Source organism: Heloderma suspectum, chromosome 2 (genome assembly GCF_057233095.1).
Source record: "Heloderma suspectum isolate Gila_16-S chromosome 2, 16-S_ref, whole genome shotgun sequence".
Classification (NCBI taxonomy): domain Eukaryota; kingdom Metazoa; phylum Chordata; class Lepidosauria; order Squamata; family Helodermatidae; genus Heloderma; species Heloderma suspectum.
Genome location: NC_139459.1, coordinates 360,752,203 through 360,824,291, shown reverse-complemented (window position 1 = coordinate 360,824,291; position 72,089 = coordinate 360,752,203). Strand labels below are relative to the sequence as shown.

General features: G+C 48.9%; 1 pseudogene; it reads right to left on the bottom strand.

Annotated features, from left to right (window-relative positions):
• Positions 1–13,792: 13,792 nt before the first annotated feature.
• Positions 13,793–47,388, bottom strand: LOC146355641 (NADH dehydrogenase [ubiquinone] 1 alpha subcomplex subunit 13 pseudogene; annotated as a pseudogene).
• Between the last annotated feature and the right edge of the window lie 24,701 nt (positions 47,389–72,089).

The window sequence follows — 72,089 nt, the reverse complement described above, 5'->3', positions numbered from 1 at the left end:
ACAACAACAACGATGTGATAGTCTACATAAAGATTTACGTAGCCTATCATGGCTGGGTTTAAAAACAACAACAACAACAACAACCATGTACGCAAATGGCGGCGACTACGGCCGCCGCCATATGCATTCCTTATTTTTGGCCATCTTAGTCTACGTAAATATGTACGTAGACCAGAGCTTTCCAAATGGTGTGTCGCGACACAATAGTGTGTCGCCGGCAGTGTGTAGGTGTGTCGCGCGAATATTGTGCGGAAGGACACTGCGGAGCTCCCTTACTCACGTTTGCTTTGCTTGGTCCCTCCCCCGGAACTTCCTAAACCAGCTAATGTTAAAGCAGCTTAGCTGCTAAGGCTTAGGTGCTTTAACGTTAGCTGCTTTAGGATCACGTGGCGTCTTGACGCAGGATGCACATGATTGGCGGTGTTGGAGCGGTACGGTGAGGAGTCTGGTAATGCTGGCTGCACGAGGAGTGTGGAGAATTTGAAGTTAGCAGAGCAATTAGTTGAGCAATTTGCAATCAGCTCAGGCGAGAGGCTTCCCCACGTCCACGGTGCGGCTGCAGGGCAGCGGGGGAGAACAACGGCCCGCTGGACGCCACCTGAACAGGGAGGGCTGCGCCGGGCAGGTGAGAAGCTTCGAGCCTGCGCTCCCCAGAAAGGTAGAGTCGCGGGGCGAAGAGAGGGGAAGGGAGGCACTGCCCTGGAAGCAGAGCTCGGCCGACACTGGCGCGAAGAAGTGGCAGCGGCCAACAGCCCTGAGTGGTTTCGGGTGTGCCCTTCACGGACTTCTGCACCGTGCTGCCGTGCGGCCAGGCCAAAGTAACATACAGGTGGAAACGCCACCTGGGACTGCACCAAGCGTGCTGTCCTCCATCTTGGCCAGTCAGAATGGAGCTCAGTTGATTTCTGCCATTTATTTTTATTTTTACTCTGCTGTAATTGTGGATTAACCACCCACTGGCAGTGTACCACTGGAGAGTGCTGGAACTGGACTCTGGACATAGGCATTGCAATATTTCCAGCAGTATAGCCTTGTAGTCTATAAAGAAGCAGTCTGCATCATTCTATAAAGAGAATGAAGACATCAGAGAAAGCTCAAAAGGCAAGTTACTTGTTTGCTCAAATAATTGCCAAAAACAAGGACCCACACGCTATTGACGAAACCACCATAAAGGAATCTTGCTGTGCTATTGTTCGAACAATGTTTGGGCCTGGATTTGAGATAGAAGTTAATAAAATCCCTTTGGCAGATAACACAATCGGAAGACGTATTCAAGACATGTCTGATGACATTAAGCAGCAAATGAAGGATATTTTTCAAGACAATAATATGGTCTTTACATTGCAATTAGATGAAGCCAGAGATGTCAGTGGGTTAGCACAATTACTGGTTTTTATACGCTTCATTCATACTGACAGAATTATTGAGCAATTCTTGTGTTGTCTAGAACTTCCAATGAGAACTAGAGGTGAAGATATATTTAAAACTTTTGATTGCTTCATGAAGGAAAATAATTTGCAATGGTTAAATTGTGTAGGAATATGCACAGATGGCACACCCTCAATGGTTGGTTCAACAAAAGGTTTTATAGCTTTAACAAAGAAAGAGAATGAAAATATTATAATTACTCATTTCTTTTTACATCACGAAGCACTAGTCACGCAAACCACTGGAAATGTATTAAGAAAAGTTTTGGACAAAGTGGTTCAAATGGTCAATTACATTAAAAGTAGACCTCTTCAATCAAGATTATTTGCTCATATTTGTGAAGACATGGCGGCAAAGTTTAAAAAGCTTCTTCTACACACAGAAGTTCGTTGGCTCTCAAGAGGTCGAGTGCTCTGTCGTGTATATGAATTGAGGGAAATTATGCTTAAACTTTTTGAGGAAAATCAGCAAAACGAATTCTGCGATCTAATTCAAAGGAAACTTTGGTGCACAAAATTGGCATATCTTGCTGACATATTTGAACATTGGAATAAAATAAACACCAGTATGCAAGGAAAAGGAGAAAATATCTTAACAGCGGTAGATAAAATCTGTGCTATGAGAGACAAAATAGCAATTTGGAAAAGGAAAGTGAAAGAAGGAAATTTTGAAATGTTTTCCAAAACTGCTGAGTGCAGGCTAAAATGTGTTATCAGCTCGCTAATTGTTGACCATTTAACATTGCTTGGAGAGAAAGTTCATCCTTACTTCCCAAATGTTGAAATCCAAGACTATGATTGGATCAGAAATCCATTTCTTTCAACTGCAATGAGGAATTTTTCACTTATTGAAGAAGAATTGTTGTTGTTGTTGTTCAGTCGCTCAGTCGTGTCTGACTCTTCGTGACCCCATGGACCATAGCATGCCAGGCCTTCCTGTCCTGCGCTCTCTCCCGGAGCGTGCTCAAGTTCATATTCATTGCATTGGTGATGCTATCTAGCCATCTCATCCTCTGCCGTCCCCTTCCCCTTTTGCCTTCAGTCTTTCCCAGCATCAGGGTCTTTTCCAGAGAGTTTTCTCCGCATTAGGTGGCCAAAATATTTCAGCTTCAGCTTCAGTATCTGTCCTTCCAATGAGCACTCAGGGTTGATTTCCTTTAGGATGGACTGATTGGACCTCCTTGCAGTCCAGGGGACTCGTAAGAGTCTTCTCCAGCACCACAGTTGGAAAGCATCAATTCTTTGGCGTTCAGCCTTCCTTATAGTCCAGCTCTCGCAGCCATACATTACTACTGGGAAAACCATAGCTTTGATTAGACGGACCTTTGTTGGCCTGATTATTGTCTTCCAAAGCAGTTACTCTATTCCCAGCTTATGAATGGAAAACGGAATATTGGTGGACAGCAAATGAGATTTAAAGATGTTCTTAAAGCTAATCTAAAAAAATGTAACATAAGCATTGAAAACTGGGAAGCTCTAAGACATGAGTACTCCAACTGGAGGTCAGCCTATGTTAAAGGTGCTATAGACTTTGAAGAAGCACGAGTACAGAGCGAAAGGGAGAAACGAGCTCAGCGGAAGGCATGTCAAGCAAACCCTCACTGTGACCGCCTTCCAGCTGGAAACCTATGTCCTCGCTGTGGGAGGCTGTGTAGATCCAGAATCGGCCTCTATAGCCACCTGCAGACCCACTGCTAGAGATTAATGTGTTGATTGACCTATCTTCTATGAATGTCTAATCCTTTTAAAGAGTTATCCATATAGACTCTATCTTTGGAAGACAATCTTATTCGGTCACGAGTGATCGCCATGATGATGATGAGTAACCTATGGCTGCGAGAGCTGGACCATAAGGAAGGGTGAGCGACGGAAGATAGACACTTTTGAACTGTGATGTTGGAGGAAAATCCTGAGAGTGCCTTGGACCGCTAGAAGATCAAACCAGTCCATACTCCAGGAAATAAAGCCAGACTGCTCCATTGAGGGAATGGTATTAAAGGCAAAACTGAAGTACTTTGACCACATCATGAGAAGACAGAATGCCCTGCAGAAGATGCTGATGCTAGGGAAAGTGGAAGGCAAAAGGAAGAGGGGCCGACCAAGGGCAAGATGGATGGATGCTATTCTGGAGGTGTCGGACTCGACCTTGGAGGAGCTGGGGGTGGTGAGGGCCGACAGGAAACTCTGGCATGGGCTGGTCCAGGAAGTCACGAAGAGTCGGATGCAACTGACCAAATAAACAACAAACAGTTAAAAGTAAGCCAGTCAAAATGTATTAGTTGCTCAGAAAGGAAGTCTCAAGCTGTTAAATTTTATTTATCTATCTATCTATCTATCTATCTATCTATCTATTTATTTCTTGCACTTATACCCTGCCTTTTTTCCTCTTGCAAGGAACCCAAGGCGGCTTACATTATCCTCCTCCTCTCCAATTTATCCTCACAACAACAACCCTGTGAGGTGGGTTGGGCTGAGAGCATGTGACTGGCCCAAAGTCACCCAGTGAGCTCCCATGGCCAAGTGGGCCCTAGAACCTGGATCTCCCAGCTCCTAGTCCAACAGTCTTGCCACTACACCACACTGGCTCTCACAAAATGGACTTTTAGGGATGTAAGAAAGTCACTTACCTTTCGCGGATTATGTTGATGGTGTGGGGGGAGGCATTCCATCCCTCCCCACAGAATCCTCACCAGGGGGGGAGGCGATCCATTCCTCCTTCCCGGAATCCTCCATTGCTGGCTGTGCTCCGCAGCTGCTCTGCGGAGCAGCCGGCCAGGCCCAGCCAGGCCAGAGCCGTACGGAGCCGGATTTCCGGCCACGGAGGGCCCTGGGGGGGGGAACCGTGTACGCAAATGGCGGCAGTGATGGCCGCCGACTTTTGCATTCCTTATTTTTGCCCTTAATCTACGTAAATATTTATGTAGACTGTGATGGCGAAAATAAAGGGGAATGCAAATAATGTAGCGGGCGCTATTTGCGTCCCTTTTTGATTCGCCGTTTTAGCCTACGTAAAGATTTACGTAGGCTAAAATGGTGAATCAAAAAGGGATGCAAATAGCGCTCACTATGCTATTTGCGTTCCTCTTTATTTTCACCATCACAGTCTACGTAAATATTTATGTAGATTAAGACGGCAAAAAGAAGGAACGCAAATGGCGGCGGCGGTAGCCACTGCCAATTGCGTATGCAGGTTTGTTTGTTTTTAGACCCACCCAGCCATGATAGGCTACGTAAAGATTTATGTAGCCTATCACGTCATTTTCTTTTCTTTTTTTTTACAAGAGTGGAAATGGCAGCGGCGGTGGCAGCAGCCGGTCGGAAGACCAGCCGCCCCAGCCGCCACCGCAGCTGCCGTCGGAGTTGCGGCCGCCCGGAAGATCCGCCCAACATAAGTCTCATACCGGGGGGGATACGTGGTGGGGCGGTGGGGTGGCAGGCCATTCCTCCACAGTGTTCGGGGGGCTGAATGCACTGGCATTCGGCCTCACTGAGATCCGTGGCAGAATTCTCTGACATCCCTACTTTATATACAGTACTGCACACATTACTACCATGCCTAGACATCAAATGCTTACTGGTAACAGCAACCAGTAGGTGAACCATGAGTCCCAGCATACGTCGTGCCACCGCACCAATTCTACCCCTCCAGCCTAGAGAAGAAGCTTTGTGGCCCAGCCAGGATGATTCCACCCCCGCCTCAAGAAGCTTGCGTATGCATGCAGCCCCTCGGCTTTGGGAGTCAACAAAGCTCTGGCCAGCCTTGCATCCATCAACATCTGAAACCAGCCCAGGCATGGGAGGCAGACTGCGCCTTTTGCCCTGCGTCCTGCAACCAACCTCGACAGGTTTGATATCGGCAACTGTGTTAAGGGTTGTGAGCACTGTGACGCCTTCCTTTTCGAGTGTGAATTGTCAACTCTTTGCTGCCATGGCAGAAAGTTTTCACTACGACCACCCTTGGTTCCCATTTTCATCTGCAACATTGTCACCAATGGCTCCATTCTGGGCAAGAAATTCCTGAAGGACGTTCGCAAGGACAGCAGTACTCTAGGCTTTGCTTCCTGGCATGCACCCCTCAAGATTGCACAGCCACAAGCTCCCAATCCATTTATGTTCAGAGTGCAAGGGTCACTTTGCCGTCCAATGAGCACTGTGCAGTCAGATGCACCTCCAAGCTATGGTGAGCTGTACATCCTTGACACCGATGAGGCCACTATGGCTCAACAGCACACTGGGCTGCACCTTGCTGGAGCCACTCACTAACCTGCTACTCAATGTTTACCCATGCGCTACTGAGAACTGGCAGGTCAGTGAAGTCCTTGAGCATGAGAACTCTGCTGCATTTGCTATACCTATGGACGTATCATTGTGCTTCCATCACGATGGCAGAATGATGAAGTTTCTTGCTCAGTCTGTAAGATCTAATGTTCCCTGTGTCTCTGAAATTGCTTCTGTGTTCTTAGCTTGGATGGCTTTCCTCTGGCTGATGGTTGTCAGCCTACACCTCTCTTCTGCCATGGACAACACTATGTTGTCATGAGTCACATGCACTCATTGGTAAACCTTAAGAATCAAATGACTGATGGACCAGAACAAGGATGTTACAGGGGCATCCCTGGAGTCGACCCCAAGAACTTCCTTTAAGGAAGTTTTGAAAAGTTCAAAGATGTAACACTTGGAATGTTTCAAATAATAAAGTTAGTTACCTTAAACTTATCTTTACATTTCATTTTTCTCTGCTAACTGGGGTCATACCTAACCAATTTGTTGAATAGAATTTAGTTCTTCCCAAACAAGATGATGCACAGTTCTGATGAGCTCAGTGGAAGTACTAATAGGGGGAGATCCTTCCATTGTATGGCAACCACCATTCGTTCTTTGATCACTGGTAATCCTGGCTGGGAAACTCCCCCAAGTAGTGTGCACCTTCATGCGAATAAGGAATGGGGAAGATCTGGCCCTCCTGATGTTCTCGGTCTGCAACACCCATCATTTTTCCCCATGGGCTAGGCTAGTTTGGGCTGTTGAATGTGCAGTCCAGTGCAGTCCACTGCTATCTGGAGGGCCACACATTCCCAAACACTGGTATACATCCTTAGAGATTTTCATCTTGGCTCTTTTGTGTGAGTTTTTAGCATACAGGCCAGGGCAGGTTCACCTTTCCCCCTGGACAACCAGAAGATGGAGCTGCCTGTGTGACTTCTCACAAACATGTTTTTCTCCATTTCTGCAGTTCGCCTCGAGGCACTCTTAGAGTCCATGAAGTTGCAGCTGTGAAGCTTCCCCTGATCATTATCAAAAACATAGTGATCTATTCTAAGTCTTGCCAAAGCTCAAGAGATGTTTTGCCTTTTGTTTTCCTTGGAGACCAATGATGTCAACATCAGAATGAAAGGCAGCGCCAGGAACCCTCTTGCACTCACTGTGCCTGAAAAGCTTGGTGCATAAAACATCTCCTGTGCTCCCGAGAGCCTGGGCTCAGATTTCGGACAGGCTGAGAAGACCATGCCTGAGGTGTAGTTTAGTACACCACCTCCCACTGCTGCCTTTGGCTCAGAATTGGATGTAGTTGTAAAGACACTGCAGCCTCGATCTCACAAGACTTTTCTCACTTCATCTGATTAGCTGGCTGTGGAGGTGGAAGGAACAGTCACAAAGGAAGAACTGCAAGAGGCAGGCAGACCCAGAATGATATCATTGCTGCTGCTGCTGTTGCTCCTGCTTTCTTATGCGGCCGGTCAACTGCAGGAGACAGACTGCTTGACCACTCTGAACAAAGAGCAAGAATTAGGATATTATTATTACCGGCCAGGAGACTACCTCATCAGCGGAGTCCTGTCTTCATGGTATTTCTTATGCAACAAACCATACGTTTTCTCTGAGTCCCCTTTAACCAGGGTTGTCACGTAAGTGATGCTGATGATGTAATGCTTCCATACCCGCACTCCGGTTGTCCCCATTTAGGGGAGACTGTCCATCTTTTCTGGTATCTCTGGTCATCCCTGATAAATTGCTCTCCTGACTTTTGCCACTCTGTCCTTTTTGAAGAAGAATTTGAAGCTTCATTAAAGTGAAAGCATCATTTAGTTCCGTACGCTCATGTATGACTAGATCCATGGGGTTCCCTTGCATTGTTTCAGCCAAAAGAACCAGCAGCCTCTTTGATAGTAAATGTTGTGCTAAGAAACAGGCTGGAGCTGGGGAGGTTCTTTCTTGGGAGTGGTCCAAATGCAAATGTCCGCACAGAGGTTCCCTGTCTGGAATAATTACAGGGCCATAGTTCTAAGGCTGAGCATCTTTCTTCCTCATCCACCACAGTACGTGACTGTAAATCCTACTGCACTCTGTGGGATTTACTTCTGAGGAAGCCACATGTGTGTGTGTGTGTGTGTGTGTTTATGTAATGGGCATTAGACCCATTCAAGGTAAAACACAAGAGATAATATCAGGACACAGGGAAACAATTTCTTCAGTTTAGCTCGTACAATCAGCTGAGTGCTCATACACATGATGATTAGAAAATAATTAGCCACCTCTTTGTTGAGATAGCTGACTTTTCCCAGGACAGTGAATGACCAATCTTTCCTCAGAATGCCCTGGGAAGTTAGTCAGCAGAGCATACAGCATATGGCCTCTCAAATCAGAATAAAAATTACAATGAAAGAGTCCTTGGGTCAGAGTTGCAGGGACTCCTGCCTTACACAGACACGATCTGTTTTGCAATGGAGTTTCCCAAAACCTCCCCTGAAATGCTTCTGCTGGTCAAAGATTATATCTTGCAAGAAAGAATGCTTCATGGTCCTGTTTATTCTGTTTAAGAGACATCAAAGAAGAGGGCGAAGTACCAGAAGTAGGCAGCATCACATGGGGTCACTGGGGGAACACATTCTGCTGGGCAGGAGAGTAGTTCCTGCCACTCAGTATCATCAATTCTCTGAATCAAGACTGCAGAAGCCTGTGGTTGCTCCTGCGTTAGAAGAGATTCAAGCCAAACACCAGTTTAGTCATTTTGTGTTCTGTGCATAGATTCCCTATAATGGAGAAAAGGCTTCTGGGATGGTAATGAACCAGAGCCATTGGTTATCTTTTTGGTGATCTGTTCATTTAGGTTATTAGAAATAGAAGAATTAAGAATCTGTATAATGTGTCTCCAAATTTTGTCCATCTATATCCGTGTATATCAAATATACGGTGGCAGATCATCGGCACCGAGCTACGCCTCTTGGATTATTAATATGTAGATCTCTTCTTCTTCCCCCACTCCTCCCGCTGAATATAACGTGGCTTAAGACTATTAACATCCTTCGTGCTATTAAGGACTAGTTAATATCCCAGACTGGCTGAGTGGCTGGTGTGGAAATTCTTTTCTATTTGAATGCCGTCTTAAAATGGGGTAAAAACCTTGAAATGCCTTATAGCTTTCTGAGGCATTGTATATTCTACACCTTCTTCCTTCCTAAGAGGACAAACTGTTTTCCAAGAGACACTGTACAAACAGGAGAAATGATCCTCCCAAGTAGCCCATGTAACTCTTGTGGGAAAAAAATCCAGACAAAATCTGTCAAACTGCAGGAGCTCGCCTATCAAAATTAAACCTCCAAGAAAAAAGCTATTTCTGACCAGTTCTACTTCAAAATTGCCACAGGCCATCCTCAAATACACTTCTCCTCCACTACGAAGATTCAGACTGGTCTGTTGAGGCATTTTCTCAACATAAGGAATAGAATCTACTCCCCCACCCCCAACCTCTGCTTATAAGAGAATACGATACCCCAGTTTTCTCCTCCACAACTGGAGTGGCACAGGCGAAAAGGCACTTGTCTTACTAGCCACCCACTTTGCTTCCTTTGGCAGGGGCTTCTGAAGTCAGACTGCTAAAGCTGATCTCAGGGTCTGGGCAAGGGTAGATGGGAGGATACGATCCTTCAGGTAGCAAGGGGGGGTGTCGGGGGGGCAGATTGAGCATTCGGGGGCACCAAGCTGAGCTGAGGGGCTGTGTTTTTTGAATATCCTGTCTGCAGTGAGCTAAGATGGCAAAAGCAAGTGTCTGTAACCCTCCTTTTAAGGTTCTAAAGGTTGTGTGACTACCGACTGGAAAAATGGTGATCCTTCCAGAAGCGTTAAAGAGTGCTTCGTTTTCAGTTTCCACTTTGATGTTATTTCCAGTGAGTAAAAGTGAGTGGGACACAGCTTTTCTTTGAGGCGACGTTCCCAAGCACTTAACACTTCAAATACTGTATACACTATAAGGTCTATGTAGGTAATAATAAAAACATTGTTATTTTTATTCATACATACTGAAACAGCATGGATAAGAGGGCACAGTTAATCTATGACATCCCCTCCCCATATTACTCACTTTTAAGTCTCTATGGGTGATATTCAGTAACAAAAGCTTGCAAAGCTAAAAGAGAAGTGATTTAAAGATCATTTTGGGGAAAGGAGAGAGTGAAGCTGAACTCAAACCAGAAGTGAAATCCCTTGAAACACATACAAATATAAAGGCAGGAAGAAGGAGACCCATGGACCCGTGCATGCCCATGCCCACACGGGTGCACACAGAAGACCTGAAATTAGCATTTCTTCAAAGCATTTACTTACTTTTAAATATGCCAGCCTACTTTACCATCATTTGATTGGTCAGTACATACCCACTACATGTCCCTCCAGACATTTTTCATAGGGATGTCCGAGAATTACACCACGAATCTTGGGGAGGCTGAATGCCAGTGCATTCGGCCCCCCAAAATCAGTGGCAAAATGGTCTGCCACCCCCCTGCCCCCAGGGGACGGGACATACCTTTGGTGAACCTCCCTGGCGGCAGCGGCTCCGGCCACGTTTCGGCGGCTACGCGGCGGCGGCTGCGGCCGCCGGTCTACCGACCGGCAGCTGCCGCCGCCATTTCCAGTAAAAAAAAAGCAAAAATACGTGATAGGCTACGTAAAGATTTATGTAGCCTGTCACGGCTAGATTTTAAAAAAATACCATGATAGGCTATGCAAATGTTTACGTAGCCTATCACGGCTGAGTGAAAAACAAAAACAAAAAACCGCGCGTATGCAAAAACCCATGGGCGCCGCCCGTTCCTTATTTTGGCATGTGTAGTCTACGTAAATATTTACGTAGACTACGGCGAAAATAAGGGGAACGCAAATAGCGTAGCATCTAGCACTGCCATTTTGATCTCCCTCTCAAACAGCAGAAAACATGGCACAATGCAGAAAACAAAATGAAAACAAGGCCTACAATGGTGGCTAATGACTTGCATACATGTTAAAAAGGGTTATTTTTTAAAAAAAAAAATATTCCACCATCCCCAACACAGGAGGAATTGGAAATCATCAATGTTTTAGACTTTAAAAAAAGTTTTTTTTTTCTTCACAAACTCTGATCCAAACAAGGTCACTGAAACATACTCCCCAAGTCACTTTGGACAGAGAGACTTTCTGGACTTTTTTTTTTAAATGGCTGTGGCCATATTGATTTCCCTCTCAAACTCCAGAAAATATGGCATGATGCAGAAAAGAAAATGAAAACAAGGCCTACAATGGCTGCAGGTTTTCTCCCCTTCCTCCTCAACATCCAAAATCAAAAAGTGACAGGAGATCCTATTGACTTGCATACAAATTAAAAGGATTATTTTTAAAAAAAAACTTCTCCACCATCCCCACTACATGAGGAATAGGAAAGCATCAATGTTTTATACTTAAAACAAACAAAAAAAAGTTTGGTTTTTTCTCCACAAACTCAGATTAGGAGTGCACGAAAGCCACTTACCTGGTCTCGCAGCTTGTTCGCGGTGGGGGGGGCGCTTCGCTGCTCTCCCCCCGAAGTTCAGGCGGGGGGGAGGCTTCCCATCTCGCCCGGCCGAAATTCAGGCCGGGGGGGAAGCTTCCCGTCTCACCCGGCCGAAATTCAGGCCGGGGAGGAGGCGCCTTGCCTTGCCTGGCCGCGAAATAAAAAGTTAAAAAAAACAACAACACACCCCCGTGATAGGCTACGTGACGATTAACGTAGCCTATCACGGCTAGATCTGCAAAGTCAGCCGTGATAGGCTATGTAAATCATCATGTAGCCTATCACGGGTGACTTTAAAAAAAAAAAATAAGCGCGTACACAAATGGCGGCCCCCATAGGGAGCCGCCATTCACATTCCTTATTTGGTCACTGTAGTCTACGTAATCTTTACGTAGACTACAGCAACCAAATAAGGAACGTGAATGGCGGCTCCCTATGGGGGCCGCCATTAGCCGTACGAGCTTTTTTTTTTTAAGTCACCCGTGATAGGCTACGTGACGATTTACGTAGCCTATCACAGCTGACTTTGCAAATCTAGCCGTGATAGGCTACGTTAATCGTCACGTAGCCTATCACGGGGGCGTTTTGTTTTTTTTTTACTTTTATTGGAATGGCAGCGGCGGCAGCCGGTCGAAAGACCGGCTGCCGCCCCCGCCCCTGACGAAGACCTGCCGAACCGCCGCCGGGACCCGTCTCCGGGAGGGACATTCGGGAAAGGTAAGTCAAGTCCCGGGGGGGGCGGGGGGCAGGGGGAGGCGGAGAATTTCTCCCCCATACTTCTTTGGGGGGCCGAACACGTTGGCGCTCGGCCCCCCGAAGTTTTGGGGAGAAATTCTCCGCCATCCCTAACTCAGATACAAAAAAGGTTGTTGGTACAAACTCTCAAAGTCGCTCTGGACAGAGAGAGGGGTTTGTTTGTTTGCTTGCTTGCTTTTTCTCTTTATCCTGTTGTTTCCCCATAGTTCACCAATAGACCTGGAAAATTCATAGCATCTAAACACAACACTTTTTCTGGCACCTGTAATTTTCAAAAACATTGGTGAAACCATTCTGAATGTTACCCCACCCCTATTAGGAGTCTACATGACAGAATGATTGTTTTTACTGATAAGCCTTAACAAAAGAGACGTGTGTGTGTGTGTGTGTGTGTGTGAGAGAGAGAGAGAGAGAGAGAGAGAGAGAGATTACCTATCTAAGTATAGTCAGACAGACACTTATGTCCTTGATCCTTGCCATCTGCCAACATCCCCGCTCAAGGAATGTGGTACAAATATCTCCATCTTTCCTTTCATCAGGTAAATGGATATTGAATTCCCTTGCAACACAGGTATGTTTGCTGTTCCCTATGAATGTCCAAAGCATTATGTGATGATTGGCTCTACTGGGATTGAAAAAGCATGAAAAAGAATTTGAGGGTATAAAAGAAAGAGACTGAGATTTGTTTTTGTTCAATGGAGAATGACAGCACAAGGCATTGCATTTAATTTTTGTTTATTTTTTGCAGTTTCCACACTACAAGGCACTGGCACATCCTGTATTTCATGTCTGCCATTCACGAGATCAACCGGAACCCCAGGCTCTTACCCAACATCACCCTGGGCTACAACATCTTCAAGTCCTTCTTCGACGGAAGTGCCACCTCCTACGCCATGCTGCAGCTCCTTGCTGGGGGTGAAAGCAACATGCCACATTACAGCTGCGGGAGGAAGAATCACCTGCTGGCCGTCCTTGAAGGGGCTGAATCGGACCTCTCCCTCCACATTTCCTCCATGTCGAGCATCTACAAAATCCCACAGGTGTGAATGGGGAGCGGACAGGAGGCCAGGTGCATAGAAAGGGGAGCTGAGCACTGCTTGGGCTCAGCTCTCGCTGTTCAGTCCCTGTGCCTCCTGGGAATAATGGTTCTCTGGAGCGCGTGTTGGAGGTGAGTCATGGCAGTGGTGGAGCTCTGGGATGGGAGGCCAGGCATCCCTGGGGGCAGGGATGGCAGGAGACCACGGAAGCTGTACTAGACATAGCCTATCACGGCAAAAAAACAGGAATGCAAAGGGCGGCCACCATAGCCACCAACATTTGCATCCGCAGGCTCTGCATGCCTGCGAATGCACCTGGCTGGCAGCTCTGCCGAGTCACCGCAGAGCAAAGCCAGCCGTCTTAGGATTTCCGTACCTCCCTCCCACTGGGTATCATCTTTGAAAAGGTAAGTGACTTTCGTACATCCCTACCGACAACGGCCGAGCTCCTGATTTCTGAACTATCGCCAGCTTTCAGAGGAGCCTTGAGGGCAGCCCCACATAGAGTGCATGGCAGTAATCCAGTCTTCAGGTTATTAGCACCTGTACCATGGTGAACAAGCTACCACATCCAGGAGAGGCCGTAGCTGGCGAACCAGCTGAAGTTGGCAAAAGACACTCCAAGCTGCATAGGCCACGTGGGCCTGCAGGGACGATGGATGTAGGACTCCCCCCAGATTACAAACCTTTTTTTTTTCATTTCATTTCATTTCATTTCTATACCGCCCAATAGCCGAAGCTCTCTGGGCGGTTCACACAAACCCTGCTGCCGCTCACACGTAAAACTGGCAGCCAAATTTAGCGTTGTCGAGCACTCTCTGCGGGTGCAGGTAAAAGAGCTCGTCGAGCGTGGGGGGCACCCAGCGTGTGCTGTGGAACAGAGACTCACCTACCTTCCAGCTGGGGATGTCCTTCATGATCTTGGCCTCCTCGTCGAGATTTTGACTCAAGATGCGTAGCATCCTGCAGTCATCCTCAGCCATAAGAAGGGGAAAGATGGCCACTCGCGTCTCCAGGTCCTCGATGTTCAGGCGCCGCCTCTCTCGGTTCCATGTCACAAGGGAATAATAGCCATAGACGAGGGTCCCAATTCCAATGGCGAACAGGCTATAGCCCGACAGCCCCCGCTGGGGCAAGTTCCTCTTGTAGTCAATGGGCCCGTATCCGCCCGGCGGCGGCAAACCTGATCTTTGAAGGGGAGTGCAGCCCCATCCAGAAGAGGCAATGGCCCTATCTCCTGGACTTGGGAACCAGTTACCCAAAGGGCTTCCGTCCTCTTCCAAATCCCCTCATGACTACTTCTAGTGAATTCATACAGATGTTGAGTAGGGATGGACAAAAGTCCCTTACCTGTCCTCGAAGCTTGCTTCGCGGTGGGGGGGAGGTGCTTCGCTTCTCCCCCCGAAGTTCATGCGAGGGGGGGGCGGTGCCCTGCCTCGCCTGGCCAAAATTCAGGCTGGGAGGGAGGCGACCCATCCCTCGCCGGCGAAATTCAGGCTGGGTAGAAGCGCCCCGTCTACCTGGCCGCGAAAAAAAATAAAAAAATAAAACCACCCCCGTGATAGGCTACATGACGATCAACATAGCTTATCACAGCTGACTTTGGAGATCTAGCCATGATAGGCTACATTAATCATTACGTAGCCTATCACGGGGTTTTGTTTTTTTTTAAATTTCCTTGTAATGGCAGCAGCGGCAGCCGGTCGAAAGACCGGCTGCCGCCCCCGCCCCTGACGACGACCCGAGGAACCGCCGCCAGGACCCACCGCCAGGAGGGACATTCGTGAAAGGTAAGTCCCATCCCGGGGGGGTGGCGGAGAATTTCACCGCCGATTTCGGGGGGCCGAATGCGTTGGCACTCGGCCCCCCGAAGTTTCGGGGAGAAATTCTCCCCCATCCCTAATGTTGAGCAATATTGGGGACAAGATGGTGCCCTGTGGAACCCTGTAACTCAACTGTCAAGGGGTCAAGAAATGGACACCCAACATTATTCCCTCAAATCAGCCCCATCGTTTGATTGAAACCATTGTAAGCCACTTCTTCCACTGCCCTTCCCACAGCCTCGATCCAGCAGGAAACCATGGTCCATGGTACCCAAAGCCAATGAGAGATGGAGCAGAATTAGCAGAGTGGCATTCCCCCATTCCTCTCTTGATATAGATCATCCTGCAGAGCAACCAAGGCTGATTCGGTTCTGTAACCAGGTCGAAACCCAAAGTGGGTTTCTTTGGTTCTCATGTGGCCCCTTGATTGCTTTAATTCTTGAATAGGGCTCCTGTGTGCTCCCCAAACAGAATCTAGAACATAGTTGGGGGCGAGGGTAAATCTATCCTTTTCACTTCCCTGACACAAGGCAGCGAGCAGGTCTAACCTCCATTGACTGGTTCCTGAAATGTATCACTCTACAGTGTTTTGAATGCGTGTACAGGACCTCAGTGTTCCTCTTGGGCTGCACCACAAATGGAGCTTGAGATATTTCTGCACTCCCTATCCACATATTCTGCCTCATACTGACAGGCATTGGTTTAGATACTATTTATTTATTCATTCATTCATTCATTCATTCATTCATTTCATTTATATCCTGCCTTTTTTCCTCTTTATGGAAGCCAATGCGGGGCACATAATCATCCTTCTATTTTAGCCAAAATTATTTGACCTTCATCCAGAAAACAAACTGATACTAAACTACCATCTCTGACTTTACTTTGCTCCCTAGATGAGTTATGGCACTGCTACTCCTGTTTCTAATGACAGAAGTCAGTTCCCTTTTGTCTACCGCATGGCCCTGAAGGAAGAAACCCAGTACCCGGGGATCATCCAGCTGCTCCTGTTCTTCCAATGGACATGGGTCGGTCTCTTTGCTCCAGACACTGAGAATGGGGAGAGGTTCCTAGGTGCCTTGACACCCCTGATGATCAGAAGTGGAATTTGTGTCACTTTCTCCAAAAGACTACGACGACATTTCTTAAATTACATATTGCAGATCGACCTTTCTTTCTTGGGGAAAGAAGTGAAGGTAATTGTTTACTATGCGGACTCCCACTATGGCTGCTTTCTGTTGACGTTTATACAAAGAACACTCGAAAAGAACCCAACTGGGGCAAAACTCTGGATCACGCCAACTTTTCAGGACATTAACATCAACTTGTCTCTTCCACCTTCTAACTTCCATTTCCTCCACGGTTCTTTGTCCTTCATAATGAAGAGTACAATTATGACAAAATATGATTACTATGAGCCATTCTCCTCTTCTCTGGAACTGTTTTGGGATGAAACTTTTAAGTGTTTCAGTTCAATGCATGTTTTGTCCATGAAAATTTGGACAGGTTGCAGAGAGAAAGAGAAACAGGCAACGCTGCCCCAGGAGGAGATTGAGAGAGCCCTGTCTCAGGACAGCTACGTAACTTATAGCAGCATCCAAGCTGTGCCCCTTGCCTTACATGCTGCATATTCAAGCGGATGTTGATGGTGGGTGATGGAGAAAGGCGGGAACGTCAAAGGCTGCAGCCCTGGCAGGTATTCCCTTTTCCTTTGGCAACATCTCCATAAAGACTCATGATAAGATGACCAAACGTGGGTTAGAGCAGATAATTGTTCCCTCTGCATGGCAGTGCAGGCAGGCAGTAGACCCTGTTTTCTGCCACCGTTACATGCTCAAGTAGCTTCCCTCCTCCAAAAATCCCTTACAAACGAAGCCCCAGGCCCATCGAGAAGCAGTTGTTGTTGTTTTCTGAAGCACCATCAGGATACAATCTCTTGACTTTGCAGTCAACTTAATGTTTTTGTTGTAGAAGACCCATTGGGATCGATTTCTCTGGTCGCGGTCTTATGAAGTGCACAGGGAGTTTGCAGCAATGTGCCCCCTCTTACATGTCCTCCGAATATAAGCTAGCTGTGGAGGATGGGGTATGACCAGGTGGGTGCAGCCTGTAGTAAATAGGGATGTCACAAGCACCCACCTTCATCTGGGAGGCCAGCAGACTCCCCCCACCCAGCCCCTTTGACCCTGCTCACCGAGCCATGTGGCGCTGACAGAAGGGGTGTACAAAACACCTCTTACCTGGCTCTGCTGGGTTCCACAGGTGGGGGGAGGCGATCTGTTTCTCCCCACAGAATCCTCGATGGGGGCGAGGTGATCCATTCCTTCCCCTGGAATCCTGCCCAGTTGGCTCCACTCTGCGGCCAGGCTGTGAAGCCACCAGCCAGGCCAACCCACAGCAGGGCCTCCAGCCACTGCCAGGTTGGTGCAGACGCAAATGGCTTCCTGCATAGGGGATGCCATTTGCGTTCCTACACAAGCCCGTGATAGGCTACGTAAATATTTATGTAGCCTATCACAGCTAAAGCAGGGGCGCAAATGGTGTAGGGGAAGACATTTGCATCCCTGCTTTAGCCGTGATAGGCTACGTAAATATATATGTTCCCTATCACGGGCTGGCATAGGGACGCAAATGGCAGCTGCTACGACAGCCTCCATTTGCGGCCGCAGCAGCCCGGGAGCCATCGGAGCCATCGCCGGAGCCAGAGCTGCAGCCAGGAAGGCTCTGTTTCACGGGGCTTTCGTGGGGTGGAGGGGTGGGGGGCTCCGTTCCACCATGGATTCTAGGAGGCCAAAGTCACTGGAATTCGCCCCCCCTGGGATCCATGGTGGAATTCTCTAACATCCCTAGCTGACAGAGCTGGGTGCTGAGCAGCTGGGAACGGCCCCGAGTTCTCACCACACGCACCCCAACCATTCTCACTCTCTCCTCTTTGCAAGGGGGAGATGGCATGTGTGGCTGGGGTATATACAGCACTGAGGCCTCATCTTGCCCTGTCGGCTGTCAAGGAAGCCCTTACCAGCTGGCATTGTCTGGATGAGGCCTTAGCACACCACCCTCTCTAGCCATCTTCTCCTTGCAAAGAAACAATGGTAATTAGGGATGTACGAAAGTAACTTACCTGTTTGCGGATTATGCTATTGCTGGGGGGGAGGCGCTCTGTCCCTCCCCCCGAAATTCTGGCCGGGGGGGGAGGCGCTCCATCCCTCCCCTCCCCCGAATCCTGGCTGGCCAGCTCTGCTTCGCGTTCCCCTTATTTTTGCCGTAGTCTACGTAAATGTTTACGTAGACTAAGATGAGCCAAAATAAGGAACGCAAACCGTGGCACCCATGGGCGCCGCCATTTGCGTACACGCGTGTTATGTTCTTAATCAGCCGTGATAGGCTATGCAAACATTTACGTAGCCTATCACAGTGTTTTGTAAAATTTAGCCGTGATAGGCTACGTAAATCTTTACATAGCCTATCACGTTTTTTTTTTAATTTTTAACTTGGAAATGGTGGTGGCGGCGGCAGCCCGTCGGAAGACTGGCCTCCGCAGCCGCCGCCGCCGAACCTCCGCTGAACCACTGCCGGAGCCGCCATCACCAGGAAGATCTGCCCCAGGTAAGTCCCATCCCGGGAGGGGCGGGGGGCCGTTCCGCCACTGATTTCGGGGGGCCAAATGCGCTGGCATTCAGCCTCCCGTGATCCATGGCAGAACTTTCGTACATCCCTAGGATGGTTTGCTTGCTGGGCCAATGTGTGCTGAGGACTCCAGCAGTTAAGCCCTGTGGAGGCGGGTGGGGCAGCTCACTTGGATGACCTTGCGAGGCAAGCTGGGAGGCTGGGTGGGGGGCCTTTGGACCTCCCCCATGCCTTGGACAGAGGTGAGTCCATCCATCCCTAGCGGAGAATGCATCCCGATGTGAGGGGGTAGTGCCTGCTGTTCCTAAGGGAGCAGTAGTGTGACCATTTATTTGGAAACATTGTCTGGACTCTATGGTTTTGGATAAGGCTGTGCACATCTTCGGACTGAATCCCGAATAACTAAGCAAAGTGGGCTGCTTTGGAGGTGCCTTGTCATGATCCGAAGTGGATCAGAACAGCGCCAAGGTGCCCCGAAGCGAAGCAGCTCATCGCCAAGGCTCCTCAGTTCCACTTGGATCTTCAGAGGCATTCTGATGCCTTTTGAAGCACACACAGCCCATCTCCAAAAGGTAGCAACTTGCAAAAGATATGGGAGGGGGAGAGGAGGGGGAGGCGGGAGGGGGAAATGGTGAGCCTTGGTGAATGGCATCTCCAATTGCCAAATGAGGGCAGAGTTTAACCCAGCAGTCTCCAAACAGTGACAGTGGTGGAGGAGGGGGGCAGAATTGGAGTGGACTCATTGGAGAGTTCAGTCTGCTTTCATTTCAGTGTGTGTGTGTGTGTGTGAGAGAGAGAGAGAGAGAGAGAGAGAGAGAGAGAGAGAGAGAGCACTGATTAGTTGGTGGTTTTGGTTTACGGCGAGTTGTGTGTACATGGTGTGCGTGCTTGTACTTTCTTCTTCCTTCCAAATCCAACTTTTCTCTTTCTTTCTTTCTTTCTTTCTTTCTTTCTTTCTTTCATTTGTAGATCCTTTATTTGAAAAACCAAACACTTGAAAAGTACGGAGTGTGAGTTTCCCTCTTTCTGTTCCTGGTTCTTTGTCTCTCCCCTCCCCCTTCTCTAATACGTTTTACACTTCATTCTTTTCTTTACTGTTTATTTCAAAAAGGAGAAATACAATAAAAACTACTTTTCCTTCCCTTGCCTCTTTCTTTCACTTCCACGACACCCTTCTCAATTTCTTTGCCCTTACTTTAATTCTGTCTCGATTTTTCACACACACACACACACACACACTACTCTCCTGTCCTTTTTCTTGGCTCTCCTCCACCTGCCCCCCTCCTCCTTTCCCATATTCCTTCCTTTCCCATTTTTGATCACATTTCCCTTAAACAACAGCAAGAACAAGAACAGTTAAAAACCACGTTGTCTTCTGTTGTCCTCCTGCCTTGCTTGTAGGTAGTCCAGCATTTACTTTTCTTCTGATCCCCCCCTCTCTCCCTCCTTGTGTGTTCGTTTTTGTGTTTGTGTTTGTGTTGTGCTCAAGCAAGCAGTGTGTGTCAAAGTACAACACAGACAACATTTCAAAAAGCAGTAGACAAAGAACTACACACACACTAACATCTATCATTTGAATAACTCAAAACCACCCTGTGTTGCAAAGCAAGCAAGCCCAATATGGGGCAGTCAGCTGCTCCCCCGGTCCAGATAGTGAGTGCTGGTGTAGTGGGGCAGCTGAATGCGGAGGCAAGTTGCAGTGCTCAGAGGTCACTGACTGAGGAGGCACTTCACAGCAACCTACAGCAGAGATCAGGGACAGTGACCTCCTCCACTCCAACAACTAACTTCTCACATTATTATCCCTGCTGAGTTTGGTTTGTAATTCTGAGAAAAGCACATTGTAGCAGTGCCTAGTGCAACAACTCCTTTGGCAGACTGTCTGAAATTTGGCAGGTGGAATCCCCTCCATGGGGGATGCCAGGTTCCCAAATTTCATGTGTTTAGCATAAAAACTGTAAACCTGACAGCCATTTCTATTTTTCAATGCCAGTCAATGAGAACATGTCATATCAGAATGATTTGGATATCCAAATCGAGCTTTGGATTGGGGTCTGAAGAGAAGCGGAGGGGGTCAGAATCAGCCTGAAGCAAAGCAGGGCTGCTTCAGATGGTCCAAAGTCACATCCAAACTGTGATGGGGACTGTGTTCACAGCTCTGGTTTTGGATAACTGCTGCCAGCCCTAATACCCCCCTTTGGCTAGTGGTCTCAAGAGGGAGGGCGGTGGCAGCCCAGATGCAGTTCCTGATTGTCTAGCCCCTTTCCATTTGGATTCCCTCTCTGGTTATGTGACTGAATCAGTCTTGGTCTCAGGAAGGATGACCATTAAAAGAAACAAGGGGAAATCCACGCTGCTGATTCTACTCAATCTCACATCTCCTTTGACATGTCTGTTTCCTGTTTCCTAGCTGAGCAGTGCAGAGGAAGCTGCTCCAGCTGGTCTTGGGACTATAGAAGCAAGCAAGCTCCCAGAGAGGGCATGATCACAGCAAGCAAACAGGGAGAGCAGACGGGAGTTGGCCAAGGGAGTTGCAGGGGAAGAGGTGATGAAGGCAAAGCAGGGAGTGGGCTGGAGTAAGCCCAGGGGGCTGTCCTTTCCCTTCTGAGTCTCCGTGTGCACCCCATGTGCTCCTGAGAGCTCCAATTGAATTGAGGGGGTGTGGCCAGAGTGATTCCTGCAGCTGTGTGGGCAGGAAGTTTCAGTCTGTGTCCCACTTCCCAGGTGAGCAGAGCAGAGGACGTTGCTCTGGATGGTCTAGGGACTATGCTAGGAAGCCAGCTCCCAAACAGCAAGCCATCAGAGGGAGTGAACAGGGAGGGAAAACAGGAGTTGGCCAGGGGAGTTTGGCAGGGGAGGTCAAGGGGGAGGCAGCTAATGATGGGTTTTTTTATTTTATTTTTTAAATCATTTCCTTGTAACACACACTTCCATACCAGTGGGGCTGTGTTTTTCACTTCCAGTGAATAGAGGATGAAACACAGGCTATTCCAGTACAATCAAAAAGCAAGAAACATAAAGCTAGAAGAGCAACAGCAAGCTCAGACAGAATAGGAAACTGCTGAGGCGAGGAAAAATGAAGTAAAGAATACTTCTTGGAAAAGCGTGACAGTTAGAAGCAGAACAACTGGAAGCCACTCTAGACCAGTGGAAGCATTGGAATTACAGAATCATTTCCAGGTACTTGAGGATGAGACTGGAAGACACCATGCAGAGGAAGAATTACAGGGGACCCTGCATGAGAGCAAGCAAGAGGCTGAAGGTCAGTCAAACAGAGGCGATGAAAGCAAGGCTTACAACAGGAAGAAGAGATGACTAGTAGTAGTGGGAGACACCTTGCTATTTGGGATCGAAACCTAAGTATGTCGTGAAGACCCATGGACTCACCAGGTAAGCTGTCTCCCAGGAGGATGGGCTAGAGATGTGTCTGAAGGGTTCCCAATGCTCATAAAGCCCAATGACAGGTATCCCTTTCTTCTCATCTATGTGGGAACAAATGACTGGCTATGAAGGTGGTGCTGGCATGAGAAATTTGGAGGCCAGGATGGCGGGCTACATTTCTGGAAGATGGACCAGTGGCAAGGGTCCATCAGGTGGATCCACAGTTGGCTACAGAATTGGACTCAAGGAGTGCTTATCAATGGGACCTTCTCAAACTGGGGAGAGGTATCAAGCGAGGTACCACAGGGCTCAGTCCTGGGCCAAGTGCTCTTCCACATTTTTATTAATGAGTTGGATGACGAGATGCAGGGAATGCTAGGGATGGGGGAGAATTTCTCCCCGAAACTTCGGGGGGCCGAGCGCCAACGCATTCGGTCCTCCAAAGGTTGTTTGGGGAGAACTTCTCCGCCCCCCCGCCCCCCCCCGGGATGGGACTTACCTTTCACGAATGTCCCTCCCGGACATTCTGTTCATTGATGGGATGCACTTTTGTGTATGAGGATTTTGGTCATGTGCCAAAGTGCGCTTTTTACTAATGTGCACTTGCACCTCCCCCACCCCCGTAAAACACCCACAAAAAGTCCTGCAGGTTTTCCTAATCTGTGCAACTTGGGAAAAGCCCTCTCTTAAATATGATCACTTTTGAATTGATTGCGGATCATTCTGACAACTCTAGTTGTGACTGTGAACAGCGAAAGAATGGCATTGTGAGCCCTGATGGGATGTGCATTGAACATGGACAATCACAGCTCAAAGTGATGAGGCCTAAGATATGGACTACATTTTCATGATTTCTAAATCCAGGCTGTTTTCTCTGTCATTCTAGCTTCACACTTCCTTACGAGACATCCAGTTTTCTAATGCTTCCATGGGAGGACTGTATCTGGATAAGAGTGGGGAACTGGCAGCTGACTTTGATATCGTGAATTGGGTGATGTTTCCCAATGAGTCTCGTGCTAGAGTGACTATTGGGAGTGTGGAGAGACAGGCATCTCCAGACCTGAAACTCACCATTAAGCAGGAAGCCATTGCCTGGCCCGGCCATTTTAATGAGGTAGGGGAAAGGATTTGTGTCCTGTTATTGGCCTTATCTCTTAAGCTCTAAGAATATCCATCCTGTCTTGCGTGTCCCACCCCCACCCCCAGGTTCTAAACATTTATTTATTTATTTATTTATTTCTATACCAAGCAATAGCCAAAGCTCTCTGTGTGGTTCACAAAAATTAAAACCAAACTTCCCGCAATAAAACAAATTTAAATATATAGAACATCCAAACCACAATATAACAATACAACCACAATAAAACCTAGCAACAATGCAGGAATTTAAAATACAGGTTTAAAACAGCAAAGCAAAAGTCTAGAAAGCTAAAATGCTAAAATGCCTGGGAAAATAAAAAGGTCTTCACCTGGCACCAGGAGTTATACAATGCAGGTGCCAGGCAAACCTCTCCAGGGAGCTCATTCCACAGCCGGGGTGCCACAGCAGAAAAAGCCCTCCTCCTAGTAGTCACCTGCCTCACTTCCTTTGGCAGGGGCTCACGGAGAAGGACTGCTGAGGATGACCTTAAGGTCCATGGATAGGTGTTTCTATGCTGTATTGATCTGGGGTCCTGATCCTGTCAGTTCCAATCATCAAGTCTTTTGGTTATCAAGCTGAAATATGCCAATGCTGCAAAAGATGGCAGTTTCTGGGTAGAAAATGGATGTAGAATAAATATATACAAAAAAGATCCACACCTCCCTTCAGGTGACAAAGCAGTTTGCACCGTGAATGTCTATTAGGGTTCCAGGAGCACAATTTTCTCTAGGCTGGATGCTTGCCTATTTCTCCTTAGAGCACGACCAAAGGAGCCAGCAAGCGGGATCTTACAAGTGTCTCTGTTAGATGCCCCCTTCTAGCCATGAGCAATGCCTCTCTCCTCCTCTCTCACACCAAACGGCTGACACACTCACAAGAGTAGGGGGGGTTTCTCCCTTACCCAACAGGTGCTCAAAACATTTGGCCTGGGAATCTAATTGGCCTGGGGATGGGGATGGGAGAGTCATCCAACTCTACTGTGATACTCAGGACAACTCACCCTCAGCTCTGTGGAGTTCAGATTTTATGCTCACAAACCAGCTCACTACGTATGCCAGTGCTAGAAGCCTTTGATTTATTTATTTATTCCATTTTTATACTGCCCAATAGCCAAAGCTCTCTGGGTGGTTCCCAAAAATTAAAACTACAAAGCGCAGCATGAAACAATGCAAAATATGAAAGCTTGAAACCACAACAGAACACTACAACCAGAATGAAACCTTTCAGCAATGCAGAGATTTTACAATACAGATTTAAAACACTGAAGCTAAAAGACTAGGAAGCTAAAACATTGAAATACTGGGAGAATAAAAAGGCCTTCAACTGGTGCCAGAAGGAGTACAACGTAGGTGCCAGGCGAACCTCCCCAGGGAGCTCATTCCACAGCTGGAGAGCCACCGCAGAAAGGGCTCCCTTCGCGCCAGTCACCGGCCTGACTTCCTTGGCAGGGGCGCATGGAGAAAGGCCTCTGAGGATGATCTCAGGGTCTGAGCAGGAACCCATGGGAGGAGGCGATCCTTCAGATAACCTGGACCCAAACCCTTAAGGGCTTTAAATGTTACTACCAGCACTTTGAATCGGGGCCAGAAATGGATTGCAGCCAGTGCAGCTCGTAAAGTACTGGCGTAATATGAGCCCAAAGGCCAGTCTCTGTTAGCAATCTTGCTGCCCCATTTTGCACCAGCTGAAGTTTCTGGACCACTTTCAAAGGCGGCCCCATGTATAACGCATTGCAGTAATCCAGGCGAGAGGTTACCAGAGCATGGATAACTGTAGCTAGGCTCTCTTTGTCCAGATAAGGGCGTAGTTGGGTTACCAGCCAAAGCTGATAAAAAGTGCTCTGTCTGTGCCACTGAGTTCACCTGTGCCTCAAGTGACAGTTCTGGATCCAAGACCACCCCCAAACTATGAACGTGATCCTTTGGGGGGAGTGCAACTCCCTCCAAAACAGGTTGAATATCACCTAGCCAGGCAGATGAATCACCCACCAGCAGCACCTCCATCTTGTCTGGATTGAGTTTCAGTTTATTGGCCCTCATCCAGTCCATTACTGTGCCCAGGCCCTTATTCAGAACAGCCACTGCCTCAGCTGGGTTTGATGAGAAAGTGACGTAGAGCTGGGTGTCATCCGCATATTGATGGTGCCTCAGCTCACACCTCTGGATAAACTCCCCCAGCAGTTTCATGCAGATGTTAAACAGCATAGGGGATAAAATAGAGCCCTGTGGACCCCCATGGCACAATTGCCATGGCGCAGAGCAGTAATCCCCCAGCACCACCTTCTGCAGTCGGCCATCCATGTAGGAGCAGAACCACTGAAGTGCAGTGCCTCCAACGCCCAGCCCAGACAATGTGTGCAGAAGGATATCATAGTCAATGGCATCGAACGCTGCTGAGATGGTATCTCACTCCCCCGTCCTTCTCAAAGCAGAGGTCATCCGACTGGGTGACCAAGGCAGTTTCCATTCCAAAACCAGGCCTGAAGCCCGGATTTAGATAATCCGTTTCATTCAACAGAGCCTGGAGCTGTCCTGCAACCACCCGCTCGAGCACCTTGCCCAGGAAGGGGATGTTGGCCACTGGACTATAATTGTTAACATCCTCCAGGTTCAGTGTTTTTAGGAGTGGTCTGATTACCGCCTCTTTTAAAGTGGCCAGCACCACTCCCTCTCTCAAGGAGGAATTTACAAACTCCTGGAGCCAGCTGGACATCCCCTCCTTGTTTGATTTAATAAGCCATGAAGGGCAAAGGTCAAGCACCGAAGTGGTTGATCGGACTTGGCTAGGGATGGATGGCACACTTACCTTCCATTCCACTGTGTTTCTGCTGGGGGGGAGGCGCTCCATCCCTCCCCCCGGAATCCTCGACGGGGGGGGAGGCATTCCATCCCTTCCCCCCGGAATCCTGCCTGGCTGGCTCCGCTCTGCGGCCAAGCCGCAGTGCTGCCAGCTGGCTCCGGCCGCCCACAGCTGGCCATCCATAGCCGCCGCCATTTGCGTTCCTTATTTTTGCCATCTTAGTCTACGGCAATATTTACGTCGATTATTACGGCAAAAAGAAAGGAGAACACAAATAGCTTGCTAGTGGGCTCTGACCTGTGTTCGGTCAGAGTCAGCATGAGTTTTCCTACACCTGCATTCTAGCCGTCTCCCCACTTGCTTCACTGCCCTCAGCTCAGTTGTATACCAAGTAGGGATGTAGGAAACAACTTACCAGTTTCATTTAATGACATCCGTGGTGGGGGGGAGGCGCTTCATCCCTCCCCCCGATATCCTTGCCGGCTGGCTCCACTCTGCAATGAATCTGCGGAGCCACCAGCCGGGGCTGCCCACAGCGAAATCCGGCTGCTGCTGTCCTGCGCAGGGACGCGAATGGCGGTTGTTGTAGCAGCCGCCATTTGCATCCCTTTTTCTCACCATGATGGGATACGTAAATATTTACGTAGACTATAATGGGCTCCGCAGGGATGCATATGTGTTCCCGGCGTTAACCGAGATAGGCTACGTAAGTATTTACGTAGCCTATCACAGGGAAAATGGTGAAGCGAATCTCAGCCGCAGCCCTGGCCGCCATTCGCAAAGCAGCGCGAACGGCACCAAGTAGGTTCTCCATTTCGCGTACCTTTCGTGGGGTGGTGAGGTGGGGGGGATTTGTTCTATGATGGATTTCAGGGGGCCACATGCACTGGCATTCGGTCTCACTGAGATACGTGGCTGAATTCTCTGAATTCTCTGCCATCCCTAATACCAAGGAGCTGGCCGGGCTCTGCTCAGATGGAGAGGGCGCTTGGGCCTGATCATGTCAACCGCCCGAGTCATCTCTGCATTCCACAGAGCGACCTGGGCTTCAACAGGAGCACCAGCCATACCAGTAGAAACCCCCCAGAGCCCTCTGGAATCCATCGGAATCCATTAGCCTCTGGGGGTGGACCATTTTAACAGGTCCCCCACCCTTGCAGGGGGGAAAGGCTGCCAGGAGTCTAAACATCAACAGGAAGTGATCTGACCATGACAAATGGACAGATGTTAATTCCTCCACTTTCACATCACCATCCTCCTGCCCAGTCATGAGGTTTCAGGCAAGAGTTATTGCAGCCCTACCAGGAGATGCCAGGGATTGAACCTGGGACCTTGTGCCTGTAAGTCAGGTGCTCTACTGCTGAATTATGGCCCCACTGTGGGTAGAATAGGATTGAGTTAAAGAGGTGGTGAAACCCGTGGCAGAATGGCCTCCCACTCCCCTCCACCCCACGGAATCCCCCTGAGACAAAGCTTACCTGGGACAGAGGCAGAGGCGGCGGCGGTGGCTCCGGTGGCAGCGGCTGGTCTCTCGGCCGGCTGCTGTGGCGGCAAATGGCGGACGTTGGAGCGGCCGCCATTTGCGTCCTTCCAGGCTGCCATGATAGGCTACGTAAGTATTCGCCATTTTAACCTACGTAAATATTTACGTAGGCTGTCATGGCGGAAAAAAAGGGAACGCAAGTAGCGCCTCCCCCTCCCCACGAATCCAAGCTGTGAAAAGGTAAGTGACTTTCTTACATCCCTACTATCTCCCCTATCGCATTTATATAGCAGATAATCTGGCTTGGATTTATTGCTGGTCCCTGGCCTCCCACCCCCAACCATTTGCAGAACGCCATCATCCTATTCAGATGGAGCAAATTGGGAGCAATAGCACAGGAAGACAGACATTCCTCTAAACTCGAGAAGTACAAAGGTCAGAGAGGAGGCTTGGAGGTGCCAGGTGGGCCTTCCTCTGAAGGCAGTGGAGAGAGGTCTGGTGACCCCTCAGTTGACAACTGGGGCAGGGCGGAGAGACAGCATCACACCTGTTTTAAAAGAGATTCCTTGCCTAACACTCAGCTTCAGGGTGCAGATTAAGGTGCTGATCCATTTGAAGCCCTCTAAGATCAGGGTAGCAAAAATTAGGGCCATGCACAGCCCACCTAACCCAATCAGTCTGAACTCGCCTCAACCGCCCCTGAAGCTGGGTTGACCTACTTCTCCAGTTCTGAAGCAACATCTAGAGACCCAAAGCAGAAGGGGGGAAACCCGCACCGAAAGTGACCCCCCCACTGTCAATGCCACCACCACAGAACCCACACTCCTTACCTGGATCTGTCGGGAGTGCCTGCACCCATTGGCTTCTGCAAGGCGGTCACCTTGCATTTATTTTTTTAAATGGCATTTTGTCTTACTGGAAGAAGAAGAGTCATCACTTTGAAAGGAAATGGCAACTCCATCTAAGAGAGTGATGTCTTCATGTGATTCCCTGGAGACCAGGTAAGGAGTGAGGGGCTCACACAGCGGGGTGGGGTTGCTGTCCGCATCGGGCTGAAGCACCCCCAATGCTCTTCAGAGTGATCCAACCCATATTGGAGTTCTTGGGCTGATCCGGACCTGCTCCGGAATTGCACCGCTTTGCACCGCAGCACCCAGACACGCTAGGGATTCAGGCTTCAGACTGACGTGGCTAAGAGCCCTACTAAAAATGCCCTCTTCCACATAACTCTTGGATATGTTGTCTTAGGCATCTGATGAGGCCTGATCCAAGTGGCAAGGCCAGCTGAGATTTGGCTGGTGACAATTGGCAGGAAGACCTTTTGTGGTGTGGCAACATCCCTGGAGATGTTGGTCTGCCATGAGTCTCAAGCAGGAAGTCCTTTCTGTTTCAAGAGGCCTTTGTATTATTTGAATGTTGGGATGGACGAAAGGGACTTACCTGGTCCCACAGCTTGCTTCGTGGTGGGGGGGAGGCGCTTCAGTTCTCCCCCCGAAGTTCAGGCGAGGGGGGGGAGGCGCCCTGCCCCGCCCGGCCGAAATTCAGGCTGGGGAGGAGGCGCCCCATCCCTCGCTGCCGAAATTCAGGCCGGGGAGGAGCGCCCCATCTCCCCGGCCGCGAAAAAAAAAGTAAAGTAAAAAAAAAACAACCAGACCCGTGATAGGCTACGTGACGATTTACGTAGCCTATCACGGCTAGATTTCCAAAGTCAGCCGTGATAGGCTATGTAAATCGTCACGTAGCCTATCACGGGTGACTTTGAAAAAAAAAAAAAGCGCGTACGCAAATAGCGGCACCCATGGGCCGCCGCCATTTGCGTACGCGCTTTTTTAATTTTTTTTCAAAGTCACCTGTGATAGGCTACGTGATGATTTACATAGCCTATCACGGCTGACTTTGGAAATCTAGCCGTGATAGGCTACGTAAATCGTTACGTAGCCTATCATGGGTGTGTGTGTGTGTGTGTGTGTGTGTTTTACTTTTTTTTCGCGGCCAGGTAGACGGGGCGCTTCTACCCGGCCTGAATTTCGCCGGTGAGGGATGGGGCGCCTCCCCCCCTGCCTGAATTTTGGCCAGGCGAGGCGGGGTGCCTCCCCCCATCGCCTGAACTTCAGGGGGAGAACCAAAGCGCCTCCCCCCCACCGCGAAGCAAGTTTTGAGAACAGGTAAGGGACTTTTGTCCATCCCTAAATTCATGGCTGACTTTGGAAATCTAGCCGTGATAGGCTACGTAAATAGTTCCGTAGCCTATCACGGGTGTGTGTGTGTTTTTTATCTTTACTTTTTTATTTTGCAATGGCAGTGGCGGCAGGCAGGCAGAAGACCGGCCACCACCCCCGCCCCCGCTGAACCGCCGCCGAACTGCCGCTGGGACCCGTCGCCGAGAGAGACATTCGCACAAGGTAAGTCCCATCCTGGGGGGGGGGGCGGGGGGCCGGCGGAGAATTTCCCCACCATTTTCAGTGGGCCGAATGCATTGGCATTCGGCTTCCCAGAGATTCGTGGAGAAATTCTCTGCCATCCCTATTTGAATTGGATTTTCATGTTGTGATCCTTTTGTGTTGAATTTTTGGTTTTTGTGTAGTGCTTTTATTCAGTCAATTCAATGTATTCTGTGTGTTGGTACTAGGGATGTACGATACTCCCCTTACTTGGTTCCGCTGGGTTCTGCTGGAGGGGGAGGCACTCCGTCCCTCCCCCCAGAATCCTGGCCAGCCAGCTCTGCTCCGCGGGGATCCGTGGAGCCACCGGCTGGCTCCTCCAGCAGCCGGAAATCTGGCCGCTTGCTAGCAGGGACGCAAATGTTTGAGTCCCTGTAGTCAGCTGTGATAGGCTACATTAAGACTTACGTAGCCTATCACGTCTTGTAAAAAAAGGGGATCCGAGGGTGGCGGGGGGTGGCAGGCCGTTCCTTCACAGATTTCGGGGGGCCAAATGCAATGGCATTTGGCCTCACCAAGATCCGTGGCGGAATTCTGTGCCATCCCTAGTTGGTACAGTGGAGACTGATGGCTCTGATTATGGCGGGGCTGTGGATCCCTTCTGGGTTTTAGTCAGAACCATACAGAGCTATACAACAGTTATCCAAGGTACTGAACGTATTTGGGGGATATAAATCCATCAGGTACCCCGGTCCTCAAAATGCCTGTCCATCTCCAGGTGGGCCATGAGGCCTCCGATCCTCCCTTTACCTTCTGCCCTGCCACTGAAGATCAAAACACGGAAGAGGAAAGGGCCTTTCCAATAGTGGTGCCTATTCTCCTGCAAAAAGCTCATCTCCCTCCCCCATCGTTCACCGTTATTGCATGCACATGTCTTGAAGCTTGTCCTTTTATTGCTGTTGCTTGTAATTTCTGTTATTCTGGGATTGTCTTTTAGTTTATTTCATTGTTGTACCTTTTCCCCTCCAGTTTTTATATTGGCTTGAGTACATGTATAGTATAGGTGGTGTAAACATTTTGAAACAGACCAAAAACATCCGTGCCATGTTGTGATGCATAAATAGTGCTTCCCTGAAACAAGGACCTGGGATCACTTCTAAATCACTTAGGGTCACAAGCGCTAGAAACCTTGTTGGGTCCTGTCTAAATTGGAGGACTCATTTCCATAGGCACAAATATTCATAACACTGTTTTCCTGGATGTTCCTTCTCTTTGTTGCTAGACCGTGCCTCATTCCAGATGCACTGAGAGCTGTCGCCGTGGATACTACAAGGAGGTCCAAGAAGGAGAGCCACCATGCTGCTATGCTTGCGCTCCATGTGCGGAAGGAACCATCTCCATTCAGGAAGGTAGGCAAGATCAGAAGAATGGGAGTTCCCTAGGGCAACTCCTTGAATATGCCGAATAGTCCTCACAGCCCTATTTTACTTCTCTCTTTTTTTTCTCATAAACACCTTTAGCAAAACATTCCATGAGTAGGTAAGAGGCGAAGGCTTCTTAAATGACTGTTGCTCCTAGAGTAAAACATCATGGGAAATCCTTATGGTCATTGGCCATTCACCACTTCTCAGCCTGAAATACCACATGATGCTTGGGATGTACGAATCCCTTACCTTGCTCTGCTGAGGGGCATCCGCGGTGGAGGGGAGATGCTCCTTCCCTCAATGGGGGGGGAGGCGCTCAGCCCCCCCCCCCCCCCGGAATCTTCTCCGGCCAGCTCTGGCAACCCACGACCAGACATCCAGCCGCTGGGCAGCCCTGCAGGGATACGACAGCCCTGTCGTAGTCGCCGCCATTTGCGTCCCTGTATTGAGCCGTGATCAGCTACATAAATATTTACGTAGCCGATCATGACAGGGGGAAAGTATCACGGCTTGAAGAGGAGGTAGCGAATGGCTGCCGCAGGACGACCACCATTTGCAAAGCAGCGCGGACGGGAGCAGGTAAGTGCTCTGTTCCGCACGCCTTTTGTGGGGCGGGGGCTTCGTTCCGTGATGGATTTCGGGGGGCCGAATGCACTGGCATTCTTCTAGTATGAGACTTTGCGGAATTCTCTGACATCCCTACATAAGGCCCTTCTAGTACATAGTGTGATTTTAATGAAGACTTGTTCCATTCGACTGAATGCTAATTTTATTTGTTATTACTTGCTCTTCTACAAGGTTTTTTTCTTCTGGTCTGTACATCGTTGTGATCATTGTTGTGATGTGCAGTGTCAAAAGCATTTTAATTATCACATTAAATATTCATACATCTTTGGAACAGATGCGAAAGAGTTTTGGAACCCTGACCCCTACATGGCTTCAGTTTATTTTTAATCTCCACCATTAATCCCATGAAGTGAGTGGAAAGAAAAGACGATGGGAGTGAATCTCTGGTGTGCAAAGCAGGGGGGAAGCTTAGTGCACACTGTTCCTGGTACAAATCATGCCCCCCCCCCAAAAAAAACACTCTGCTTTTTCCATGATTGGGACAGGGCAGCATATACAGACATGGTGGGCCTTTCTCCATTATCCGCAAAGAATTGTCTGCACTGTGCTGTGATCCTGTGGTAGGAAAGCAGGGGGTCCCTGACAGAAAAGGGGATGTGAAAATGGTACCAAATGCTGATTCAATCTTCTGGTTTTTTTAAACCTCTTTAGTAAAACTTGATTAAAAAATAAGAAAGCTTTATTGAAGTTTCGTACTCCAGATTTCACACGTAACCAGGAGTCCCTTGAGCACCGTCTTGTGGTAGAAAGGTAGGGCATAAGTTGAGTAAATACATAAATCACAAGCCACTCAGCTACCAGGTAGCTTTACATGCCTTACAGGAATATTATGAAGATAAGAACAGGATAACCTCACAGACACTCCCTTACCCCGAAAAACGTTAGGATTAATACCCTCACTTTTCCATATTTAAACCAGGTAGGGAGCTGTGTTTATTCCAAGTCAGCCCATCAATCCATCTAGCCCACTCTTCTCTGTTCTTATCTGACTGACAACCACTCTGTAATGCCCAGCAAGGTGGCTTACACATAAAACCAAAGTGCAATACGAATATATATAAACAACTTGACAGGGTCCTTCCCATTGTGCAGCTCAATCAGGATTAACAATAGCGAATTGTTCTCAGTTCAACCTGCCTTCTCCATGAATTTGTTGAGGAATATGGTAAGAAGAACATCAGATGAGCTCTGTTGTATCAGACCAAGGTGGTTCCCTCTAATTCATCATACGTTTTCCAACTGTGGTCAACTTAGATGCTTCCTGGGTGCCCCACAAGATGGATATGAACATAGCAGCTGTAATTTCTTCTTCTCCCACCCTCTCAGCAACTCCTGAATGATGAGTGGTAGACTACCACCAACAGTGGAATCTCTATTTAGCTATCCTGTTTCTGAGCTGCCAGTAGGCCTGTCCTCCAGGGATTTGTCTGATCCTTTTACAAGCAAAGTTAACACAGGATCCATCACTACATCTCCAGTAACTGTCTGTAGTGAAGCAAGAGTTTACACATGTGATTCAGAACTATTGTGGAGAAGGACCATAGCTCAGTGGTCAAGGAAGCTTTAGTCCCTGGAATCTCCCAGGAGGACTGAGAAAGAGCCCTCTCTGCAACCCTAGAGAGCAGCTGTTAGTCAGTGCAGGCAAGATTGATCCAAATGTGCCAAAGCCCTGAGATGGTATAGAACTCCTTCCTACCTGCATCGGTCCTTCATTGAGAACCATGAGGACCAGAAACTTGTTTACTTTTTAGAGGACGGAATGAAATTCAGTGATACAGCACATCAATCAAATGCAGCTGGTCCCAGGATCCATGCCTGGCTTATACAGGCCACCATGGGAGAGACCCCCGGCGTCACACCCTGGACAGCAACTGCTATGTACTGAGCTAGAGAAGATCTATGGGCTGACCCAGGATGAGGTCGCTTCCTTTCTGGCTTTATTCGGAAGCCATGAGAACTGAAATCTTAGAAAGGTCCCAAGGAGCACCTGCTTTGCACATGGAAGCCCCCAGGGTCAATCCCCAGAAGCATTTCTAGGTAGGGGGAAGGAAAGCCGCTGCCACTCAGTGCAGGTGAGACTGAATGAGAGGGAACAAAGGTCTGACTTCCTCGAAGGCAACCCCCAAGGTCGCTCAGTCCGTTCAAAAATCTGTCAGTGTTGAGTGCGACATACATTTCAGTATGTTTGAAGATTTTTGTAATAGCCTATTCCGTGCAATAAATATACTACTGAGTAACTGTTGATTATTTCTGCCTTTGATGATCAGAGGCCTTATTTCTGGGGCTAGAAAAAGCACGCAATTATTGCATGCTACAGAATGTCTTATGCACCCTGCAAAACGCCCGAAGCGCCCAGCCACGGGGATGCTTTGTGTTTCTCAGTCTCAGGTCCCCAGATGCTGTTGCACTATAACTCCCATTGTCCCCAGCCATGGAAGATAGAGCTCTAATAGCTGGGAATGCAAGGTTGGGAACCACTCGTTTAGGTCAGGAGTGGGCAGACTTCGAGCTTGCAAGATCTCCTTCATTTTTCTACTAACACCTCAAGGTCCCGCAACCAGAGCCACTTAGATGGCAACTTTTCTGAGCCCAAGAGTTTCTTTTCAGTGCCAGAATTAACGGGAGCTCACAGTCCTTGGACACAAGACCCCACTCCTGGCTACCCTGAAGTTTCTGTCATTTCGGCAGCGTAATTTAGGGCAGAAGGGAGTCCTTTGTTGCTGCTGTTACACAACTGGGAGTCTGCAATGCTTGCTGATTCACTGATCACCCAGAGATCTACCAGTAGATCCAGACCTACCTTTCCTTCAATGAAATCGGCTCAGAGGGGCATTTCTTAGTTGTTTTCCAATTCTTAACGTGAAACCACATTTCAGCTTTTTTCTGCCTACCCTCCTTGCACTCAAGAGCCCAGAGGGAGGTGAGTTGTCCTCTTAGTTAGCAGGGATGTGGATATATAATAGCGAACTCTCCACAGGTCACTCCCACTCCAGCTCAGTTCAGAGCAGGGCTTTGTGAAGCAAGCTCAAAATCTGAAAATAATTTATTCTAAACTCAGTTGCAAGCAGGCCAATCTGCAGTCACTTCACTGGGGGTGGACGAAGGTCCGAACGTTCCCCCCAATCTGCCAGTTGAGGCTCCAAATCCCAGCCTCCAAGTTCGCATTCTCTGCCATGCACGCCCACACACACACCACTTTCCACATGTCTTGCCTTGCAGCAGCAGGGCTTGGCTCCTTCGCTCCCTGGAAATCATAGCTCCCAGGGTTTCTGTGACCTTGCCACAGCACCACTGATTGTTCCAGAGGGGCAACGGGGAATTCTCCTCTTGCTCGGAATGGGGCTGCAGCTTAGTGTGGCAGGGGACATGCTTTGTTTGCAGAAGGTCCCAGGTTCGATCCCCGGCTCCTCCACATAGGCCAGGAAAACCTCCTGCCTGAAACCCTTGAGAGCTGCTGCTGCCAGTCAGTGTCGACAGTACTGGGCTAGATGGACCCAGGGGTGACTCACTATGAGGCAACTTCTTGTGTTCCTAGGAAGCCAGTGAAGGACCCTCAAGTCTCTGACTCTCCTTATGGGTTGAAGCCAAATCATGATAAGCCTGGAAGAACCCCACTAATCCAAAAGCAAAGCTGGCAAACCTCTATCCCACTTCCCTCTTGTGGAAACTTACAAGGGAAGAGTGCTGATGTATGGTGGGGCTGAACTATGGAAGTCAGGTAACTCTGTATAAGAATAACAGCCAAGAGGTAAATTCCCACTGACAAGGAGGTCTCCCGGGCTGTGATAGTCTTGCAGTTCCTTCGGCCTGGTCAAGAGGCAGGTGGTGCCCAGCATCCTCTGGGTGGCCTGAGGCAGGAGCCAAAAGAGCAGCACCTCCAGCAGCCGAGTCATCAGTGGCACAGACACCTTCTTTCCTGGGTCAGTGACAAAGACAACCTGACAGCTGAGTTTACAGTCCCCAGCAGTGGAATTAAATCTTAGCAAGAAATGATCAGCCCCCAAGTGATCAGACACCACCCCAGCCGCACATGGAAGGCCTCAGAGTGTCTTTATATTAAGCACGTTGTCTCCAGGATGTCTTGATTATTGACTTGCTGGATGGAAATCCATGGGGGATTCCTCAAGAATTACTGTCATTTTCACAATTCCAGGGTAGCAAAATAAACACGGCCCCAGAACACTGAGCTCTCTTTGCACAGCAGAGGGAGGAGGGGAAAGTTTGTGCCACTCTTGGCTTCCCTGTGAGGCAGAAGGGCTCAGAGATTTAAGAACATATGAAGAGCCCTGCTGGATCAGACCAATGGTCCATCTAGTCCAGTCTTCTGTTCACACAGTGGCCAACCAGCTGTCCACGGGAAACCCACAAGCTGGACATGAGTGCAGTCCCACCCATGTTCCCCAGCAACTGGTGTACAGAGGCCTACTGCCTCTGATACTGGAGGCAGTATCCTGTTGAGTTGTCATATTTTGGCCTTGGTCGTGTGTGAGGCTGAGCACCAAGATGGAGTCTAAGCTTTTTCCAAAGTTTTCTTCACTCAGATTGGTGGCTGGGGAGAGAGAGGAGGAGCTGGATGTGGCAGAGTTCAGTGATAGTTGGGGTTACTACAGTATGCAAGTTCTGTGTATAAGCTTAATGTTGCATAGGTAGTAGGAATAACTGCAAGGATCAGCAGGCCTCAAACAGAAGTATCCTTTATTCAGCACACACAGACGTCAGAACTTCGCAGAAGCCCCACCCACTGGTGCTACTCCCAGCTCTACAGGAGCTGCCAAGGTTCAAAAACAATAACTAACCCACAGTACCCCATCCCTCCGATACATAACGTTCCTCCTCCCTTCGCTATCATAGTCTGTCTATTAACCAGCGAGGAGGTGCGCTTTCACGGCATGGTCTCTGCACTTGACTAGTAGGTGTAGATTGCTCAGATGACTTTCTTTCAGTAACTGCCATAGGTAAGGAAGGAGTATTGCTCCCACCACTTAGTGGTTCTGGCACTTCAACCGGTGGTGAGAGAAACCAGTCCCAGATAGACCTTCAGCAGCTACCTCTGCTGAAGACAACCCACTTTGGGGAGAACGCCTTCTCAGCTGGTCAACATGGCGATGCCACACTGACCCGCCTGCACACTGGACCTCGCATGACACAGGTTCAGCGACCTCACTGATAGAAGAAGGAACCCATCTCAGTCCAGCACCATAATTCTGAGCAAAGACCTGATCTTGTGGGGCAAATGAACGGAGAGTAGGAGCTGAGAAGGCAGCATGCAGAGCTTGCTCCCCTTTGCTTTGTAAGTCTTCAGCTAAGTCTGGGTGGAGACAGTGAAGGCAAGATTTTAGATGCCGCCCATAGGTAACTCTGCAGGACTGACCCCTGCTGTTGCACAAGGAGTGACATGTTGAGCAACGAGAAACCTGGCAAGGCGTGTTGGCCAGTATCCTCCCACAATGCGCTTGAGGGCATCTTTTGTTGTCTGCACCATCCATTCAGCTTGGCCATTTGCTCGGGGATGACGAGGTGCAATGGGGACAGCCCAAATAAGGTTCTTGTCTGAAAATGTTTTACATTCAGCAGATGTAAAAGCAGTCCCATGTCTGAGACTACAGGATCAGGCAACCCGTGGCTTGCAAATAAGTGGCGCAGTGCTGTGATGGTAGCAGCAGCTGTTTGTGATGGTTCTAAGACTACTTCAAGCCACGGTGAATAAGAATCAACCACAACTAAGAACTGCTTTCCTTGAAATGGTCCATTGTGATCAAGATGGTTTAAAGACCCTTATCTGCAATAACAACATGCTGATGGCATTCAAATGTAGGGGTGGACGAAAGTCACTTACCTGTCCTCGAAGGACGTTCGCGGTGGGGGGGAGGTGCTTCGCTGGTCCCCCCACGAAGTTCAGGCCGGGGGGGGAGGCTTCCCGCCTCGGCCCGGCCGAAATTCAGGCCAGGGGGGAGGCTTCCCACCTCGCCCCGGCCGAAATTCAGGCCGGGGAGGAGGCTTCCCGCCTCGCCCGGCCGCGAACGCGAAAGTTAAAAAAAAAAAAAAAAAAACGCCCCCTGATAGGCTACGTGACAATTCACGTAGACAATCACGGCTAGATCTGCAAAGTCAGCCGTGATAGGCTACGTGAATCATCATGTAGCCTATCACGGGTGACTTAAAAAAAAAAAAAAAGCGCGTACGCTAATGGCGGCCCCCATAGGGAGCCGCCATTCGTGTTCCTTATTTAGTCGCTGTAGTCTACGTAAATGTTTACGTAGACTACGGCTTAAATAAGGGCAACGCAAATAGCGTTGCCCTTATTTTCGGCGTAGTCTACGTAAACATTTACGTAGACTACAGCGACCAAACAAGGAACGGGAATGGCAGCTCCCTATGGGGGCCGCCATTATCCGTACACTCTTTTTTTTTTTTCAAAGTCAGCCATGATAGGCTACGTGACGATTCACGTAGCCTATCACGGCTGACTTTGGAAATCTAGCTGTGATAGGCTACGTGAATTGTCACGTAGCCTATCAGGGGGTGTTTTTTTTTTTCTTTCATTGTAATGGCGGCGGCGGCAGCCAGTCAAAAGACCAGCTGCCGCTCCCGCCTCGCTCGAACACCCGACGAACCGCCGGCCAGACCCGCCACCGGGAGGGACATTCGGTAAAGGTAAGTCCCGTCCCGGGGAGGTGCGGGGGGCGGGGGGGGCGGAGGATTTCTCCTCGAAACTTGTTCGGGGGGCCAAACACGTTGGCGCTCGGCCCCCCGAAGTTTCAGGGAGAAATTCTCCGCCAACCCTATTCAAATGCCTGAAATTCCTCTGGCAGTTCCTCATGTGGCCAACCCCTCCATAGCTAGTTTAAAATAGGAGCTAGTACAGGATCTTGAGCAGTCAGCCTGACATGGTGTGATTTTATTTTTCCTATTTTTCTTCAAGTTGTCTTTTCAATGTCTCCTCATATCCACTTATATTTCCCCTAAATATTTACTTCTAATATCTTATCACTTTTATTAATTTCTCTCATTTCTTAAATCCACCTCTATCTACTTGATTTTTGTCAATGAAAATTGCTTCCCACTATAACTACCCCCCCTGCTCGAAGTAGATAGTCTTGTAGACTTGAGGGGCCACAATGTACTCTTGTTTTCTTCCGCAATGTAGCAAGTGTGGTGTGAATAGAAAGAGAATGCGAAGTTTGACCCTGAATACAAGCTTGAATTGTCAACATCCTGAAATGTATTCTGCAACCCATGAGATCTGAGTGTTACTTTAGAACACTGTGAAATGTGAAGAGGTCAACAATCTAAACCAGCCCATGTCATGTGAATCGCCCAGGTCAGGAAGGGGAGGTGTGAATGGAGGGTGAATGGTTTTATTGCAGGAGGGCCAGATGAGGGTGCTCTGGTATGTGCTGAAGATTGCCAAAGTATCAGTTACAGAAGATGGACGTGGGCCAATAAAAGAGGGGTGTCTGCAGATGTTCTGATAACAAGGACGGCACTTTATGACCATAGAGATGTCGAGGAGTCAGAAGGAGGTGCCAGGCTGTCTACAACAAATGTCAATCTTGGAATTGGGAACATGATGTATTATCAACAAAGAACATACTGAACCCCTCTTTGATCTCATGAGCCCCAATGCGGGGAAAGGGTATAAAAAAAACCCTGAATCTGCCATTGTTCATGAGGGCCGTGGTTGCATCTGGATCGTTGGTATGTGCACATACCAACACTACCCTCGATCCACGGGACACGTATTAAGTGCTGTGGCCAAGTACTTGATAGCATTGTGGTGAGTCTGCGATGGGTAAAATTCAGTGGAAGGATTTTGCTGTCCAGGGCTTAGATAAGGTGCAGTTATCTTTGCTCTGTCATACTTAACCATTTGGGTTTAGGATATAAGAGAGCAGGCTTAGGGTTGGGCCTGGGCCTGGCTGACACTGTATCTCCATTATCTCAGTGGGCCATTTGCGGTGTGGACTGATCTGGAGCTGAGCAACAAACAGGGGCTAACTGTATATTTGGTCACTTAATACACCACATTTGGGTAACTAAGTTTCTACCTAAGGGGCGTGCGACCCCTTAAGCCTCAGAGAAGGGTGCAGCTTCGTGAGGCTTGTTGGTTTGGGGCTCTTATCTAAGAGGCATGCAACCTCTTGAGCTTCAGAGAGCCTGAAACTCTTTGAGATTTCTTGGTAATTAAGTTTGTGCCTGAGAGGTGTGTAACCTCTTTAGCCTCAGAGAACGTGCAACTCTCTGGGGAGGTTCTACTTCTTTTATTTCAATAAATCTCCTTTTCTTTCATCTACACTGGTTGTGTGAGTGTTCTTCTCCACCTCATAAGATCCCAAACCTCTCAGCCTGATCAACTGAGTGATCCTGGGTACATTGAAATCCAGATTTCACAAGCCTACCAATTTGATTAGGGATGTATCCCTTACCTGGCTCCACGCTGGGGCATCTGCGGGATTCTCCCCAGCCGGCTCCGCTCTGCCATTTGTGTCCTTGCAAAGCAGCCGTGATAGGCTACATAAGTATTTATGAAGCCTATCATGGCAAAGAACAGGGACACAAATGGCAGCTGCTACGCCATTTGCGTCCCTGCTCTTTGCCGTGATAGGCTACGTAAATACTTACGTAGCCTATCAAGGCTGCAAGAATGCAAATGGTGGCCGCAGCAGCCCGGCTGCAGCTGGCCGTGAGACCAGCCAGAGCTGCCACCGCCACTGGAGCCTCCGCAGGAGCCGCCGCCGCCACATCCACCCCAGGTACGTTCCATCCCCGGGGGGATTCCACGGGGTGGCGGGGGGCGGGAGGCTGTTCCACCACGTTTTCCGAGGGGCTGGATTCTAAAGAATCCGCCCTCATTGGAATCCGTGGTGGAATTCTCTGACATCCCGACATTTGATCCACCTGAAGAGGTGGGTCAGGAAGGGCTTCGAGCATCAAGACTTCCAGTGGAGGAGGTACAACTAAATCTGGAATTCGACGTGGTACCCGACTCAGTCCTTCGACATTAGCTATTGCTGTTCCTGGATTGTAGGCAAGTGTATAGTCACAAGCATGGAGCAGAATGGTCCAGTGCTGCATGCGAGGTGATAGAATGCAGGGAGTAGGCTTACCAGGAGAGAGGATTCCTAAAGAAGCTTGCGGTCCATGCGTATTTCAAAGGCACGGCCATAGAGATGGTTGTGGAACGTTTTGACCCTACAATAACAGCCAGGGCTTCTCTGTCCATTTTTTAGCAAAGCTTCTTTCAGTGGATGACATAGTCCTTGAATAATAAGCAATTGGTGCCTCTGTAGCATCTGGAAATGTGTGGCTTAGCCCAGCACCAACCCTGTAAGAAGAAACATCAGTAGTAAGGATTAGTGGCTTCTTTTCATCATAATGTACAAGCACAGAATTTGAACACAACAAGTGTTTGACATTCTGGAAAGCATTCTTATGCTGGCTGTTCCATTTCATAGAAAAATAGAACGGTAGGGTTGGAAGGGGCCTATAAGACCATCAAGTCCAACCCCCTGCTCAATGCAGGAATCCAAGTCAGAGCATCCCTGAAAAGTGGCTGTCCAGCTTCATCTTGAATCCCTCAGTGTGGGAGAGCCCACTACCTCCCTAGTGAATTAATACTAGGGACATTGGAGAATTTCGCCACGGATTCCAGGGAGGCCGAATGCCAGCGCATTCGCCCCCCCCCCCCCCAGAATCCATGGTGGAATGAAGCCACCCGCTCCACCACCCCGCGAAATGGGCCCAGAACGTAGCCTACATTTGTCAGCCATTCCGGTGCTCCTCAAATGGCCATGATGGCCTCCTTTCGAATGGCCGTGATAGCCTACATAAGTATTTACGTAGCCTATCAGAGCTAATGCAGGGACGCCATTTGTGTCCCTGTCTTTTGCCATGATAGGCTATGTAAATATATACATAGCCTATCACGGCAATAGACAGGAACGCAAATGGCGGCCACCATATGTATATATTTACAACATATCACGACGGGGGTGCAAATGGCAGCAGCTACGGCAACCGCCATTTGCGTTCCTGCCTATTGCCATGATAGGCTATGTATATATTTACATAGCCTATCACGGCAAAAGACAGGGACACAAATGGCAGCGGCTACTGTGTCCGCCATTTGCATCCCTGTGCAGCCCAGTGGTCGGATATCTGGCTGCAGGCGGCCCCGGCCAGCAGTTCCGCGGAGTTGCCATGGAGTGGAGCCAGCCAGGGAGAATTTGGGGGGGAGGAACGGAGCGCCTCCCACCCACCGTGAATGACCCTGGATGAAACGGTGAGTCAGTTTTGTACATCCCTAATTGGTACCATTGTCGTCTTGCTCTAACAGTCAGGAGGTTTTTCCTGATGTTCATCCCGAATCTGGCTTCCTGTAACTTGAGCCAGTTATTCCATGTCCTGCACTCTGGGATGATCGAGAAGAGATCCTGGCCTTCCTCTCTGTAACAACCTTTCAAGTACTTGAAGAGCACTATCATATCTCCCTTCGGTCTTCTCTTCTCAAGGCTAAACATGCCCGATTCTTTCAGTCTCTCCTCATAGGGCTTTGTTATCAGTCCCCTGATCATCTTTGTTGCCCTCCTCTGAACCCTCTCCAGTTTGTCTGCATCCTTCTTCAAGTGTGGTGACCAGAACTGGACATAGTACTCCAGATGAGGCCTAACCAGTGCTGCGTAGAGGGGAACAAATACTTCCTGGGATTTGGAAGCTATCCTTCTATTAATGCAGCCCAAAACAGCATTTGCCTTTTTTGCAGCCACATCAGATAGTTGGCTCATATTCAGCTTGTGATCGACAACAATTCCAAGATCCTTCTCGCTTGTAGTATTGTTCAGCCAAGGATCGCCCATCTTGTAACTGTGCCTTTGGTTTCTGTTCCTAGGTGCAGAACTTGGCATTTATCCCTATTAAATGTCATTCTGTTGTTTTCTGCCCAGCACTCCAGCCTATCAAGATCACTTTCAATTCTGTTTCTGTCTTCCAGGGTATTAGCGATCCTGACCAATTTGGTGTCACCTGCAGATTTGATCAGCATTCCCTGCACCTCCTCATCCAAGTCATTAATACAAATGTTGAAGAGCACTGGGCCCAGGACTGAGCCCTGCGGTACCCCGCTTCTTACCTCTCCCCAGTTTGAGAAGGTCCCATTGATAAGCACTCTTTGAGTCCGATTCTGTAGCCAACTGTGGATCCACCGGATCGTTGTTTCATCTAGCCCGCTTTGAGCTAATTTGTTCATCAGGAGATCATGGGGCACTTTGTCGAAAGCTTTGCTGAAGTCGAGGTATATTATGTCCACAACATTCCCACAGTCCACAAGGGAGGTTACTTGATCAAAAAAGGAGATCAGATTAATCTGGCACAATTTGTTTTTGACAAATCCATGTTGGCTTCGAGTAATCACTGCATTGCTTTCAAGGTGCCTCCAGATGGATTGCTTTATCATCTGCTCCAGAATTTTCCCTGGGATTGATGTCAGACTGACTGGTCTGTAGTTCCCAGGTTCCTCCTTTTTACCCTTTTTGAAGATAGGGACAACCTTAGCCCTCCTCCAGTCATCTGGCACTTCCCCCGTCCTCCATGATTTCTCAAAGAGAATAGACAGCGGTTCTGAGAGTTCTTCTGCCAGGTCCTTTATTACTCTAGGATGCAGTTCATCTGGCCCTGAAGATTTGAACTCATTCAAAGGAATGAGGTGTTCCTTGACCATATGCCTATCGATCTCAAGCTGCAATCCTGCCCCTTCAGCCTGTACTTCACCTTTGCCAGGGGGGTCATAGTCCTTCTTTTGGGAGAAGACTGAGCCAAAGTAGGAACTGAGCACTTTGGCCTTTTCCTTGTCATCTGTTATCATTTTGCCATCCTTATTTAATAACTGAACCACCATTTCTTTCTGCTGTCTTTTACTATGCACGTAGCTGAAGAAAGCCTTTTTGTTCCTTTCGAATCCCTCACTAACTTCAGCTCATTCTCAGCTTTAGCCTTCTTGACGCCATCCCTTCAATTCTGTGCTACCTGCCTGTACTCTTCCTTTGTCGCTTGGCCTTCCTTCCACTTCCTGTGTGTGTCCTTTTTTGTTTACAGGTCATCTCTAAGATTGTTGTGAAGCCACATTGGCTTCTTTTGTTGTCTTCCGCCTTTTTTTCTTGTTAGAATTGTTTGGAATTGTGCCTTGAGAGTTTCCTTTTTGAAAAACTCCCATCCATCTTGGACTAGGGATGTACGAAATTGACTTACCTTTCCGCGGATTATGCTGATGCTGGGGGGAGGCGTTCCGTCCCTCCCCCTGGAATCCTGGTGGGGGGGGAGGCACTCCGTTCCCCCCCCCCGGAATCCTGGCTGGCTGGCTCTGCTCCGCAGGGATTCTGTGGAGCCGCCACCTGGCTCCGCCAGCAGCCGGACATCCGACCGCTGGCTAGCAGGGACGCAAATGGCGGCGGCCATAGCCACCGCTCTTTGCGTCCCTGCAGTCAGCCATGATAGGCTACGTAAATGTTTACGTAGCCTATCATGGCTGATTAAAAAAACAAACAAACGCGCGTACGCAAATGGCGGCGGCCACGGCCTCCACCATTTGCGTCCCTTATTTTGGCACGTCTTAGTCTACGTAAACATTTACATAGACTAAGACATGCCAAAATAAGGAACGCAAATGGCGGCACCCATGGGCACCGCCATTTGCGTACGCACTTTTTTTTTTTAATCAGCCGTGATAGGCTACGTAAACATTTACATAGCCTATCACTTTTTTTGTTTTTTGTTTTTTTACCTGGAAATGGCAGTGGCGGCAGCCAGTCAGAAGACCAGTCGCTGCCGCCACCGAACCACCACCGGAGCCGCCACCAGAGCCGCTACCGCCAGGAAGATCTGCCTAAGGTAAGTCCCATCCTGGGGGGGGGCCGTTCCGCCACCGATTTTGGGGGGCCGAATGCGCTGGCATTCAACCTCCGGAGATCCGTGGCGGAACTTTCATACATCCCTATCTTGGATAGGGATGGCGGAGAATTTCTCCCCGAAACTTCGGGGGGCCGAGCGCCAACATGTTCGGCCCCCCGAACAAGTTTCAGGGAGAAATCCTCCGCACCCCCCCCCGCACCCCGCACCCCCCCCGGGACGGGACTTACCTTCACCGAATGTCCCTCCCGGTGGCTGGTCCGGCCGGCGGTTCGGCGGGTGTTCGAGCGAGGCAGGAGCGGCAGCCGGTCTTTTGACCGGCTGCCGCCGCCACCATTACAATGAAAGAAAAAAAAAAACGCCCGCTGATAGGCTACGTGACAATTCACGTAGCCTATCACAGCTAGATTTCCAAAGTCAGCCGTGATAGGGAGCCGCCATTCCCGTTCCTTGTTTGGTCGCTGTAGTCTACGTAAATGTTTACGTAGACTACGCCAAAAATAAGGGCAACGCTATTTGCGTTGCCCTTATTTAAGCCGTAGTCTACGTAAACATTTACGTAGACTACAGCGACTAAATAAGGAACGCGAATGGCGGCTCCCTATGGGGGCTGCCATTATCCGTACACTCTTTTTTTTTTTTTTCCAAAGTCAGCCGTGATAGGCTACGTGAATCGTCACGTAGCCTATCAGGGGGCATTTGTTTTTTGTTTTTTTTACTTTCGCGTTCGCGGCCGGGCGAGGCGAGGTGCCTCCTCCCCGGCCTGAATTTCGGCAGGGCGAGGCGGGAAGCCTCCCCCCCAGCCTGAATTTCAGCCAGGCGAGGCGGGAAGCCTTCCCCCCCGGCCTGAACTTCGCGGGGGGACCAGCGAAGCGCCTCCCCCCCACCGCGAACGGCCTTCGACGACAGGTAAGTGACTTTCGTCCACCCCTAATCTTGGACTCCTTTTCTCATTAGAGTCACTTGCCATGGGACCTTACTGATCATTGTTCTGCATTTACTAAAAATGCAGAAATCCTCCGCACCCCCCCACACCCCGCACACACCCCCCCCGGGACGGGACTTACCTTCACCGAATGTCCCTCCCGGTGGCTGGTCCGGCCGGCGGTTCGGCGGGTGTTCAAGCGAGGCGGGAGCGGCAGCCGGTCTTTTGACCGGCTGCCGCCACCGCCATTACAATGAAAGAAAAAAAAAACGCCCCCTGATAGGCTACGTGACAATTCACGTAGCCTGTCACAGCTAGATTTGCAAAGTCAGCCGTGATAGGGAGCCGCCATTCCCGTTCCTTGTTTGGTCGCTGTAGTCTACGTAAATGTTTACGTAGACTACGCCAAAAATAAGGGCAACGCTATTTGCGTTGCCCTTATTTTCGGCGTAGTCTACGTAAACATTTACGTAGACTACAGCGACCAAACAAGGAACGGGAATGGCGGCTCCCTCTGGGGGCCGCCATTATCCGTACACTCTTTTTTTTTTTTCAAAGTCAGCCGTGATAGGCTACGTGACGATTCACGTAGCCTATCACGGCTGACTTTGCAGATCTAGCCATGATAGGCTACGTGAATCGTCACGTAGCCTATCAGGGGGCATTCGTTTTTTGTTTTTTTTACTTTCGCGTTCGCGGCCGGGCGAGGAGAGGTGCCTCCTCCCCGGCCTGAATTTCGGCCGGGCGAGGCGGGAAGCCTCCCCCCCGGCCTGAATTTCAGCCAGGCGAGGCGGGAAGCCTTCCCCCCCGGCCTGAACTTCGCGGGGGGACCAGCGAAGCGCCTCCCCCCCACCGCAAACGGCCTTCGACGACAGGTAAGTGACTTTCGTCCACCCCTAATCTTGGACTCCTTTTCTCGGGCGAGTCACTTGCCATGGGACCTTACTGATCATTGTTCTGCATTTACTAAAATTGGCTTTCCTAAAATCCAGGTGTGTGTTTGGCTACACTCGGTTTTTGCTTCCTTTAAAACCAAGAACTCACATATCACATGGTCACTTCCCCCAGAGTTCCCGTAATTGAGCACCAAAGAATTGATGCGTTCGAACTGTGGTGCTGGAGAAGACTCTTACGAGTCCCCTGGACTGCAAGGAGGTCAAATCAGTCCATCCTAAAGGAAATCAACCCTGACTGCTTATTGGAAGGCTATTTGCGTTGCCCTTATTTTCGCCGTAGTCTATGTAAATCTTTACGTAGACTAGACGTGCCAAAATAAGGAACGCAAATGGCGGCGCCCATGGGCCACCGCCATTTGTGTACGCGCTTTTTTTTTCCCCAAAGTCACCCGTGATAGGCTACGTGACAATTTACATAGCCTATCACGGTTGACTTTGGAAATCTAGCCGTGATAGGCTACGTAAATCGTCACATAGCCTATCACAGGTGTGTTTTTGTTTTGTTTTTTACTTTTTTATTTTGTAATGGCGGCGGCGGCAGCCAGTTGGGAGACCGGCCGCCTCCGCCGCCCATGACGAAACCCCGCCAAACCGCCGCCGGGACTTGCTGCCGAGAGGGACATTCGCTGAAGGTAAGTCCCATCCTGCGGGGGGCGGGGGGCCGGCGGAGAATTTCCCCAACACTTTCGGGGGCCGAATGCCTCGGCGCTCGGCCTCCCGAAGGTTCGTGGAGAAATTCTCCGCCATCCCTACCCTGACATTACACAGGTCTCTGAGTCTGGACCACCCTCATCGGCCCTCTGCACCCTGCAGGACATTATGACTGCAGCTGGATCAGTCATGTCCTCTAGCAGTGCCGTATTGCCCAGTCCTGCGTTGCTGCAAGCAGGCACCGTCTCCATCAGTACAGAACTTTGGCACCATCCTGGACTACATCCTAAGATTCAGGTGATCAGATTGACACAGGCCAAAGGTCAGAATCTGAAAATTAAGACAAGTCCAACTGGCCCACAGCGAAGCAAAGATTGACACCAACTGTTGTTTTTTCCCTGCTCAACAGTGCAAAGGGAGCCCAGCGTTCTGGGGCTGTGATTATTGCACTACCCTGGAATTATCAAAATGACAGTAATTCCTGAGGAATCCCCCATGGATTTCCACCTAGCGAGTCAATAACAAAGAAATCCTGGACAAAACATGCTTAATCTAAGTACGCTCTGAGCCCTTCCATGTCGGCCCGGGTGGTGTCTGGTTACTCGGTGTCTGGTCCTTTCCGGCTAAGATCTAATTCCCCTGCTGGGGCCTGCGCAGTCAGTTCTGCTTGTCTCTGATGTAGGAGGGAAATTCTCTCTGTGCCTCTGATTTGGCAGCTGGTGTTGTTCTGGCCCCTTGCCGAGGCCACCCAGGGGATGCTGAGGACCAAGTGCCGCTTGATCAAGAATGACGAACTGAAAGGTGATTACAGGCCACATCTGTAATGTGCACAAATCCCAGCAGAATCAGACAACTCCGTTCATATCCCAGAGGGGAAAGCATCCTATCAAATCAAAGGCACATGTAGCTACAGATCAGGAAGTCCCTGGTTCAAGTCTCACCACTGCCATGAACTCACTTGGTGGCCATAGGCAAGTCCCCCCACCCCCACCCCTCAGCCTCAGTCCCTTCATCTGTAATATGGGTGATAATAATACTGAGCTTACAGGGTTGTGTTAAAATTACCATGAGAAATAATAATAATAATAATAATAATTGCTACTGCTACTACTAGTACTACTACATTTATATCTTGACTTTTATTTTCTCTTGCTAGGAACACAATGTGGCTCACGTTGTCCTCTTCCCCTCCATTTTGTTTAACTCAACAACATTGTGAGGTAGGTTAGGCTGAGAGTCAGTGACTGGCCTAAAGTTACCCAATGAGGTTCCTGGCCAAGCAAGGACTAGAACCCAGATCTCCCAGGTCACAGTCCAAACCTCTGACTACCACCCCACACTGGCTCTCTAATGCTTGTGAGGCACTTAGAAGACTTGAAGTATTATTATTATTATTATTATTATTCCCACGATCCTTTTCAAATAGAGTAGGAACCAATCAAGCATTTGAGGGAATGTTTACAACCATTGTGGTGCCACCACTAAAAAGGCCCTGTCCCACCGGGATCCACCCTACCACCTGGCAGAGTGAGGCGGCCACTACTTTGGGGTGTCAGGAAAGGACAACACATCGCCACTTCCCAATGTGTTCTGATTCTTGTAGTGTAACTCTGAGAGAGAGGATTTTGTGGGGTGTTCTGCTACAGGTGCGTATTGAGTGTGTTGGGGGGTGCGTGTGTGTTAGGCGTGTAAGTCTGCATGTGCCATTCGCTGTTCTCTCTCGGGCAGGAAATGGTCTTGGGATGGCTCTGGATCCCTCACTCTGGGTGTAATTTCTAGGCTTAAGGAAACAAGGGATGGCCAGGGTGATTTGCTCCCAGTGTAGTTCTCGATGCCAGTACATACTTTCAACGTCCTAAATGGCTTGGCTCCCAAATGTATGCACTTTAAAACATGGCCTGTAATAACCTTCTTTCAGGTCGTTATTCTTGTTCAAGAGGCACTTGGCCCTCAGCAACCTCGGGTAGCCTCAAGCAGGGGCCAAAACAGCAACAGCAGTAGCCAAATCCACAGTGGCACAGGGAAAGCTGCCCTCCTAGGTCAGAGACAAACAGAAATGGAATGAGCGCTGATTTTACAGGCCTCAGCAGGGGAATTAGATCTTAGCTGGAAAGGACCAGGCACCAAATGATCAGGCACCACCCCAGCCCTTATGGAAGGGCGCGGATTCTGGGGGACCATGGTCAATGGGGGACCAGGCACTGTTCATGCAGACGGCCCCAGGTTTACTCCACAGCATCTCCAGGTAGGATTGGGACTCTTGTCTGGATCCCTGGAAAGCCATGGCCAATCAGTGGAGATAGCTGTATGTGTTCCATTCTTCCCCAAACTGGGGCATTCCAGATGGTTTGGATATCAGACTGGGGCTGATTGGGGCTGAACTCCAAAGCACCTGGAGGGCACCAGGTTGGGAAGGCTGGAGCAGACGATGCTGAGCGGGGTGGGCCAAGGGCCTGACACTGTGTCAGGCAGCTTCCCATGCTGCTATTTTCAGGCAGCCCCTTTTTCATGTCACACTATGCAGTGCTGCCCCCGACTGGAATCCCCTGAGTTCCACCATTTTTCACCCTGATGGGTTTTGTTTTGAGGAACAAAAGGAGAAAGAGATTGTAAAGAAGGTCCCTGAGGAAATTGGGGTATAGGGAGAGATGGAGAAGAGAGGTCCTCAGAGGGCTAAGAAAACCCTGGGAAGGACAGGGCCAGCTGAAGTAGCATCCTCTCCTTCCCCGGAGATGGTTCAGCTACCTCTGGGTCCTCGACTGGAGACCTAGAGACAGTTCTTAAGAAATAACCTGACCTTTGTGAACCACACAAATATCATACTCTATCCCCTCAATGTTATTGTTTAAAGTCTTTAAATTGTGTATTCATCTGAAAACTAATTTTGCTTCCTGCTTGTTAAATAAATCCTAGTTCTTGATATATGTATGTATGTGTGTGTATGTATGTATCTATCTATCTATCTATCTATCTATCTATCTATCTATCTATCTATCTATCTATCTCAGTTAGCTTTTCCTCCACATCCTGTCAGAGAACATGGATCATGGTGGGCTCGGGGCACCACACGCTAGTGTGGGGTCAACACTTTTCTCCTAAACCAAGCCCCCTACAGTATGATGCCAGGCCCCATGGTTTCCACCCCACTCCTCACAGCGTTGACAGTAGGAAACGTGACGTTACATCCAGAACCATGAGATGAGGAATCTTCAATTGATTGTGGGGGAAGGACCATAGGTCTGTGATAAAGCCCCTGCTTTGCATGCAAAAGGTCCCTGTTAGATCCCCAGAATCTCCAGGTAGAGCTGGGCAGGACCTCTCTCTGAGACCCTGCAGAGCCTCCGCCTGTCAGCATAGTCAGTGATGGTCTGGTCTGGTTGGGTCTCTGGGAGCTTCCTTATCGTTCTTCTCACCTCAGAGGGAGCAACTGCACAAAGCTCAGTTCTGTCTAGCTGAGGAAATTTTATCTGTGGAAATATTATGGGACTGAGTTGTAAGTTTCCCCTAAACAGCAACTTCTTAGGGCACGATTGCGTGACGCTTTTATTGTGCACTCATGGATAAGTCTGCGGAGCTGCCGTCTGGCTCCGGCCACTGGCGGACTTCCGGCCACTGGGACACAAATGGTGTCTGGCATAGCAGACGCCATTTACATCCCTGCTCTTTGCCGTCATAGGCTATGTAAATCTTTACGTAGCCTATCATGGCAAAGAGCGGGGACGCAAATGGCGTAGCGGATGGCAGGATGGCAGCAGACGGACCGGACCTGGCCAGTGGCAGGTAAGACCTGTTCCGGGGCAACTTCGCGGGGTGGCGGAGGTGAGTGGCCCATCCCGAGGGGCCAGATTCTTTAGAATCCGGCCTCATTGGAGTCTGAGGCATTATTCTCTGACATTCCTAGCAGTGCTGAAAAAGCAAAGAAGGAAGAGTCCTCCAAGCAGAGTAACAGCCTACCAAGTGAAGGCTGGCTCTTTTTACTCATGAAGGATATTGAACAAGTCAAACCCCTCCTGTCTGAATGCAATGCACTTCTGACTACAGTTGTGGATGCCTTTAAAAGGGCTGCCCCCAGGCTAAAAGAGGCGAGTCAAGGGTCGAAGCCTAGTAAATACAAATCACAGGCAAATAAGCCAATAGTGAGGAAGAGCAGGGCATGCAAAAGTGTGGTTAGAAAGAAGGAGAGCAATAAATTAAAGAAGAGTAAAAATATTAAAAATATAAAGGGGGCTTGTTTTAGGAAAATGGATTTTAAGGAACTTTTTAAATTATTAGATAATAATCCCGAACAGATAATAGAACAGACAACTAAGATGGAAATTATGAATAACGGAAATAAAAATGACGACGCCAGATCCCAGCTCCAAAATGCAGAGGGGTCCTCGCTATGGCCCCATCCATCCGTACTAGCCCAGGACGAGGATGCTAACTTACAGGATCCATGGCCACCTATGCTGTCAGGAATAAAATATGCCAGAAGAGGTCTTTAAATAGCAAGAACTGGAATTTAGTACTGAGCTGTAATACGCTAGTTTTATCCAACTACCTTAAACCTAAGGGGTTCTTAACACAGAAGGAACACAAGTTACATCTTCTACAAATCTTAGATATGGTGTTCCCAGGCTTGTTTACCATCATTGACCTAGTATATGTGGAATTTATGTAAGTATTTACGTAGCCTATCACGGCAGGGGGGGGGGAATCCCAGCGTACGCAAATGGCGGCGACTACCGCAATTTGCGTACGCTGGGGTTTTCCCCCTGCCATGATAGGCTACGTAATTTTTTACGTAGCCTATCATGGCGAAAGAAAGGAATGCAAATGACGGCGGCTACGACAGCCGCCATTTCCGTCCCTGCACAGGTTCCCAGCGGCCGGATGTCCGGCTGCAGGCGGCCAGAGTTGGCCAGTGGCTCCGTGGCTTGGCTGCGGAATTGAGCCGGCCGGCCAGAATTCCAGGGGGAGGCGCTCTGCACCTCCCCCCCCCATTGAGGATTCCGGGGGGAGGGATAGAGCACCTCCCCCCCCAGCGGAACCCAGCGGAGCCAGGTAAGCGGGGTTTCGTGCACCCCTACTCTTAGGTTGTTGGAAGAGAGTGTTTGTTACGCACAGGGAGTTGTCTTGGCAAAATTCTATCAGCCTATGTCCTGCTTCATTTTGTTCTCCCAGACCATGCTTGCCTGTAATTCCAGGTGTTGTTTGATTACCCACCTTAGCATTCCAGTCTCCTCTAATGAAAATAACATTTTTTTTTTTGGCGTACTATCCAGTAGGTGCTACAGATCCTCATAAAACTGATCTACTTCTGCTTCTTCAGCAGCTGTGGTTGGGGCGTATATTTGGATCACTGTGATGTTAAATGGCTTACCCTGAATTTGAATTGAGATCATTCTGTCATTTTTTGGATTGTATCCAAGCACTGCTTTAGCCACTTTATTATTAATTATGAAGGCTACTCCATTTCTTCTGTGGTCCTCTTGTCCACAGTAGTAGATCTGGTGGTCATTTGATGTGAAGTGGCCCATTCCAGTCCATTTCAGTTCACTGACACCCAAAATGTCTCTATTTAATCTTGACACCTCCCCAGTAACTACATCCAATTTGCCCTGGCTCATAGATCTTACATTCCAGGTTCTTATGGTGTGTTGATCTTTAGAACATCGGATTCGTTGTTCACCACCAGCACCATCGGCCGCTAGCCGTTCTCCTTTCGGCTTTGAGCTGGCAGCGTCATCACATCTGGGGCTAGTTGAACTTATCCTCTGTTCCTCCCCAGTAGCATTTTGACCATCTTCCGACCTGGGAGTCCCATCTTCCGATGGTATACCGACATATCTCTGGTTGTACTGATCCATTTAGTTTTCATGGCAAGAATACTGGGGTGGGTTGCCGTTTCCTTCCCCAGGGATCATATTTAGTCTGTCCTCTCTGCCATGACCTTCCCGTCTTGGGTGTCCCTTCACGGTTTAGCTTACGACATCATTGAGGTGCTCAAGCTCCAGCACCACGACAAGGTAACCATCCCCTTTGCTGTCATATTGCAGCACAGATTAATCCAACAGGAAATAAAAGTGAGCAAAAATGTACTAGGAGGGACTTAGCTTCTTCAATAGCTAATGAAAATTCTGTAGTTCCAAAGTTTCCCACCTGGTCTGATATGAGATTTTTAGAAGATGAGGAATTGGCCGAGTCTGAGAGGATACCAACTCCTGTTTACCAGACAAATGCTGCCCGTCCAGTGATCTCAAATGTCAGCAGGTTGAGCCCAACAACTGCTGAAATCGAATATTTGGAAGAGGAGATGGGGGCTTTTGAGAGGGGAATGCAAAAAAAATCAAAACCAAATGAGAAGCGAGGTCACCACTATGCATTTTGGATTGCCACCTACCCTGAATTGACAAACACAATGCCAACCTAATTCCCAGTTAAGACTTCTGTCCTGGAACATTGCGGGATAGTTGAGTGGATTTCATTAATAAATTTGATATTTTATTACTGCAAGAGACCTGGGCAAGGGAGGAGTTAGATCTGAATGGTTTCACTGCTTACGCTCTCCAAGCTGCATCTAGTCACACGGGAGGACGCTCTAAAGGGGGTCTGAGTTTGCTAGTTTCCACTGAACTCAGAACCTCCATTACTCAGAACCTCCAGGTGGCCTGGGAGAGCCAGGGCCTGCAGGAAAAGCCACCACCACCACCACCGGGGAAGAGGCCTGCTGCTGCTGCCGCTGGGCTTGCTGCTGCCGCCGCTGGGCCTGCTGCTGCTGCCGCTGGGCCTGCTGCTGCCGCCGCTGCCACCACCACCAGGCCTTCCTTGTGGACTTCTGCCTGGCAGACCGCCAGTCCCTGCAGGACCAGGCCCCCAGGTACCGAGCCAGCTGTGCTGCTCCACCTGCCCCTCCCTGGAGGGGCTACATAAGCTGGCTGGCTGAGGTGGCCTGGGAGAGCCAGGGCCTGCAGGAGAAGCCACCACCACCACCACCACCGGGGAAGAGGCGTGCTTGCAGCTGCTGGGCCTGCTGCCGCCGTCGCTGCTACCACCGCCACCAGGCCTTCCCTGTGGACTCCTGCCTGGCATTTTTAAGGGGATTTTAATTGTTTTGTTTGTTTGTTTTATTTTGTTGGGGGGGATTTTGTTGTGTTTTTAGGGGTGGGTAGCCTGCCTGATAGGCGGGAGCGAGGGGGCATGTGTCCACCTGATGGAGGCAGTGGGGGGAGTGTTGGGGGCCAGAACATACCGAGGCTGGGCGGCAGGTGCTGGCGGAGCGCTAGGGGCAGGCCATGCCAGCTAAGGGGAACAAGGGAGAGATGTGTAGTATCTGTCCCCTGCTCCGGGCCTGTCCAGAGCCAAAGGATGGCTGGGGGAGGCATGACCCCATCTTCTGGCCTTCGTTTGCTGCTCTGCAATGCCAGGTCTGTTACCCAGAAAACCTCCCTCATCCATGACATGATCCTGGATGAGGGTGCAGACCTGGCATGTATTACGGAGACCTGGCTGGCCGAGGCTGCTGCTCCAACCCTTGCAGCCATGTGTCCGGCTGGATTTTCGTATACACAGCAGCCGAGGGCTGGGGATCGGGGAGGGGGAGTGGCTGTTATCTACCGAGAGTCCTTGGTCTTCACCAGACCCCCTCTCCGGGAGACCAAGGTTGTTGAGTGCATGTACTGGAGGTTGGGCCCGAAGGGCAGTCTGGGGATTCTGCTCGTGTACCGTCCACCCCGCTGCACGACTGACTCCCTGGCCGAGGTGCTTGAGGTGGTCTCTGATGTGCGTGTACAGTCCCCTAACTTACTGGTGTTGGGGGACTTCAACGTACATTCGGAGGCCATCCTCACAGGAGCACCTCGGGACTTCATGGAGACCATGGCCTCCTGGGAGCTGCACCATATTCTAACTGGGCCCACCCATGTAGCCGGTCATGCACTAGACCTTGTGTTTGTTTCTGGAGAAGCGGGGAGTGATCTGGAAGTCGGGGGTATATCCACCACCCCCTTGTCATGGTCAGATCACTATCTGGTGATGTTGGACTTCTCGGTTCCACAACCCCTCCGCAGGGGTGGAGGACCCATTAAAATGGTCCGCCCCAGGCGTCTTATGGATCCAAATGGATTCCTGAACGCGCTTGGGGATTCTCTGGGGCATGCCAACGGCCACTCGGTCGAGACCCTGGTGGGTGGCTGGAATGCCGCAATCACTGGGGCATTAGATCGGGTGGCTCCGAAATGCCCTCTCCCCCTGAACAGGGCTCGGACTGCACCATGGTTCAATCCGCGGTTACGAGCTCTAAAACAGGAGGTGAGACGGCTAGAGCGCCGGTGGCGGAAGTCTCGCTCCAAAGACGATCAGACATGGGCTAGAGCTATATCTTCAGCCTATCACGTGGCGGTGAAGGCAGCAAAAAAGGAATATTATGCTGCCTCTATCGCGTCTGCAGAGTGCTGCCCCAGGAGGCTGTTCGAAGTGGTCCGCAGCCTGGTCGGTCCTGTGGCTCCGGAACCACTGGAGCATTCTAAGGCCTCCTGTGAGGCTTTGGCAAGGCACTTTGCAGATAAAATTGATCAGATTAGGTGTGTTACTCTGCACGCTGTGGATACAGTTAGTGAGCAAGAGGCGGCCTGTGGCAAACCGGTTTTGTGGGATCGGTTCCAGCTTCTTCCTCCTGATGAAGTGGACAAGGTGCTTTCATCTGTAAGGCCAACCACCTGCTTACTTGATCCTTGCCCATCTTGGCTCATTATGAGCTGCAGAGAGAGACTGGGTGAGGGGATCAAGGCGGTGGTGAACGCCTCCCTTGAGGAGGGAGTGATGCCATCAGCCCTCAAGGAGACAGTGATAAGACCGCTCTTAAAGAAGCCCTCCTTGGATCCTCAAGTTCTGAACAACTTTCGCCCAGTCTCAAATCTGCCATTTTGGGGCAAGGTGATTGAGCGGGTGGTGGCGGTGCAGTTGAAGGCACACTTGGAAGAAACTGATTATCTAGACCCATTTCAGTCGGGCTTCAGGCCTGGGCATGGGACAGAAACGGCCTTGGTCGCCTTGGTGGATGATATGAGGAGGGCTCTGGATAGGGGTGAATGCTCCTTCCTTGTTCTCCTCGACCTCTCAGCGGCTTTTGATACCGTTGACCACGGTATCCTCCTGGACCGCCTGGAGGGGTTGGGCATTGGAAACACTGTATTGCGGTGGTTCCAGTCCTTCCTCTCTGGCAGGTACCAGAGGGTAGCACTGGGAGAGGAGGTTTCGGACCCGTGGCCACTTACTTGTGGGGTGCCACAGGGTTCCATCCTCTCCCCGATGCTATTTAACATCTATGTGAAGCCACTGGGGGCTATCATCAGGAGGTTTGGGGTGCAGTGTCATCAATATGCGGATGACACTCAGCTCTACCTCTCACCAAGGTTGGCTGTAGAATCCCTGTCCAAATGTCTGGAGACGGTGAGTGGCTGGATGGGGAGGAATAAGCTGAAGCTGAACCCTGACAAGACCGAGGTACTTTTGGTGGGAGACAGGAGGAGGCTGGGGGATGTTGACCTGGTGTTGAATGGGGTACAGCTACCCTTGAAAGACCAGGTCCGCAGCCTGGGGGTCATTTTGGACTCCCAGCTGTCCATGGTGGCTCAGGTGTCAGCTGTGAGCCGGACAGCGCTGTATCAACTCCATCTGATACGGCGGCTGCGCCCCTACCTTCCCGACCATCTGCTCCCATTGGTAGTACATGCCCTGGTCTTCTCTCGTTTAGACTACTGTAATGCGCTCTACGTAGGGTTACCCTTGAAGACGGTTCGGAAGCTGCAGCTGGTACAGAACGCGGCGGCTCGCCTGATTAAAGGCAGCCGCTGGCAAGATCACATCACTCCAGTGCTGAAGGAGTTGCACTGGTTACCAGTTGTTTTCCGGGCCAAATTCAAGGTGTTGGTTTTGACCTTTAAAACCCTATATGGTTCCGGCCCAGCCTATCTTAAGGAGCGCCTCCAGCAACACCAGACAGGCCGCTTAACAAGATCAGCCTCGGAAGGCCTTCTCTCTGTCCCATCAGCCAGGACAGCTAGACTGGTGGGGACGAGGGAGAGGGCCTTCTCTGTGGTGGCCCCCACTCTGTGGAACTCCCTCCCTAGGGAACTCCGTCATGCCCCCTCTTTAATGAGCTTCCGTCGTGCATTAAAAACGTGGTTGTTCAGGCAGGCATTTGGGGTGGGTTAGGGTATTTTTTTAAAAAAAAAAATTTATGGTAAAATTTTATTGTTTTAAATTGTTTATGGTGGGTTGTACATTGCCCAGAGTGGCTGGGTGACCAGTCAGATGGGCGATTAATAAATTTAATAAATAAATAAATAAATAAATACTAAACTAGTCCATCTGTCTCCCCTTGCCACCTCTTTAGTAATTAATCTTAGATCGATGGGGCTACTGATAATAAATGTCTATTTGCCCCCACAACAACACCAACAATCAACTAAGGATAATTGGTCAACATTGGAGGAGTATATTAATAAGATGTCCATCTTGTATCCAGAAGCCTCCGTGATTGTGGCAGGGGACTTTAATGCCTGGATTGGGCAAAATGACGAGAACTTGTGTTCTCATTTTCATGTATTACCACGTGAAATAGAGGAGATGCACCCATCACCTCTTAGACAATCCAAAGGCACGAGATGCAACTATGCTGGGCTTTGCCTTCTGGAAATGGTAAACAGGTTGGATTTAGTTATTCTGAATGGTGGAGTCGAGGGTGATAGGAAAGGTGAATTTACGTTTTTATCTGCTTTGGGTGTGTCTACAATTGATTATTTCTTAGTTTCCTATAATTTGTTAAATTTGGTGTCCAGCTATGAGGTGGGAGAGCATATGTAGAGTGACCAGCTACCCTTGATATTATCTTTAAATCTAAATAACCAGATTGCTTTTGCAGAACAGGAGCAATATGCCCTTACCTGTAAGTCTCAACCCTGGTTTGACCAGGAATGCATTGCCATGAAAAAATCTTTAGTCAAAAAATACAGGGCCTACAGAGAATTGAATTTGACAACACTCCCAACAGAGTGGTTTGTGTTAAAAAGCAGTTATAAAATCTTAATTAAAGAAAAAAAGAAACGGGCCCAGATAAAGACATGGCAATGTTTGCTAAAAGCATCCAGGACAAACGATACAGCCATATTTTGGAGGATAGTCTCTAAGGACTGGCAATAGGGATGTCGGAGAATTTCTCCACGAATCTCCGGGAGGCCGAATGCCAATGCATTTGGCCCCCCGAAATTGGTGGAGAAACGGTCCGCTCCCCTGCCCCCCCGGGATGGGACTTACCTTTGGCGAATGTCCCTCGCGGTGGCGGCTCCCGGCGGCAGTTTGGTGGCAGCGGCGGCGGCTGGTCTTCCGACTGGCTGCTGCCGCTGCCATTTCCAAGTCAAAAAACCAACAACAACAACAAACGTGATAGGCTACGTAAAGATTTACGTACCCTATCATGGCTAGATTTTCAAAAATCACCATGATCGGCTACGTAAATGTTTACGTAGCCTATCATGGCTGACTTTGGGAGGGGAAAGCGCATACGCAAATGGTGGCGCCCATGGGCGCTGCCATTTGCGTATGCACTTTTTTTTTTTTTAAGTCAGCCATGATAGGCTACGTAAACATTTACGTAGCCTATCACGGCTGACTGCAGGCCAGGTACGCAAACGGCGGCGGCTACGGCTGCCACCATTTGCGTCCCGGCTTGAGAAGAACTTTCGCGGCCGGAGAGGTGGGGCGCTCCCCCCCGGCCAGAATTTTGGCGGGGAGGGACGGGGCACCTCTCCCCCGCCCAGAATTTGGGGGGGGGACAGAGCGCTTCCCCCCCACCGCGAAGCAAGCTTCGGGATCAGGTAAGTGACTTTCGTCCATCCCTAGGCCACAGAATACAACAGTTTGTCTGGATTATCATATTCCAGGTAATGTCTCGGAATCTCACTTTAGAGATATTTATGTGAGAGGTCAATACTGTCAACAGGTGACACAGACTAATATAAATAGTTTTCCTGAGCGGCCGCCTGTCAGAAATTACTAACCTTATCTCTAAGCTCAAATCTGGTAAGGCCCCAGGGGGTGATAGCATTCCATCTGAATTGTTGAAGGCTGATATAGAGTGATGGGCCCCAGCGCTAGCTGCTTTATTTACCTTCATTGATCATTCAGCATCCATCCCAGAGAATTGGGGGCTTGCTATTATTGTCCCAATTTATAAAAAAGGGAAAAGATAAGATCCTGCAAATTATAGACCAATCAGCCTGCTAAGTATTATCAGGAAATTATGTGCCAGCCATCTTAATGCAGATGGCTGGCATATAATGCCAGAACTGCAGAACTGGCTAGAGCTAAGGATGTACGAAAGTCATTTACCTTTTCGCACCTTGGATTCGCGGTTGTGGGGAGGCCCTCTGTCTCCCCCCGGAATCCTCCCTGGGCCGGCTCTGCTCCACGGTGGCTCCGTAGTGGCTGCCATTTGCGTGGCTGCCTTTACCGTGATAGGCTACGTAAATACTTACGTAGCCTATCACGGAGAGAGCAGTGGCGCAAACGGCGTAGCAGCCGCCGTTTGCGTCCCTGCACTTTGACATGATAGGCTACATAAATAATTACGTAGCCTATCACGGCTGCTTGGCAGGATGCAAATGGTGGCCACAGCAGCCGGCCGAAAGACCAGCCGCCGCCGCCACCACTGCCGCCGTCGGAGCCCCAGGTAAGTTTCGTTCCGGGGGGATTCTGCAGGGTGGCAGGGGGTGGGAGGCCATTCTGCCATGGATTTTGGGGGGCTGAATGCCAGTGCATTCGGCCTCACTGAAATCTGTGGCGGAATTCTCCGCCATCCCTAGCTAGAGCAAGGAAATATCCTGGAGGATGAGCAGGCTGGTTATAGGTCAGGCCGATCTACAGTGGATCAAGGATTGGTTCTTCAACATCTTGTTGAAAAAATTCTTCCAGCAGCGGGGCTCTATACACAGCCTTCATTGATTTTAAGTCAGCTTTTGACAACATTTCAAGGGATAGATTATGGGAAACATTTGAGCAACAAATATTGATCGGCGGCTGCTAGCACTCATCCGCAGCCTTTATGAAAACACCCGTGTGAGGATAAGATGCAGTCGTGCGGGTCATTTATCTGGACCCATACCAACTTCTAGTGGAGTTAAACAGGGGTGTATTCTAGCTCCTACCCTGTTTAACTTTGATACTAACTCCTTGGTGAAAGGCTTCACCGAAATAAATTCCCACCCTCCCAAGCTGGCAAACAGATCTTTATCAATACTTCTTTACACAGACAATGCAGTACTCTTGTCACTCACAAGCGTTGGCTTGAGACGCCTCCTAAGGGCCCTCGATACCTATTGCAAAAAAGATGCCTAGTAATTAACTACACCACGTCTAAGGTTGTGGTCTTCACCAAGAGAAGAATCAAACGCAGATGGCAGAGAAATGAGCACCCTGTTGAACAGGTTGCGACGTATAGATACCTGGGTGTAACTTTCCATTCATCCGGCTCTCGGAGAACTCAAATAACCAATGCTACAGATAATGCCCAGAGGAATATAGAGGCGCTCCTTCGCTTCTTTTACACCAAAGGGGGACAGCATATCCCATCAGCCATTCAGGTATTTACAGCCACGGCCACCGCTCAGATGCTGGATGGTTCGCAGATATGTGCTTATGGCAATTATGCCCCATTTGAAATCATACAAACTAAATCTCTGAGAGCCATATTTGGAGTCCCGAGTCATGTGCCCAATGTAATTTTATTATTAGAAGCAGGGCAAATTTCTGTAGAAGCTCGTGCATGGGTTTATAAGATAAATCTTTGGTTGAAGATGATTTTCGTTCCTGTGGGATTGGCCCCATGAATTTTAACTGAAGCCTTTCGGACAAAATGGATAAGGACATTCAATGAGAAGTTACGAAATCTGGGATTCTCCCCTAATGCCCTTGTAGCTCTCAGATACGAAAAAGCCAAAGTTACTATCCATCAGCGAATCTGGGATATTGAATTGCAAAAGCTTTTAGCTTTGGCCATACTATACCCTGATTTCAGGGACAATGGGAGGGCACTCTTGCCTGCAAATTATTTGTCAAATCTGATTATTCCCAAATTCAGAAAGGCTTTTACATTGGCCAGATTCAATGTTTTGCCATCTGCACTCTTGGAAGGCAGATTTAAGAGGGCCCCATATCAACCACGCTTATGCCCTTGTGAAGTGGGGGAAGTGGAGACAGTTGGACACGTTTTGTTTTATTGTTCTTTGTATCATGATCTTCGATGCACTTTTATTGCCCCGACTTTACAACAAATCCCTGGCAGATCTGTTTTATCTTACTTATCATAATTTTTATCTGATCAGAATCCCCATGTAACAGCAAAAGTGGCCAGTTTTTGTGCAGCTGCTATCACTTGCCGGAGGGTGTTGACCAAATAATATTATTTTAACATTATTTTAACATTGTAATAATTTTTATATTGGGATTGTATGTTTTTCATCATGTTGTCTTGTGTTTATGTAGTCTGATAGCATGGGTTTTGTATGTTTGCTATTATTTATGTGCTGGTCTTGGACTGAAATGACCATATTCATTCATACATGTTCAGCACACCCGAGAATAGGACACGTGTATCCCTCAGTAACTTGTGGACCATTCTTCTGAAAATGGCAGGCAGCATAGAGGTGCACCTGCACAAGAAAGTTGCAACGTTTCAGAAAGAGTGGTGCGGGGCTTCATATGGAAGGGGTGGATGAAATGAGACTGGCTTCCCCTTCCCTCCCTCTTTGATTTTGGGCAAAAGTCCTATGAAAAAGATACACTTCATAGAGCTGTTTTGAGGGTACAACCGTGCCACATTTCGGAAGGATTTGGGCAGGAACTAGGGGGCTATGATTATTAAAACTCAAGCACTAAACATAAAAAAAAAATGTGGCAGAGCAGCTTTTAAACTAAACTTGGGGGGAAGCCAATAGGAGCTGGGAAGCATCTGGTTCGGGTTAAATCATCCCTGGGGATGGAAATACAAATATTTTCGATTGCCCAAATGTAGAAGGAGAGGAAATAGGCCATGAGTATATGGTGGAACAGGATAACCGATCAGAGGCCTACATGCCATAGCAAAACCTACTCTTCCAGTTTTGTCATGATAGAATATTGACATATTTCACATTGCCACCATGCACATACGGAGATAACCAGCATTTTCCATAATTCAGCATAATATTCCCTTTAATAATAGGTGGTGAGTGCTGATAGAAATTGAGCCAAAATGGGGCTACTAAGAAACACAAGTGAGGTATCAGCATGCTCTGGGGAACATTTGCTGAAGAACACCCACCCCCCAAAGGAAACCTAGCCCCCCCCCCCAACAACCCAGTGAGAACATTCAATAGCCACTGTATATTATGCCAGTTGGAAGAGAAGGGGAAACGACGGTGTCATGAGGAAGGTGGAATGCTCTCCTTGCAGTAGAATTGAACTCCATGTAAACTGTGATATCCCAGAAGAGAGCATGAGAGGCTGGCAGGGGTCCCTAAACCTTGGGGGCGGAGGATATACTGCAATACTCCATTGCAGGTGCCATGGGTTTTATATATATATCACACCAATTCCTGACAGTGCATTCACATGATTATGAAATAATTCTGCAATTGAAAACTGTTTGTGAGGAATATACTGCCATACACAAAACCGTTTTAAGTCCACCTCAAGTTGACTGAGAAAGGACAAATGCCTCAGAAGTAGACAAGGACCCCAGTGTCTAAAGGACACCATTGTTTAACAAAACACTCAGCGCATTAAGTTTTGACCAATTTTATTAGCCTTCCCAAATACAGTGGTGAGAAAACGTTTGTGAACCCCTTAGAATTGTGACATATATCCAGCCTTAAATGTGATCACATATTAATCTAACCACATAGTCCTAGATAAACAAAAACAGACAACCTGATTAAACACATGACACACTAACATGATGCTGATCCAAACATGATTCAACAGTCAGTATCTATGTGTGAAAAGAATGTGAACCTTTAGATTCAGTACCGAGTGGCACCCCTTGAGCAGCATTAGGGATGGGGGAGAAATCCTCCACAGTCCCCAGTGAGGATTCAAAAGAATCTGCCCCACCAGAGTCTGTGGAGGTTCGGAAAACCTACCTTCGCCTCCTGCAGGAATCCTCTCCAGCTGGATCCTCCCCCCGGCCGGCTCTGAAGCGCCAGCGATACGGCCGTCATTGCCATATCACTGGGCTGGGTGGCTTGACTGTGGATGCAAATGGCGTCCAGTAGGCCATTTGTGGCCATAAAGGTCTTAGTTTAAGCTAAATGCAGCCACTTCCAGCTCCATTTACCTTAATCTAAGATCTTTACGGCCGCAAATGGCGTACTGGATACCATTTGCATCCGGAGACAGTCCCCCTCAACCAGCAATACAGCAATGGCGGCCGTATTGCTGGCATTGGAGAGCCGGCCAGCGGCTCCACAGAATTGCCATGGAGTGGAGCCAGCCAGGTAGGATTCTGGAGGGAGGGACGGATCACCTCCCCTCCTGCAGACCCTCCCCCCGGACCTGGAGGTAAGTATTTCATACATCCCAACTTCAAGTAACCGCTTCCTGTAACTGTTGGTCAGTCTCTCACATCGTGAGGAATTCTGGCCCATTCCTCCTTACAGAAGTGCTTCAACTCAGTGACATTTGAGGCCTTCCTTGCATGAACAGCTCACCTCAGGTCCTGCCACAACATTTCGATGGGGTTTTGCTCCAGAGTTTGACAAGGCCATTCTAAAACACGGAATTTCTTCTTTCGCAGCCATTCCTTTGTAGATCTGCTTGTATTTTACGATCATCGCCTTGTTGCATGACCCACTTTTGATTCCGCTTCAGCTCATGGACGGATGTCCTCACATTCTCCTCTCCAAACTTCTGATGCACTGTGCAGACTTCATGCTTGTGTCAATGATGGCAAGCTGTCCAGCTCCTGAGGCAGCAAAGCAGGCCCAAACCATCGCATTCCCACCTCCTTGCTTGACAGTTGGGATGAAGCTCTTCTGTTTAAATTCAGTGTTTGTTTTTTGCCAAACATAAAGTTTCTCACTGAGGCCATAAAGTTCTGCCTTTGACTCATCTGTTCAGAAAACATTGTTCCAGAAGTCTTGGGGATCATCTATATGATCTTTAGCGAACTTCAGATGGGCAGCGATGTTCTTTTTAGAGAGCAGTGGTTTCCTCCTGGCTATTCTCCCATGAATACTATTCTTGTTCAGTCTTTTTCTGATCACTGAGTCATGAACATTAGCCAAGGTGAGAGTGGCCTGCAGATCCTGGGATGTTACTCTGGGGTTGTTTTTGACTTCTTGGATGATGCGCCAGTTTGTTCTTTGACAGTTTGGTAGCACAAATGCTCCTGGGTAGCGTGACTGTGGCCTTGAACCTTCTCCATTTCTGGTCGATCGATCTGACAGGGGATTGGTGGAGCCCCATATCCTTACAGATGGTTTTGCAACCCTGTTTGGACTGTTGAGCAACAATACCTACTTTTCTGAGGTCCTCAGAGATGTCTTTTGATCGTGGCATGACACGTTTACACACAACCGTATGGTCAATACCAAACTCCCAAAGTTTCTGATCCTCATATAGGGTAGGGTCTCCCAAACTCACCCCTGAAGGTCTGACTAATTACTTAAACACCTGATTCTAATTAATCCCTTTAATTGTGCTGATGCAACCAAGGGTTCAATTACTTTTGCACATCTCCTGACTCTTAAGTACTCATTTAATGCCTAATATATACATTGTTTTATTTCACAAGACATGCAATTGGGAAATATAAACTCTATTCGATATTTAGAAGAGGACTGGCTTTGGATGATGAAGGCTATCATGGTAAAACTATGGAATTTCTGTAATTATTGTTAGGGTTCACCAACGTTTTCTCGCCACTGTAGATATACTTGACAGGGAACTTGACTAGCAGGGCATGTTCTGAAAGTGATAGTTTCTTTAATTATTTTTCCGTATAAGATGATCCCTGGTGTTGAGATGGGGCCTCAGCACAATAATGTAGCATTTGGGGAGAAAGATGCAACCCAGGAGTCCGGCCCCAGACGCCAGGATGGAGAAGACCTCCACGGCCACCATGGTCTTCCCCTTGGTGCTCAGGTAGGTTGGAACAAAGGAGATCCACACACTGCAAAACACCAGCATGCTGAAGGTGATAAACTTGGCTTCGTTAAAGCTATCAGGCAATTTCCTGGCTAGGAAAGCCACTGTGAAGCTGATGAGAGCCAGGAAGCCCATGTAAGCCAGGACAGCGTAAAACATGGTGACTGAGCCTTCATGACATTCCACTATGACCTCTCCAGCCAAGGCATGGAAGTCCAAGTTTGGGAATGGCGGAGAGGTCACCAGCCAGACAGCACAGATCACAGCCTGGATGAGGGGACAGGCCAGGACAATGGAGTTTGTCAGTTGTCTCCCCAAGAGTTTTCTTGCCATGTTTCCTGGCTTGGTGGCCATGAAGGCCAGAACCACCGTCACCGTTTTTGCCAACACGGAAGAAACAGCTACAGAGAAGGTGAGGCTGAAAGCAGTTTGTCGGAGAAGACAGGTGACCGTTGTTTGTCGGCCAATGAACAGGAAAGAGCAGAAGAAGCAGAACAGGAGGGAGATGAGGAGTACACAGGTGAGGTTTCGGTTGTTGGCTTTGACTATTGGTGTGTCACGGGATTTAATGAAGATTGCCAGCACTACAGTTGTGAGCAGAGACAGGGCAAGGGCCAGAGAAGTTAAAACCAACCCCAGTGTCTCTTGATAGGAAAGGAAATGGATCTTCTTGGAGAGGCACTGGTCTTGGTTCCTGTTTGGGTGTTGATCTTCTGGGCATGGGGTACAGCGATCTGCATCTGGAATGAGCAAAAGGAATGGAAGTATCTCAAAAGTGACATACATGTTCTTTATACGGGCAGTTCCACCCACAAAGAAGGAGATGGAAATATCAATTCCATAGCCTTCTTTACACCTAAGGTACAACCTCCCTTTCATTATTTTATCTTTAAACATCAGCATCATATTTCATATGACAAGAGTCAGAAAATGTACGAAATGGCTTTTTTCACCTCCAAATCATGGCCCCATGTTCCAGACTCATCTTCAATATTCTGCAAGGAAGAAACCTCCCAAAACTGTAAGCAGAAGTGAAAATCTGAGGACTGTATAAAGTGAACCACTATCTTACACCTGCAGTGCCTCCTGAATGGGTAAAGAAATAAAGAAATAATGATCTGTAATTTTCTTCAGCTGATGGACTGTCCTCTTAAGAGATCTGTTGGTACAAAGGCTGGCAAACACCTTGAAGTAATCACTATGGATAGAGAGGCAACGTGTTTGAGATTGGGATAACATGTGCCAGGTGTTCCAAAGATGACCAACCACCTGCCCTGATTGATGTTCTGCCCAAACAGCTTCAGCTCTGATGCCAAAACATTTGAAAATGGAGGTATGGTGTTAAAAAATACAGTATGAAGAGATTGGCCAATGTGAGTATCTAAGAAACCGCAACAGATTCTGTACTTGCGAGTGTTAATAATGTAATGAGAGTCATTATTTTATTATTTAAATTGAAGATTTCTTCAAGACATTGTGAAGACTTTGCAAACCACTAACCACCGAGTTAGGCAATCACAATAGGATTTATCGAGAAAATATTCCTAGGGAAATGGCTCACTCTTTTTCTTGTCTCTGGTTTTCCTATGTCCTCACTTGACTCTTGCCCCAGTCTATTCTGCACTTTTACAGAGCTCTTACAATGTTTGTGGTACCTGTCCAGTTAGAAATTGTCCCTTCTGGACAACGATCACATCTATAGCAGCAAACAGGCTTCCCCTCTGGAACTCTTCTCCGGTGCCCTGGAGAGCACTGCTCTACACATCTGGCAAGGGGTGTCTTCTTAAAGGGAAGAGAGAAATAGTTGAGGTTTTACATATGATAGTCATCACACTAAAAAGCACTTGGAGTTACTGAGCCAGGTTTCCCATCACACAATGGATAGGACCACCTTTAGGAAGGGTGAATCTTTTCTGGACCTGGCCACCGAGCACCCCAGAGCCCAGTGAGTGGCTGGGACTCGTCCCTCCACAGCTGGCTGTCAAGGAAGCCCTTGACAACCAGCGAGGGCAGGAAGGCCCTCAGTGGCACCCCAGTGCTCTCATCCTGTCCTCCTTGATAAGAGGATTGCGCAGTCGTTCTGAGGGGTGGTGAAGCTGGGACCTGTCCTGCCCTCACCATCTGTCAAGGACGTTCTTGACAACCGGCATGGCAGGAATGGCCTTAGCAGCACTGCAGTGCTCTAGCCCTGCCCTCCTCGAGAGGAGGACAGGGCTAGAGTGCTTGGCAGTGTGTGTGGGGGGGTGCGCCGTGCAGAGGACTCCAGCAGTCAAGCCCTTGTGTGCATGAAGCACAAAGACTTGACTGCTGGAGTTCTTGGCGTGGAAAGGAGGCATGGCTCATGTGGCTCATTGGGGAGGCGGGGAGGCTCATGGAGTGGATCAGGGTTGCGCAAGCAGATGGGCAGCTCGTCAAGCTTCCTCGCACCCCGGATGGAGATGTGTCCATCCACCCCTACCTGCAGGTTCTTTAGAACCATCATAATAGAAGATGATATAAAAAATATTCTAAGACAGAATCAGAATGATTGGAAGCTCCCTTCTACCGAGTAGATCTTCTCCCTTCTCCCTTCTACCTCTCACTTCTCCCCTTGATCCAACTTACCCCATATAGTCAGCCCTGACTGGCAGCGGCTCTCTGGGCATGGAAGGAGAGGCTTTTTTCCACTCTTGCCTGGAGATGCCCTGGGCTGAACCTGGGGGTTTTGCATGCAAACATTGTTCTTTATCACTGGACTCAATAGGCCTTTGGTCTCATCTAGAAAGGAGACTTCTCTTCTCAAGTGACAGAACTACGATATTCTTTCCTTCTCCCGTGACATTCACCACAAACTCACCTCTGTAGCCCACACAATCCCATCAGAGTGAATGGTGAACTCTTGGCCTGGGGGAGCTTCTGGATTCACCTGCCCAACTTTCCTGGAAGCTGTAAAGGATGTATTTGGGAAGAAAATCCAGTTCTCAATATCGTATCTCTCTCCCTTTTTATAAAAAGAGACTTCCTCTCCAAGGCTGTTGTTAAACCGGACTTTCCTCAAAGAGGCAAGAATCTGAAATGGAAGAGAGAATTAGAAAATGGGGTAATTGTGAGTGAGTTCTGTTTTCTTCGAACATACCTGTCAGGATTGGTCCCGGTCTCCCTGCAGAGACTGTGGAAGAGGAACCCAAGCCTCAGGGAGCTCACAGAGACATGGAAGGACCTTCCCAAGGCTAATCAGTTAGATCGAAGCCCAACCATAACTTCTCCTTCTGTGAGAACCCAGCAACTCACAGAGGGCTAGGAGGGGAGTGTGACAGATGCATGGATCAAACGTACAGCCAAGAGGGAGGAGCAGCACAAGGAAATAAGGCATTCCACCAAGCTGGCCCACCACAGGAGGTGTCTAGGACAGGATCCTCCCTGAAGGCGGGACTGAGGAAGCCTTTCCAGATTCATGCTGTAGAGCAGAGTCAGAAATGCAACTTTCTCCTCTGCTGGTGTGCATCCCTCAGAGTGAACTTCAGATAAGCTGTTTCGGGTTGTGTCAGCTTGATCAGGGACATTCGCATTGGGCTGTCAGAAGATGACCAGGTCTGTCCCCTGACTCGCTGAGAGAATGATAGCTTTGCTCAGTAAAACCTGTTTACTTGGAGACTGACTTCTTTGTCTGACTATGCACAGGTCGGAAGGGCTTGAAACCTGACAATACTGTAACTGCCATCACGTTATGAGACTTATTTTCTGTACTCCATTGTTTAGTGTGCACTTAAGATGCATCAAGACGTGTTCATTGGGCACTAATTGCTCAAATAATTTGCTTGCCCAGTGGTTGGGCTTTTTCCTTTGGCGTCTGCTTCCTATGAGCCGCCCTCATGCCTTTGAATGGGTGGCAGAGGCATTAGGCTCAAACCCTCAAAGGAAGCAACTCCTGGGGTTCTGCAGCTGCCTGGCGGGGGTGGGGGGACAGTTGCCTGCTGTTTGCTTCTGCCGATTGTTGGGGGAGGGGACCAGCGATGCTTACTAGATTAGCACTATGGCTTTGGGGTGAGGACTTGCTTGATTTCTTGCTCCTCAATAGCCACATTAGTCAATACATAAATGTTACAGAAACAGGATGAGTATCTGCTGCTCTTCACTCACTTATAAACGCTCTTTACAGGAAATGAGCCCCATAGAAAAATACCTATGGGGAATGTCTCTCTGAAGACCTTTGCAATGGCCTGATAGCCAGCCCACATCTGGGGAACTTCAGCTGGCTGTCAAGGAGGAAGGTGGGGAATGGGGACCTGCCTGCTGTTTACTTCTGAGGGTTGGTGGGATCAAGACTGCTTTGTATACCAGAACTTTGTGTTTGGGGTAGAGGCATCCTGATGCCTCCCTCCCCAATATCCAAAGTTTTAACTGCAGAATTATCACAGCAGCACTATAGGTCTCCTCTACTCCTGACTCCCTGCTTAAGGCTCTTCAGGGGAAATGACAGCCATGAAAGAATATCCGTGGGAAATGTCTTTCTTTGGAGCCTTAGAGTGCACTAATAGCCTTTCTCCCAGGCTCGCCCTTTGCTTCCAGGATCAGACCACTGAGAAACCACCAAGACACCTTCAAAAAAATTGCCAAATTTGAAGGAGGACATTACCTGCCACGGCTGGATATTTGGAAGCCACTTGCCTTCCCCCTTCATTCCACGTCTGGGTCCAGATGAGGACACGGAATGTAGTGCATGTGCCACAGAATAGACGGCATTGAAGGTGTTGTAGCTGCGACTGGACATGGTCATTTCCAACTTGTGGACCTTCAGGTCCTGCACCTTCTCCTCCCCGGTACATCTTCTCTTTGCCTTTGGAGATGTTTGGCCTGATTTCAGAAACTGACATTCAAATACCTCTTCCCACCATTGACGGAGAAAGACATCTCCTTGTGGTTGGTTTGGATCTAAAGCCCAGAGAAAATGCTTGAATTCTGGCACATCCCTCCTGTGCACTCTGAAGTGAAAAGCACCCTGGAAGAGTTTGGCCAGTCTAAATTTTGGTCCTGTCAAAGAACTTTCCCAGTGGGATGTCAAGATCCAAACCTTCCTAAATGAGATCTTGGTCTTTCGTTCATGAATATCCAAGAACACTGTTAATATCTTTATAACACTGGGGTCCCCAAAGGCAATCATCACTTGAGGGTCAAACCAAGAATGAGGAACAGAGCCAGATAGTGCTTGATGTAGAAGGAGGCGGTTTCTTGGGTTGAACATTTCGGTGATGGCAACACAGATATCATTCTGCTTGAGCATTGGTATCAGTGACTGGATGAAATGTTCACCAGTGTCATCAGTTGAGGCAACCAGCCCAATCCAGTTCCAGTGGAAATGCAGGAGCAGCTGGACTAAGCCCACATACTGGGAGGTTACACTGGGATCAATCTGGTAGAAGGAAGGAAATTCCGTTGTCTCGAACAAGCCATATCCGAGCTGAAGGAAGGAATTTGCTGTTAGACTGTTGAGGCAGAATTTTGTGGCACTTTAAAGACCGACACAAATTGTAATGACTTAAGCTCCCATGGACTACTACAGCCCATTTCAGATAGTGAAGTGCTATCCAGTGGGAAGCTGTCCATTTTAAAATGGACATCCAAATATAGAGTGAAGCTTGATGAGAACTTTAAGCCCCCTCCTCCTGTGTGGATCTTACCGCACATGTCAGTGCTTCTATGGAGGTAACCCAGACACAATTCCTAACCACTGAAATGAACAGGTCCTTCGGTGTATATTCAAGAAGTGTGACTCTCTATAAGCATATTGGGGGCTTTCTGGCTTCTTCCCCATAAAGGATAGTTTGGTCACACTGGTTCCATTCCGTGTTGAAATACATCACAACACACAAAATAGAAAATGTTGCACCAAGTTAGCAGGTCTTCATTAGAAATTCCCCAAGTGCCACCCCTCCAAAAACTTTCTGTTTGCATCTTAAGGTGTATGGCTGAAACAGAAGCTATGTTATATGGAAATGTGCCCCAAAACATAAAACACTGACACATTTTATCTTGCTGGGGTAGGGGGCTCCCTCCAGTCCCCAGAGTGGAAGCTGTGTTAGTCAACTGCAGGAAGAACAACAAGGATTCTTATGGCACCTTGTACGTTTTTGATTCTTTCAAGTGTTGCAAAGCTCCTTGTTACGTCTCCCAATACAAAACCTTTTGAACAGACTGATTGCTGGCTGGGATTAGACACGCAGTAGCCACTTGAGATTCCTAGCCACCACCAAAGCTATTGCGTGGCAGGTTAGCCAGAAGAAGAAGGGCCCTACTCCTGCCACCCAGAATCAAAGCAACCAACCCACACACTGCACAGGCAGATCTGTTTTCAGGTATTTGCCTTTCCACCTTAGTATCCCTGAACTCTGCAGGCCCCCCACATCTATCCCCAGGTGAATCCCCTCACCTGTGGGATCTTGAAGATTCCCATGAAGAATGCAATCTCCCTTGAAGATTTGGAGTCCAGACCCCCAATAACAGAGAGCAGTTGATCATGCTTGTGACATCTATAATTCGGAAACATTTGGCCCTGTGTGGAGAGGAGAGACAGACTGTTCAAGTAGATCCATCTTGCAATGTTGCTGTGGTCACAGATGCGGAAGCCAAGAGTACAGTTGGGTAGGAGAACAGGATCTTTGTTGAGCTCCTTGATGGTGAACGCCAAGGCCAGGAGTTGGGGGTAGTACTTTTCTATCATCCTGCAGCGATGAGAGTGACATTGGGAGGTGGGTGAGGATCCCAACAGAACTGCGGAGAAGCGGAGGGTTAAAACGTCCATCTGGTTTAA